Raw genomic sequence first — 72,089 nt, 5'->3', positions numbered from 1 at the left:
CATACAGCAAACATGGGGGTAGGCAAACCAAAGACTGCAGTTTTATTGGCAGAACACTTAGGGAACAATGCAGAACTATTAAACAGACTGCCTGCACTACACTTTTCTGCCCTCTTTTGGAGTACCCTGCATAGTCTGGCATCCTTACCAGATAGGATTAACGGAGCAGGTTAAAAAAGTTCAAAGAAGAGCAGTATGTTTTGTATTATTGCTAAATGGGGAGGCAGTTTCACTGATATGATACAGGATTTGGGATGGACATCATTAAAATAAAAATTACAGTGGAATCTTCACGAAATTTGAACCACTAACTTTCTGCTCTGAAAGCAAAATTACATTGTTGACACTGACCTACACAAGAAGAGATCATAATAAAATAATGAAAATCAGAGTGTACGGAAAGATATAGGTGTTAATTTTTTTCCCATGCTGTTTGAGACTGGAATAATCGAGAATTATTGTGAAAGTGGTTTGATAAGCCCTCTGCCAGGCACTTAAGTGTGATTTGCAGAGTCTCCATCAAGATATGGACATAGTTTATCTATTTCACAGAATTTGAAATAAGTTACTGTAAAGTTGGAATGCCAGTCTTTACAACCAGAGTTGTCACTATGCACAGGAATCCTTATAAGCTCACTATGTTTCTTTATTATGTAATGTAGTAGAATTTCTACTTAGACAAGTTCTAGTAAATTGTCTGATAAATATCAGATTGGCTATCAAATATTCTGAAACTACAACTGTATTAAATAGAATTAAGTCTTATCTAAATAAGAAATGCCTGGATTGTGTTATTAAAGGTATAGCTACAACTTATGAAGGATGCATGCTTGCCCAGTCACAAACTTTGTTGAATGAAGACTGTTCACATAACCTACTTTGAGACATGCAGGAACACAAACCTGCTACAGAACAAAAAAAATCATAGGTAATAAATACCTATGAATGACATTTTGTTTTATTGTTTATTATTGTTTTCATTATGTGAAAAATTGAATTCTGTTTTCCAGAGGATTTTTTAGGTGCAAATTTTTTCCTTTTGTTCTAGCGAAGTACACCAAAATTTTTAAAGAAATAAAAATCGTGTGTTTGTAATGTTTCATGAATTACCATATCTTTGGTATTAGAATTATTAGTTTTGCGGTACAGAAAAATTACATTTTCAGATTCAGGTATTCTCCAACAGCAACGAATAAAGATATTTCTTCAGTAACAAGTTTCAAAGAAGACAACTGTTTCACACAGAAAGAAATGATGTCTTTAAAAAGAAAGTACAGATTTCAATACTAAAACTACAAATCATTGGTGGGATTAGATTTTTTAAGTGCGAAGGGCTTGTATTATCAGTCTTCAGTTTTGATTATTTCCTTAAAATATTTTTACAAAAAAATAGTTATGTATTTATTAGCTACATGTAAATTACACTGAGCCATTGGAATTATAAAATTACAGCGTGGAAATGAATTCTTATTCTGTATTTATTCTGATTTTATTCCAATTTTCACTCTGAGGACTGGTTCAATGCAGCTACAAAGTTTTAGATGAAGTATCTTGTGGCTACGTAAGAATTTCAGTCAGCAGCCAGGTACTGTACACTGCATCACTTGTTATTGGCTATTGGATACTTCAAGTGAAGTTTTCATGGGCTGTTTCAGCAAACACTAATTAACAAATTTAAACTTTTTTCTGCATCTGGTTTGTAAATGGGTGGATTTACCTGATACATTGGTAAAAATCGTGTCATTTCCTAGATACACAGCAGAACAAAAATTAGTAATATCAAACATTGACACAATTAAGGCAAACAAAAATACACATTCAGAAAGTTTGAAATCAATGCTATTTTTATGTATGAGCATGATGCCCATAAAAGATCCAGAATAGTTCAGAAGATATTATCAGCTTCAATCACCTTTGGTTTTTGAAAAATGCAACAACAGAGCTCTTCTTTTGTTTGCTGTTTTATCACTCTACCAAAACAGACCCCAGCAGTAGTCACCCATCATCAAATGGCCTTGGGAATGGTGTTCCATGGTAAGAATGTCTTTGTGAAAGCATTCACCATGCTCGTCGCTCATTGATCCCAAATTTTCTGGGAAGAAATCGAGGTGAGAATGTAAAAAGTGAATTTTAAGTGACATTCTACACCTTGTGTTCTTACAGTTGTGCCACACATCATTCACAATGATAACAGTTTTTGTCGTTTCTGTTAACCAAAAAACACTTCACCAAAGCTTTAAAAGAAGACCAAGCAGATAATTGGATGTCTGTGAGTTTGGTATCAAAGGTTGGATCTTAACCGCAATTTTCTTATTTGTGGTCCAACAATTGTACCCTCTTTCAGCTTAGCCTCAATTTGGGAAAATTTTCTTCTAAGTGATTAAAAAGGTCTCACCTTTATCCAGAGCTTTTACAAAGTACCTGATAAAACCAAATTTGATATAAAGGGGAGGCAAAATGATTTTATCAGGCTCATCCAATGGGGTATAGTTCACATTTACATTTCCAGGGACACGGCTGTCTCAAAGGCACAAAAAGCAGCAGTATTTTGTGAATCCAATCGGTAAATCTGAGCAGTGCAACAACTTTTAAATCGCAGCAAAGCTGCCACTCATGATACTTAAATTTGATTGCCTGTAGCAGCAAAGCAACTGTTGCATAAGTTTATTTCATGTCTACGGGGTAAGCCAAAGGTACCTATGGAAATGCATTGCCATTATGCAGTAGTACTGCATTTAAGCTGGCTTTTCTGGAGTCAATAAATAGTTGCCACACCTGTGGGTGTTGACAGTTTCGGGGGAGGGTGGGTTGGGGTGAGGAGGGTGGGTAGGAGTGGAAATGGACATAACTGAAGCAAAAGTAGAAGATGGAGACACAGTATAGAGCCAGTCATACTTTTGACAAGCCTTGGTGTAGCAAGTTTATCTAAGGTCTGGTACTCTTGAATCCATCGTTCTTCCACAAACACCAGGGATGCTGGTGAACGTGGAAGATGCTGCACATTACAATTTATGTACAATGGTGAAGAAGCACAGGCATCGCCCTCATGGAGGGGGTGTCCACTGTCACCAGAGAGGGGTCATTGGTGCAGCGGAAAGACGAGTCCAAACTGTAAGCATCTCATCAGTGGTGGAATTTAAGGTGTTATGTCACACCGATACACTGTGACCTTGACCTCTGGGAGGGTATCCCACTCTAAGGTCAGGATAAAGGCACCTGAATTAGTGCAATTTTTTTTAGGGCCTCGCTGTACCCAGTGGACGATCTAACTCCTCAGCACTCGACGTTTGCACGGAGCTCCTCGTCAGTTTGACAAAGAATATCCCAGTGTAAAATTATGCCTTGCACCAAGTTTAAAGACTTGTGGGGTGCAACAGACTGGGATGTCACCGAGATCGTCAGAAGCATGCAGGGATTCAAATTGGGCAGCAGAAAATGTCTTTATGAGCAAAGAACCCGACCATATTTTACTAATGGATTCCACTTCATCATACTTATCAGTTGTCTCCATGAAGAACAAAAGCTCATTAATGGAAAACTTTCACCATCTGTCCTGGTACAAACCAGATATTGAGGGGACGGTTTCAACCCAAGCCGGTGTCAGGGGGCTCAGCCAAGTGGGTACCTAACAGCCCCACCACACGGACTGGCTACCAGGAAGGGGGGGGGGGGGGGGGGCACACAGAGGCGCGCAGAGTACACCATGAAAGGTACGTTAGGAGTTCAGCCCCAAATGGCTCACACTGAACGGAAAACATTGGAAATGGAGCTCAAACCCCAAGGGGACCAAAAATGCCAAAAAGGAGATGGAAACAGCAAAATAAACAATAGCACATACCAAAACAAAGCCGGGAGGATAAGGTCGATATGAAGAAGTCCACTAAGATGGGAAGGAGGGGGCAGGGAGAAAGTAGTAAGGCCAGGGAAGGAGAGGAACGGAGACATTAATGCAGTCTGGAAAAAAAGGAGAATCAAACACTTCCAGAATCAAACACTTATCTCCATTGTGTGGTGTGTGTGCTGTTACAGACATTTTGCCAAATAGTTTATGGGGGAAAACACTTATGTTGGCCTGATACATCCAAAACACATGTCCAATGGGATCTCTTGTTGGGAAAACCTCATATGAAGTCTGGTAGAGCATTTGTTAAAAAATATCTGAAAATACTCCAAGTGTGACTGCCAATCGTGGACAAGCAAAGTTGACAGACTAAAAATGAGCAGAGGAATGTGTGTAACTGTAGAATCAGCATCAAAAGGGCATCATCTATGGAGCCTTGGACAGTGAAAGTCCTTTCTAAGTTTATCACTTCTTATGAAAGTGTAATCCCTCTGAACAGAATGGTGAACATGATGCTTTGTCTTCCAGGTGAAGTAAACATGAAAAAGACAACAGCTGATCCACACAGCAATGAAGTGATGTGACAGTTGAGCTTCCAAGATTTATCAACAGATGGTCCATCACTGAAATTCCAAACCAGTTGCAGATGGTACAGTAGAGTCAACAGCTATTAGAGGAAATTGAGGCTAATTAGGGTCAGAGAAGTTATCAACAGTGAACGTAGTGACATATGTGAGGAGTGTGATGTAGTGGAATTTCCAGGGCAATAATGAAGAGGGGATCCGATGATCTGGTGAAACGGAATGAGGTTTATTTATTGAATAACTTTATGGGCTACATTCGACAGGTAAAGACTGAAATGATTTTTTCTGCTGAAAGATAATTATAGCTTTGGAACAATGTGATGAAGATACCTGAACAGTCTAATATTTTGTTCATTAGGGTTCATGATGATTAACATGTGAGGAGAGAAGGATTTTGACATCTAGAACGTTTTGAACTTCCACATTAAAGTTAAAAAATGAATGACATGTTTATTCTAGGATGTAAGTCTAAACAGCATCAACGGCTTGTGAAATTAAACACAACTTGACACATTCAGCAGATGCCAAGATCATTTAAAATGCGTGACTGCAGGGTCATAGTTACACCATGTAATGAAATCAGTTTTAGTGAAGGGAATGAGAAGCCATTTGATCAAAAATTGCACCAGAAGACAGTTGCCTGTTTCCTATATATGTCCACATGTACTCATTTGCTTCGTTGCAAGAAGGTAGGGTCATTTAAGCTTTAAACATGTCTATCACAGTGGACCATAATGAAAAGGGTATTTTCCTACCTGCAGTAAACAAGATTTGCGTTTATATTTCACAGCCAGTAGTTCTGCTACTAGGGTTTTCAGTGGCGAAAGACCCAGCTGATAGTAAATCTAACAGAGTAAATGATTTTGATAGCTTGAGCAGCAATCAGCTTTAGTAGTAAAAAAGCAGCCCATTGCAGACACCACAACAGTAAAAGCTGAATACATTGCCATTAAGATTTGTACTAGTAGAAGCCGACCTCGGGGGAGATCAGTTTGGATTCCGTAGAAATGTTGGAACACGTGAGGCAATACTGACCCTACGACTTACCTTAGAAGCTAGATTAAGGAAGGGCAAACCTACGTTTCTAGCATTTGTAGACTTATAGGAAGCTTTTGACAATGGTGACTGGAATACTCTCTTTCAAATTATGAAGGTGGCAGGGGTAAAATACAGGGAGCGAAAGGCTATTTACAATTTGTACAGAAACCAGATGGCAGTTATGAGAGTCGAGGGACATGAAAGGGAAACAGTGGTTGGGAAGGGAGTAAGACACAGTTGTAGCCTCTCCCCAATGTTATTAAATCTGTATATTGAGCAAGCAGTAAAGGGAACAAAAGAAAAATTCAGAATCGGTATTAAAATCCATGGAGAAGAAATAAAATCTTTGAGGTTCGCAAATGACATTGTAATTCTGTCAAGGACAGCAAAGGACTTGGAAGAGCAGTTGAATGGAATGAACAGTGTCTAGAGGAGGATATAATATGAACATCAAGGAAAGCAAAACGAGGATAATGGAATGTAGTCTAATTAAGTCGGGTAATGCTGAGGGAATTAGATTAGGAAATGAGACGCTTAAAGTAGTAAAGGAGTTTTGCTATTTGGGGAGCAAAATAACTGATGATGGTCGAAGTAGAGAGGATATAAAATGTAAACTGGCAATGGCAAGGAAAGCGTTTCTGAAGAAGAGAAATTTGTTAACATCGAGTATAGATTTAAGTGTCAGGAAGTCATTTCTGAAAGTATTTGTATAGAAGGTAGCCATGTATGGAAGCGAAACATGGACGATAACTAGTTTGGACAAGAAGAGAATCGAAGCTTTCGAAATGTGGTGCTACAGAAGAATGCTGAAGATTAGATGGGTAGATCACATAATTAATGAGGAAGTATTGAATAGGATTGGGGAGAAGAAGTTTGTGGCACAACTTGACCAGAAGAAGGGATCGGTTGGTAGGACATGTTCTGAGGCATCAAGGGATCACCAATTTTGCATTGGAGGACAGCGTGGAGGGTAAAAATGGTAGAGTGAGACCAAGAGATGAATACACTAAGCAGATTCAGAAGGATGTAGGCTGCAGTAGGTACTGGGAGATGATGCAGCTTGCACAGGATAGAGTAGCATGGAGAGCTGCATCAAACCAGTCTCAGGACTTAAGACTGAAACAACGACAACAAGATTTGTAATGAGATGGAATGGTTTGTGTTTTTTCTGAATAAAATGAAGCGCTCTGAATCTGTTAGACTTCCACAGCAGGTCAGTGCTGACAACATAGGTGAAAGTGACATCAAGAAAAAAGACATATCAGGGAAGACTTTTCAGGGTGCATCATCATAAAGTTATACAGACCTTTTTCAATCATTTTCGTAAGGTTGTGGAAGTGATAATGTATCAGTCATTTTAACTAAAGGTCTCAGTAGTATTAAAACGAGCATGCAGAGACATGTTAGGATTGAAATAAGTAGTATTTACTTTTTGTCTAGCTGCTAGTGAACTTTTGTCTCATTTGTATTATGTTTGATACTGGACTTTAATAGTAGCTTGTTATCTTAGGATGTCCTCCATACTAAGTGCTGCAATTCTGTTGAGTTAATGCAGTGACTATTTGAATTTTGTGTCCTTTACAGTGCACTAAGGAACCAAACAATTTCTAGCTATGTACATTTTCTGTATCACTTTTGAGATAACTGACAACCAAGAAATTACCTACAACAATTTCATACAGGATAATGCAAGGCCACACACTGCCAGTGCTTCTATGACAGTCATACTAAGTGTTTTTGATGAGGTAATTTACTGGTCTTCTCATTCTCCAGATCTAAACCTCTGATTATATCTTAGGGAAGTATTAAAACTTCACATGTAAGCAAATAATTCTCTCAGGTAGAATGGGGTTTGGCTAGCCAATTCTGAAATTGTGGTAGTTTAATTATCTTTAGTGTTTAGTAATGCAGTCAGATGTTATCAAGGCTGCTCCTGTGATTTGACACCATTTTGAGCACCTGCTCTAAATAGGGATAACTTTAACTTACCTTGAATCATTTTTTACACTCAACCTGGGACAAGCCCACTGGTTGGTTTTGGAGTGAAAAGGAATAAACTGCAAGGCCATCAGTCCCTTCATACATTAAGTGGCAAACCACAAATGGCCATTGAAGGAAGGAGGTGAAACACACATCCTGGAAATCCTGTTAAGTTTGGAGAGCTATCCTCAAGAGACAGAACAAATGTAAAATTGTTACTATTTCAGCAGAAGAGGTATTCCAAATTTGTACAGCTACATTTAATACCTACTATCCACATATGGTTGGTTGGTGTAATGATTAAGGGGATCTAACAGTTCATCAGTCCCTCCTACCTCGAACAAGTCAGTCAAAACTATATACCAAAGCAGAACCTAGTGTGAACCCAAGGAAAGAAAACCACAAGGTAAACAATGTCTACAAGCTTAGAAAAAGAAACATGGAAGAAAATGGGATTTACCATGGCAGAAACAAAAATGATAGAGAGCACAAGAGATGACCACTAATTCCACAGAGGAAACACTACAGCCATGTGGTAAGGAGTGGAGTTCATTACATCCTCATGAACATAAGCAAAGCCAGCACGCCCAGCAACCATCAAGCCATCAGTAAAGACTGATTTTGAATCCCAGATTGAGCCGAGAATGGAGAAGAATTGGTAGAGAGGCCTCAGGATGAGCTAAGTCTCTTGGACCCTGTGACAAGTCAAGACAGCTGTGGATAATGGATACACTTTGGAAGTTTAAATGAGTGGGCCCAGAGAGGAGGTACAGTGCAAAGCTGGAGTTAAGGAACAAGGGAACTGTGGTGTCACCGCCAGACACCACACTTGCTAGGTGGTAGCCTTTAAATCGGCCACAACCCGGTAGTATACGTCGGACCCGCGTGTCGCCACTATCAGTGATTGCAGACCGAGCAGGTCTAGAGAGACCACCTAGCACTTGCCCCAGTTGTACAGCAACTTTGCTAGTGATGGTTCACTGACTACTTACGTTCTCATTTGCCAAGAAGATAGTTTAGCATAGCCTTCAGCTACGTCATTTGCTACGATCTAGCAAGGCGCCATTATCAGTTATTATTGATATTATGAATGATGTACCGTCAAGAGCGACGTTCGTCATTAATGGATTAAAGTTAAGTATTCCACCAGCTACATCCGTTGTTTCTAAATTCTAATTTCCTTGTCCTGTTTAAGACCTCACGCCAGCCTGCATAAGCTAAATTGCGTGCCTTTCGGCCTCCTCTAGTAAAACGGTGTTGGCTCTCCTGCCAACCACACAAGAAACACATGCAGATAACATTCACAACCACTGACCTGGGGCATCATCGTGGGAGGCATATCTCCATATCTGGAAAGAGGAGACTAATTCAGGTGCTCCAGTGAGCAGCAGATGCTTAGTGCATACGAAATCAACCACTGTTGGTGCAGAACCCACAATGGTTTATTTGTTGAAGATGGGGAAGGCAAATCAAATGAGCACCAAAGACCACTCCCAGAAAATGTATAGAGTGCACCACATTGAACTGGCCCTCAAGGTACCGATCCTGGACTGTACAGCAATGACGAAAATGACTACTAAAATTGGAAGCTATGGAAGTCTAAGACTGGATATGTGCATTGCTCCCTGCAGTCTGCATTCACCAACACCATTTGCAGATGACCAGAAATGAATGCGGAACTCATGAGCAGACAAAGAGGGGACACTGTAGGCTCTGCAGACTCCATCACACCATTGATAGCTGCTAAAAAGAGGGACATTTGAAACAGAACCATGCAAAACCCATTTTCCTGCAGCTGAAGGTGTTACAGTAGGTGCCAATATGTAACTGAAAGTGAGACATGAAAGAAAGATTTGGATGAAAATCTGAAGCAATAGACTGGTGCCCCATCATAAGGCTGCCAGGATGTGGTGGCATAATGTGTTAGCTTAAGTCTTATGCTGATCAGAGAAGACTGCAGCAGTGTTGATACTGGGCAAAAGTCATTCAGATAGACTCCAGGCGGATTAAACTGTCTGCAGTAGAATGTCCTTAGCAAAAACGACTGGGTTGAAGCTACAAGATCCTGGGATTCCAAGCATCTAATATAGCCTTCGACTCACCATACTTTCAAGTAACTTTCAGAGGGTACTGGTTAAGCTCACCGGATGGTGGCTGTCTATCTGCAAAGATACTTAAACCTATTTCAGAACTGGGATAAAGACTTTCTGTCCAATGGGACAATAATTCCCTTCACTCCAGAGACTTAAAAAGAAAGCACGTTTCATTGGGTAGCTGCCAATTGGTATTTGGTTAAGCATCTGGTGCAGTTCAGAAGCAATGTTGTTGTAGAGAGCAAGAGTGCTGTTGAATTTCCACAAGGTAAATTGGGCATTAAAGTGCTTCAGGCAGTGGGAGACAAGATAAAAAGAGATCATTCCAGACAGTGTTCAACAAGACACAATGCTGGCTGACTGCAACTGAGGCCTGAGGAAAGCACTGAGCAAAATGCTGAACGATGGAGTCCAGGCTATTGACAATATGATGATTAGGTTACAAAGGTTAAGAAATAATTGTTTTCATTTTTTTCGATTATTTTACAAGTGCCTCAGAAGAATGGCTATTGTAATTGGCTTAAGATTATTAACAACAATATACATAAACTCGTTTTGTACTGTAAATGAATGTATTAATAGTAAAATAGGAATTTTATTATAAAAACAAAACTTACGAATTTGCACATTTTAGGTACATTTTACACTTGCTTGTTGAGTAAGCAAAACGCTCGGCACGCTAGCAATTGCGTAATTTTTTTAAGGCTCGAGTCCTCGCAGTTAAGTCATTTTTCTGGGCCCAACCCAAAACATTTTTAAAATTACTGAAAAGGCTAACTGTACTGAAAGATTATTCAGTTGCATCTTTCACTATACTCTATGCGTAACCTTTTACAGGAAAGTTCTAATTACATCGAAAATTGATAAATTCTGAACGTTAACATTTAACAGTCGTCTTTTCTGCAAGCCAAATGTTCCCCATAATGAAAAATCTAAAATGGCGCAGATGCACCAGAAAATAAATCGAAAACTCAGCCATTTGAAGAGTAACTTATTGCAAAAATTTTTCCATTCCAGTCTTTGTTCCAAAAATTAATATAAATGTCGCGTTTCAATCTTTTGGGGCGTCATCGGATTGTCTACGAAAACAAACTAGTCCATCAGAAACCGGGAAGGGGCATGGTCCCATCTCTTAAACCTGCGTATTTAAATGAACGAAATCTGAAGTAAATATACCTTACGCCGTTCACACCCTCAATTTGGGCACCTCATGGCCGCACTTCACGCATTGTTTGCCATCTCGGTCCGCCACAGTAATATTTGAGTGCACAGCAAATTGACATTGTGCTGAATGCGGCACATACTGCATTTATTTTGTAAACGCGGCCTTTTTCACCCCTATGGCGGGGTCAGCTGGTGTGCTCGACGAACGGATTACATATCCATTACTGTTATGCAAATTTTCCGTTTTATACGGCTCTATGATGGATGGCTTGCATATACAGCTATTTTTACATTAACTTAATACTTTTGGTTAATTTTACCTGCGTCGCCGTACGAGATAGGACCATGCGCCTTCCTTTGTTTCTAATTGATTGGTTTCTTGCTGTAGATTATCTGATGACGCCCAAAAGGGTGAAACGCGTCATTGATTCTAAATAATTTCGCAACCAGGACTTTTGTTCTGAAATAACTTATTTAAGTCTTTGCGACCTCAAACTTGCCTCCTTGGCACCTCACCCCAGATCACTTATTTCAATCTCTGGATGAACCAATTTGTGTTTGGTGAAGCAGCAGCAGCATTAATAGCGCTCTTGTGTTTAGTTTTCATGTTTTTGGTATCAACACTTCCATTATGTTCAACTGAAAATTCTCCAGTACACCGTTTTCAGTAAGGAAGTTTGTTACTACCGTCATCAGGCAATTTCAAAAATTGTGTCCACTGTTAAACCATGAGACCACAAACGCATAGATAAAATGAGGTGTTACCAAGTGACATGTTAAGGCGGAACCAGTAGACATTTCTCCCCATCGAGGTCAGCACTTACTCGAAGGTCGGATAAGAGGCAAAGCTGTAATAAACTGATGAACAGCCAGTTTTTAGTGTCCAAAGGACACAATATTTGAGCAAGTGACAAGTTGCCCACACTGCCTGACCGCCGAGGTCGCTGCAGTAACTTAGGTGTCTTTAGTACCTCTGCGTTTATGAAGTGTGTGCATTTCTCCATCTTTTAACATTGTTGCTACGATGAGAATATTGAGGGATGTTTTGTTTTGATGGTTTTATTCGCTGTTCATTTATTACTGAAAGATACCGCAAGATGCAATGGTTTGTGTACTTATTGCTGAAGCAGGTTTGTAGAAAGAGATTTTAGATTTCGCGGCCTTAAACAGTTTACCATGGGTGATTCTTCAGTTTTTCCCGTCGCCCTACTTTACGTTATGTCTCCTATGGTTGCCAACCAAAATCAGCCACAGATCTAAAGTAGCACGCGGTGTCATTGTATTATCTGGTTACTTCTGAGCTGTACGAAGTTTGTTTTTATGTATCAAAAGTGTTTTTGTTTAGTTGAGCTGAACGTTTTCTCCTGCCCGTTTGTTAATACGTCTTACCATGTTGCTGTGACGTGGACGTATGGGAACTGCACAAATTTACGTGCATCAAGCATCACACGCGTCGGAGTCGTACATTCGGTCAGTGAATTAACATGATGCAGTATTTACAAACGCTCAGAAGGAAACGTTCAGCTCACCTTCAAAAAAAATATTTGTTAGATAAACTTGTCAGATTTCAAGACTAGCTAAATACTAAGATGGTAGCATGGTGCACTAATTTAGACCTATGACTGATTATGGTTGGCAACCATAGAACAACTCAAACGTAAAATTAAACGAAAAAATAAACCCCAACTGGAATGCCCTAACTGTTCTAGGGTGTAGGTGATAATCTGCACTTGCAAAAAAGGCGGCCCCTGCGTTAAGTCCTGCGAGCACAGGAACTGAGCTCTCACTCAAATGTGAGAATTCGGTATGGTCCGACAGCAGCCGTCTTGCGCAATTTGAGTGTCACAAATCCTAGCTGATGCATTTTCCTGCAGACAGCCCTGTCTGCACACCGTTCTCGAATGTGTGTTTACGAGAATATTGAAGCTTCACACGATGCACACATGTTAAGGTCGCTTTCATAATTGAAGCGTCGTTTTAGAACTGTATAGATAACGTGTAATTTGACAACATTATGGGAGCGATCGGCGGTGGGGGTTAGGAAGATGGGTGTTCGAGGTAAGTTTAAAACGAACACTTTCAAGATAACTTAGTTATTAGAGAAATATTTGGAGAAATTGATAAAACCGACGAAAAGAAGTATGCCTTTATTCTAGAACTACATTACATTTTATTTAAGCATTGTACATCTGCATTAATATTTCATTTTTTCACACTGGTTTAAGTAGCCTTTGTAGATTATGTGCAGGAATATGTCACTAACACAAACGATCAGCCAGTGCTGAAATCCATATAGGTGCAGTAGTTATGCCTCTCCACAATGCCATGTCCACTACCTGCTGGTATTCTTACTTACTAAACTTTCACATTTCGAGGTTCCCTTAAGTAGCTAGTATTCTTATCCCACCATTATGGTTTAACAGACTTCATTCAGTGCTTGGTGCTATGTTTCTATTCTCTGAGAAATAGTCAAATTCCCATGCAAGATCGAAAGCTGTTTGCTTAGTATTTTAACCTAGAATGTTCACCTTTACATTATAGCTCCATCAGCAATTCACTATGGTTTCACTTCAAAATAGTTTTGTCTTTAGCGTCTCGTCTTACGTTCTAATGTTGAAAATATTCTAGGCAATGCGTAACAGCTACGCAAGAAACTTAAGAATTCCAAGCTAAAGACCTGAAGCTTTCTTCAGGTTTGATAATAACCTAATTTTAAATCTAAATATTCTACAGTTGGATTCTTTGTCTCCATTTAACACAGACGCTGTCCAATCCACGTCACAGAAGTTTTACATTCGCATTGACATTCAAGTTCTGCACCCGTCTTGCATATAAAATGACCGTATATTGGTATGTTTTTCTGTTACCTAAAACAGTGATACTTTTTTAGCACTAGTAACAGTGTCTAAAGATGATTTAATAGTGAGTGGAAATAACTCACTACTCTTGCGAATCAGTAGTCTGAAAGCTTCAGATTACATCGTGGAATTTTTCGGTTTTTTGCATTGTCCACGAGATCTTCGCCAGAGGTGTCCACCCCAGGATCTGACGCTCGTATTTTCCCGTATTTCTGATCAAGGGAATCACAGCCCCTCTCGTAACGACGGCTTTTACGCTCCATTTTGTTACACAGCCAATCCGCAGAAAATCCGTTGGGAACAAACGGACTGTTCTGTGTGTGAGAAGCTTGCCGTATCACATACTCTTCCAAAAATTCTGAAGTGGTCTATGAAAGGGAAGACCAGCTCTGACTTCTCAGTGGAGTACCAGACAGAGTAGGGATCCATTGCAGAAACTTTGTGGCACCTATATCCGCGATACTGCCGTCCCAGCTGTTCCTGTGCGTCGGTTCTATTCCTGGGGCGCGCTTTCTATGCAACACTACACCAACACTGTCTCTTACAGAGGAAGTCCCAATGCTGACTAAAGAGCCTTGGTACATGCTATCCTTCCGACCGAACACAACCAGGTCCATATCTGAAGCTGAGTACACATATCCGAGGCCCTCCCCACCACTTAACAACAGACGTTTGGTCGACTCAGGCGCAGCCCACATCCAAATATTTCCTGCTCTGCGTGTTCCTGGTGGTGGTATATTTACCGGCGATGACCTCCCGCTAATGGCTTCAATTTGTTGTCGCGTTAGCTCTTCGTTACCAGTCGAGGATTCCAAATCATTTTCATCCAAACTAATATTTAGACTTCTGCTCCAGATGAAACTATCCGTTGTAATGAACGGATCTCTCGCTCTAAGACCTTCCCCGCAGCACGCTATACTGTGGCAGGCGCCATGCAACTTCAGATCCCCGTCAGTTGTGAATTTCCGTATTTCAGAAGAAGATACCCCATTAGCAGACACTTCACTTTTTTTTAACTCGCTGACTTGTGCGTTAACATTCGATGGACTAACATTTCCCGTCGTCTCTTCTATATACTCCGGCACGTCATAGATGTTCTCCACTCCAGTTTCCTGACCTCTAAAGCATCTCCCAGTGTCACAGTCCATACTCTCTCTTAGGGAGATAGTCCCTGATTGGAGGTGAACGTCACCGATCATTCCATTACTGGGCGATGCCGACTCGTTACACGGCCAATAATCGCAGTCTACAGTAGTACATTGTCCATTAGTATTATTTCCGTCAACTGCCGTGCTGCGAGCTGATCCATCACCAAACCATTGTCTAAAACGAAAAACTGTCCTCGGTATGTCAAATGGCTTCACACACTTTACTAATGAGTCCCCTCGTACGCAACACAAAACTGCACTATCTTCATTGCGAGTAGCGTCCACGGACGATAGAGATGCAGTCATATCAAATGCCCGTTGGGCAACTTTGCGCTTTTTCTTTGGGCTACATTTTGGTGCCTGGAAGCGGATACGTCTGCCCCCAGTTATCTCTCGTGCCGCCAGTTTCTCCAACAACGAAACTTTGTACCGCTTCCATGACTTCGGTGAAGTTTTGGACATACACAAAGTAGTCTTCTTCCTGGCCTTCGGTAGTGGTTGACCCTCAGGATCACCTGCAGCCGAGTATGGATGTAGTAGTCTCGCCTCCGCATCGTCTCCAGTCGCGCGATGTCTACGTGTGGATGGTTCCATCTGCATCCACGAAATGCCAGCCAGTGTAACGTAACCGATCGCCGCGAAGCCAATCAATGTGTCCAGGATAAGTAGCGATTCTTCTGTCTTTGTGAATCTGTGAACAATTAAAAGAATCAATGTAAGCACATTTTTACTTCCAGCGGAATTAATGGGCAGGCAAGAACCTTGCCAAATCATTGACAGAACTGACTTGTAAGATCTTAATATAAATTTTAGACTACCCTACTCAAAAGCACGGAAAGCCAAGGTAACTGAACGGTTATGATACGAAAACAGGGCCAACATTTCAACGAAAACAGGGCTAACATTTCAACGAAAACATGAAAAACCGTTCTCTTGATGTTAGAGTGCATCATATGTAATGCATTACTTTCACGATGTATTTTCCCAGAAAGACCGATATCTGCTGATATTAGACATTAGAGGTAATTGTCTTCCTCACACTTAAGTCTATTTTACACGTTTTGTTCAACACTTGAGGTCGACATTTACTACTTAATGCTCAATTAATAGGTAATGCTTTCTAGTAAGTTCCAACAACGTTATGCACGATTTAACGGAATATCACTAACGAGATTATCCAGTATATAAAAGTGAGTACTATTTTTTCGTTGTTTATGGTTTCATGTAACACTCATCCGATAACGACGAAACTTGTTTGAGTAGTTGTGCTCACGCCTGCGGAGTTTTCGATGGTAGTAAGACCTAACTATTAACCATAGGCGTGGCGATGGAGGTGGATGTGTAACATAGCAGTTTGAGTCAGGATCATGTGCAATCAGTCAGTCACTGTTCGAAGCACCAACCGTAATGTGTTTCTAGGTCAAAGATTATGCCACACGGCTTAATACCACAGCTGCATTCAACATCGTCTTGCCACGCGGTACAGAACAGCGGGAAGTATCTTCGACGAGTCATGCCTAACCCCACGAAACCGCGGTCGAAAAACAAGTCATTTATAAAAGTGGATGTAATAGAGAATTAGCATCAGTTTTTCAGTTCAGTTTATTTGCATCAATGTAATTACGAATAACTAAGTACCTCATGATACCAGAGTGGCAAATATTTAACTAATAGACCGCTTGTCAAGCATCAGGAACAACTTCGGTAGGAACCCTACGATTGAAGCTAGTTACTGCGTATCACTGGGTTCGTTACTGCTGTACAAGATGAAAGAAAACTCGTAAACTTTGAGACGTTGTAGTATGGAACAAACAAGAAAAATGGTTAACATGGGCTTTGGAAGATATATCCCAAGAACTGAGCACTTTCATCTATTGAACAAGAATTTGAAATTCTTAAGTTAAGTACACGTTTTGAATGCCATGCCTGCTGGGCATTTCTTGCCATAATACAACCTTCAAGTGTGTGTCAGTTCCTGTTCATCATGTATAGTTGTGTGTAAACACCATTCCTACTGGTAATGCAAAACACTTACTGGCGATGCCATCAGCTCTAGTCTAACAATACCAAGTATTCTTTGATTTCACAGTTAACTCAACGTAAACACACACTTTCGAGTGACATTTTAGCCCATGTCTGATGCTCTCAATATTTACGTCCGTAATAGTTAACTTTAGAGCAGGGCAAGGATCGTAAATGTTGTGTAAGACAAAGCCATACTCTTTTGAAGTCATGCTCTGAAATCGGAGCCACATATTTACGAGTTCTTGGAAACATTTCTGGTTTAAACTGGGTTGTGAGGTATATCTTCATTGCGAAAATACCACATCGCAAATTACAATCTTCAACCCTTTTTGAAACAGAGGATAGGTGCTGTAGCACTCCAAAACTTATTCGCGATAAGGAACGAAGTAAGGAAGACGCCGACTTAAGATTTTGCGAGTAACTTAAGTTTCCTCGGCAATATGCACGTGTCCTCCATTCACGATTGTACAATGTTTTGCGTAATGCACCCGGCTGACCAGTGACGGGCAGAACAATATTGACATGTCAAAATATCGATGACATCTCGATCTACGCCACTGATATCTGTAATCAATATACCCACTAATTTGTATCAAATACAATATTGAAAGACACTCCCTTCTTGACTCGTAGGCACTGTAGTTCTCATCGGCGATCTTACAGGAAATATCTTACAGTGGGCTTTCATTTCACATCCCGTACTACGAAAGAGCACCAGCTTTGAACATTAACGTACCTGTAGTGCATGTAGTGCATGTAGTGCATGTAGTGCATGTAGTGCATGTAGTGCATGTAGTGCATGTAGTGCATGTAGTGCATGTAGTGCATGTAGTGCATGTAGTGCATGTAGTGCATGTAGTGCATGTAGTGCATGTAGTGCATGTAGTGCATGTAGTGCATGTAGTGCATGTAGTGCATGTAGTGCATGTAGTGCATGTAGTGCATGTAGTGCATGTAGTGCATGTAGTGCATGTAGTGCATGTAGTGCATGTAGTGCATGTAGTGCATGTAGTGCATGTAGTGCATGTAGTGCATGTAGTGCATGTAGTGCATGTAGTGCATGTAGTGCATGTAGTGCATGTAGTGCATGTAGTGCATGTAGTGCATGTAGTGCATGTAGTGCATGTAGTGCATGTAGTGCATGTAGTGCATGTAGTGCATGTAGTGCATGTAGTGCATGTAGTGCATGTAGTGCATGTAGTGCATGTAGTGCATGTAGTGCATGTAGTGCATGTAGTGCAATCTGTACGAAAGTCTGCCGCGATAGGGCGTTAAATACTAATTCATAACTTTTATACAACTTTTGAAGAATTTGTAAACTTACAAATACCACTTAATAGTTTTTAATTCGCATCCTCTTTTCCAAATACTAGCATTAATAATGCGGTGGATGTTACGGCTGGTTGAACTCATGTATGAACAACATTTTCCTTCTCCACCTAATGTTGCTACCGGACATGCATCCTTAACAGTTGAGACATGGGCTCAATCTAAAATAATAATAATAATGTGTTAAAAGCCTGATGTCTCAATTGTTGTCAATTCGTAAGGAGTCCAATTAAAACAGGGAGTGGGTGAATGAAGTGTCACTACGGAGAGGGGTTATTCCTCAAGTAATGGTTATTCGACCAAAGCAGTATCAGCTGTGACTCACGTAATGGTTTATAAAACAAATATTTATCTTTCGTCATTTTAAAAATACTAATGCTAGAAGACAATTTTTTTATTTATGAAATCTAGTACTGATTAACGTGAATGAAGAGCACTAGCTAATATGTGGTTATACTCACGAGTCAGTCCCAGGGAAGTTGGAAACTAGTGCTCTAATGCCTGTCCTAAATAATTTTACAATTTTACGATGACGATTTTGCTTGCACTACGTCGCCGAGACTGACTTCAGTCTCCATTATGTGCGACAGGCGACAATTTTCACGGCGCACCTGTACTGTGTAATTCAGAATCTGTTTACTGCGGGCTTGGCCGCTATCAGGACAGGCACACACCACTCACTGGTCAATTCCAAGTACTGAACTTACTAATTGTTTCTTTACATTTTCGGATCGTAAAAATATTACAACCTCCCTCCCTATGGACGGATGGTCAAATATATGGGAAACCTTTGAAGAGAGGAAATGTTTAGCTTTTCTCTACTACAGAGAGTATTAACACTGCACACGGTTACAACGATAATGGGTACACATGTTGTAATAGCATTAAAAAGTAGTATGTTACGAAGAAACGGGTCAGTACACGAAAGTCAGTTTCGAAATAAAAACACAAGCCTACGTTATGCTGACTGACCGCACAAATTTGAGAACCAATTTCTCACGTGGTCTACTTTGATCCAAACTTCGCTATCTGTAAGTGCAAGCAAAAAGATTTTTTTTATTTTTGTCAGTGGCTTTAGAGTTAACGGTGATAAGTTAGAAACCATTACGCGAGTCAGTCATAAATGAAAAGAAAAAATTATGAACTATTCACTGAACTCAAATGTGAACCAAACTAGGAAAAATTTAAGGAACTAAGACTGACTGGTCCTACGACATGTTAGGGTTTCACAAGAAGAGTCTCCTCCGAACGACCTCTCACGGAAATTATGCTAAGAAAGTTCGCCGAAGCCGTTTGAACTAGCTGCATTTGGACGACCCACATAAGAATAGTTTGGAAACTAATTTCCAAGACCTGTAATACTTAGAAAATACTCAAGCGTTTCCAACCTATACTTTAATTTAGGTGGGTTCGAGACATCATTAAGACACCTCTACGTTGGAAGTTTCTCCTATTTTTTATAATGTTAGTAACAACATTTAGTTTTTGCTTTTAATCTGAGTAATATTTGGCGAAGATATTTAGAAATATGGTCGATTCCTATTAAGTCACATTTTATTAGGCTGTTCCAGTTTCAAGACTACCAAAAACATGACAGACTGTAAATTTTTTTTTTTTTTTTAATTTAAACGGAAGCCAAGAAAATTTGAAAGTAGCAACCAACTGTGACCTGTGACTTCTGAAATTTTCCCGGCGTATTTGTTCTAATAATTACCGGGTATGCAGCCGGATCCCGTCGACATTCTGCCACGATATTTCGGCCCAGAGACGTCCGGCCATCATCAGGTGAGTACACAACTACTGAAGAGACCAGGTGCAGTCGCGGTATTTATACCGATTCTCGCGCACAGGTGCAGTCGCGGTATGTATACCGATTCTCGCGCACGTGCGCGAGAATCCGTATAAATACCGCGACTGCACCTGGTCTCTTCAGTAGTTGTGTACTCGCCTGATGATGGCCGGACGTCTCTGGGCCGAAATATCGTGGCAGAATGTCGACGGGATCCGGCTGCATACCCGGTAATTATTAGAACTGTGACCTTCTGCTCGTGCTTTTCAGCTGCTACATTTTATTCCAGTTGCACCATCAACTACCCAGCGGCCAATACATTTAGACCATTAGTCATGACCCACTAACGCAATACAGCTAGTTCCTGCGTTGCTATATGAGATAACAGTCTTCGGCGACGTAAGTGCTGCTTGTTTCTGTTTCCATTGAAAATTTAGCGGACAGTTGACAGTTCAGTAAGAACCAACTTTCGGGATAATTGTACCTGACAAGGCCAAAGTGCCAAATAAAAGCTTTAATCGTACAATTTGGATTTTCTTTTCTGAAGACGTCTGTCGTCCCGATGACAGCGCCCATCCATATCACAGCAGTTTAGGCCAGTTGGCATTTCATTTGGCCGTGAACGTCCGCGGAAATCCGCTACTAGCAAGCTGTTCCACACACTTCAGTCGGAATATACCGGGTGATCAAAAAGTCAGTATAAATTTGAAAACAACCACGGAATAATGTAGATAGGGAGGTACAAATTGACACACATGCTTCGAATGACATGGGGTTTTATTAGAACCAATAATATACCAAAGTTCAAAAAACGTCCGACGGATGGCGCTTCATCTGATCAGAATAGCAATAATTAACGTACCAAAGTAAGACGAAGCAAAGATGTTCTTGACAGGAAATGCTCCATATGTCCATTCCTCAACAATAGTTGTAGTGGAGGAATAATAATGTGAACAGCACTGTAAAGCATGTCCGGAGTTATGGTGAGGCATTGGCGTCGGATGTTTTCTTTCAGCATCCCTAAATATGTCGGTCGATCACGATACACTTGCGACTTCAAGTAAACCCAAAGCCAATATTCTCACGGACTGAGGTCTGGGAACCTGGGAGGCCAAGCATGACGAAAGTGGTGGCTCAGCACACAATCACCACCAAACGACGCACTCTAAAGATCTTTCATGCGTCTAGCAATAATGGGAGGAGCGCCATCCTGCATGATCATACGTTCCAGCAGGTGTTTATCAGCCTGGCTGGGGATGTGATTCTGTAATATATTGGCGTACCTCTTACCCGTCACGGTAGCAGTTAAAAAACCATAATCACGCATTTCCTGGAAGAAAGAAGGCCCGATAACGGTAGATGTAAATCCAACCCATACCGTGACTTTCTCGTCGTGCAGTGGAGATTCCACGACAGTTCTAGGATTTTCGGTAGCCCAAATTCTGCAGTTGTGGGCGTTAACAGACTCTGAGCGTGAAATGAGCTTCGTCGGTCCACAACACGTTACTCAATCGTCATCTTCCGTCATCTATTGAAACGCCCACACCGCAAATGCCCTCCGCTTCACTAAATCGCCAAGTAACAGTTCAGGATGTCGATGGATTTTGAACGGATAGCATCGGAGGGTACGCCTAAGTGCCAACCAAACAATAGTGTATGGAATGCCGGTGCGACGTGCGAGTGCACGAGAGCTGCCTTTCCCGTGCACAGACGAACCCGCTACAGTCTCAATTTCTTCCTCAACTGTCTCAGCAGCATTACGCCTTGTGCTCGGTCGGCCACTATGGAGTTTATTGTCCAAGCAACCCGTGGCTTCTAACTTCGAAATCATTCTCGCCACAGCTGCATTTATCGTCGGACTTTTACTCGTTCGAATCCCCTTCCTATGCCGATAGGATCGTAACGCTGAACTAGCACTTTCCCCATTATGATAATATTGCTTCACGAAAAGCGCCTTTTCAGGTAACTTCAACATGCTGCGACTGTTGGCGAATCTGATTCATTACAGCTCCTTTTATACGCGGTTGTCACGCACAGTCACTGACGTTTTGCTGTCCAGCGCCATCTGTGGACATCTTGTCAACTGTTTTTCTTCTAATAAAACTCATTTCAAGCATGTGTGTGAATTTTTACCTCTGTCTACGTTACTCCGTGGTTATTAAGTTTTCAAATTTATACTCACTTTTTGATCACGTAGTATTTACAGAGTTTCAGTGCTTACGTGCGGTAACAAATCATTACTGCGTGCTTAGCCGATTTTCGTCTGATTCACTGTCTTACACAAAACTAACTTTATTACCGAAAATCTCTAGTACAAATCTCCCTGGCTGCTGGACTTCAGAATCATTCCTAGGATTTTCTGTAGAGAAGCTTTTAAACCGCAAACAGCGTCTAGGATTTATACAGGGGTTGAACAAAAATATGGAAACTGCGTGAAATGCATACCTGAGTATGACTGCACATGCTAGCGAAGCCTTCAGGTTGTGTTCTATTTGACTACCAACGGCACTTGGGCAATGTCTTCGGCATGCTGCCAATGTTGATCGTGGTGAGAACGGTGTTCTGCGTAGTTGTGACTATTGTCCAAATTGGTGTTCGTATGATAATGAAAGGGAAAAACAACACCCGACAAGTCACAACAAGGAAGAAAGCTTGTGTTAGTGGATCGTGTGAAGACCAAACAAATTTACGAACCGCAGCTGAATAGGCGCTGCAGATCTCAATGCCGCACCAGAAAACTAAGTGATTTCATAAGCTAGGACTTGCAAGGCACCCTGGATTCCTAAAACCACACGTCACAGCAGAGGGCGCTGACTTTAAAAAATATTGGGGGTCCATACTGGGAGTCTTGACCCGGGAAAATTTCTAAATTTTAGTTCAAAAATAGTTTTAAAGTTTTAAGCATTTTAGAGTCATATGATAAACATTACAACCCCGAAAACTGGACTCTCGACAACTCGACACTGGGAAGCTCGACAAGCCTGACATTTTTTACTTTGAAAAAATGAAACTCACGCACGGTATTTTCGTAAAAAGCTAATTTGGATTAATAATGATGCTTATAGACTTACAGAGCAGTGAATATATAGCTCTGAAAGGACAAATTATATTTAAGTAAATCCTAAACTATCATTCAATGAATATGCAGTCGCACAGCAATAGCACTGATTACCAAGTTAAATAGCTAATTTAAGCTTACTTTGACTAAGGCTCAGGGTTCATTAAATAAAAAATCTAAGCTTTTTTAGTTCAGTTTATAAATTTAATACAGTATGCCTAATACCTCCAGTCAAAAAGTATGTAAACAGCGGGTTTTCATTGGGTCTTACACCCTAAAATATTTAAGTACCGGTATTTTAAAGTAATACAGTAAAATAGTAATACAGTAATACAGTACTAAACTAGTACTAGTATTTCGAAACTAAAAATTTAACGTTGTTTAGGTATTTTATTGAGTTTTATAATGATTTTGGTATTGCTCTAAATGCCATTATTATGGCTAGAGTCTTTGGAAAGATGCAAATGTCGACCAACTGACTGCATTGCTTAATATGAAGTTGTTTATGACTGGTCGGACATCAAATTCATCCAAAACATCTATGGGCATGAAGATAGCTGTCCTTCAGTCGCTTCTGTTCCATTGTTGATGGGAGCCATCACTTGAAACGTCTAAGGGCGCTAAATGACCGTTCTGCTGTTGCTGTCGTGATTTAAACTACTTTGAGAAGCTCAATGCACTTTACTTCACATAACATTTTTTGCAGCGTCGGACTCACCCATGTTTACGACCAGTTTTTACTAGCGATATCGGCTAATAAATGTAAGTGTAGACGCAATGTCAATATCTAGGTTATTTTTGAAGAACTCAGTTGATTTTTGTTAATTTATTACACCTTTTACTAAAAGCAAGCAATCTTATTTAACTACAACGATCTGTGCGAGTCCAGTTGAAGCGAAGCGCTCAGTATTGCAAGATTGCTCCGTTTCACAAACTTCAATGTAAATAGCTTTGTGGTATTCCTTTGGGGTTGTGAAAGTGTGCTGTGAGCTGGCTTCGTTTTCATATTTCTTTGGTATACGATTGCGAGGAAGCGAAGGGGCAGCAACTTGTTAAGGTTTTTCTTTTAAACGTAACTCCGAAAGTGTTTAAAACTATCACACCTTCCAATCAGTATACAAATCAAGCATTCATTTTTTCCAGATCAGCAACACTTAGAGGCGTTGTAGGACCCGATAAACCGTCTTTGCCGTCCCCAGTTGAATCGCTGGTAAGGCAAGTCGAACGTGACAGTTCGAGGTAGAAGATACAGATGAAGAGTGACAAGGGGACGTGGTGGGTCGGCACAGGTGGCAACAGGGAGGGCGGTGCTAGTTCTAGTGAAACTCTTCAGTCTGTCCGGAAGGTGGTGCCGTAATTTGACTAACGCGCTCACAAATAGGGCGACCGCTTTGTTATTAACGTGATAAAGGCCAAGCCCTCCCCGATCCGGGGAAGGCCGAGTCTCATATTGGACCATGAAAAACATTCCTGAACTCACGAAGGACCCAAAAGCCGCCAGTATATGGCGAGCTAACGTTATCAGTATAGGTAATATTTGCCCTATGTGTGGAATGCGTGACGCTAAATGTGTGTCGACTTACTGGGTTCGTTGGACGATGTCTAGGGCTCTTAGGCAGTAGTTGGCTATCCCAGTCCGAACATTTCGTAGAAGCCGTCTAAAGTTGTGAGCAGCGGTTCGTCGTATATCGTCTGTGAAATCCATGCGGAGGTATTTCAAAGTATCTCTGACCTGTAAGGGGGTGATTCTGTCCTGAGAGTCCGACCCTTATGTTCATCGCCACCGATTTTGCGACGTTGATACGACTACCAGTGGCCATGCTATATGCCGCTATCCAGTTCAGTGCACTGGCGGTGTCGTCACCATTGCGGATGACAATCACCAAGTCGTCAGAGTATTTAAATCAGAAAGTGTGGCCTCGTAACGTCACACCCGTTAGTCGATGGCGCAGGCCTCATAGGAGTGGTTCCATGGCCACCGCGTAAAGTAAAGTGGACAGAGGGCAGCCTTAGGGTACCGATCGAGAAATGGTGAGGGGCTGCGTAGGTCGTCCGTTGACTATCACGTTGGATGTCGCACCACAGAGTAGTCGCATGACGACAGTGGCGAATGGCTATGGGTACCGCGTATTTTAGAGGACCGCTCCCTTGTAGTCGTGGTCCACGCGATCGAAAGCTTGACTGAAATCTGTTGCCGCCAACGCACTCTTCAGACGACATGCACTCGCCAGTGGGATCAAGTCACGATATTCACTGAGTGCTGTTTGAATATTGCTGTCGCCTCCTAGTGACGTTTGATCGGGTGATACGATGTGTCTAAGGTCTTGTGTATCTGCGCCGTCAACAGTCTCAGTTCAATAGCGCCAACGGGCGGTAGTTCTGTAGCCGTGAGCCATCGGACGGTTTGTGAATAGGAATAATCAGCTCTTCCAAAAGGGCCGCAGGGAGTGGCACTTCCGGGGATAGTAGTTCGCGACCCATGTCCGTCCACCGCTGGTCCTGATGGAATACCAGTTCGATTTTACACAGAGTACGCGAAGGAACTTGCCCCCCTTCTTGCAGCGGTGTACTGTAAGTCTCTAGAAGAGCGAAGCGTTCCAAAGGATTGGAAAAGGGCACAGGTCATCCCCGTTTTCAAGAAGGGACGTTGAACAGATGTGCAGGACTATAGACCTATATATCTAACGTCGATCAGTTGTAGAATTTTGGAACACGTATTATGTTAGAGTAATGTCTTTTCTGGAGACTAGAAATCTACTCTGTAGGAATCAGCATGGGTTTCGAAAAAGACGGTCGTGTGAAACCCAGCTCGCGCTATTCGTCCACGAGACTCAGAGGGCCATAGACACGGGTTCACAGGTAGATGCCGTGTTTCTTGACTTCCGCAAGGCGTTTGACACAGTTCCCCACAGTCGTTTAATGAACAAAGTAAGAGCATACGGACTATCAGATCAATTGTGTGATTGGATTGAGGAGTTCCTAGATAACAGAACGCAGCATGTCATTCTCAATGGAGAGAAGTCTTCCGAAGTAAGAGTGATTTCAGGTGTGCCGCAGGGTAGTGTCACAGGACCGTTGCTATTCACAATATACATAAATGACCTGGTGGATGACATCGGAAGTTCAATGAGGCTTTTTGCAGATGATGCTGTGGTGTATCGAGAGGTTGTAACAATGGAAAATTGTACTGAAATGCAGGAGGATCTGCAGCGAATTGACGCATGGTGCACAGAATGGCAATTGAATCTCAATGTAGACAAGTGTAATGTGCTGCGAATGGATAGAAAGATAGATCCCTTATGATTTAGCAACAAAATAGCAGGTCAGCTACTGGAAGAAGTTAATTCCATAAATTATCTGGGAGTACTCATTAGGAGTGATTTAAAATGGAATGATCATATACATCTACATCTACATCTACATCTACATCTACATGACTACTCTGCAATTCACATTTAAGTGCTTGGCAGAGGGTTCATCGAACCACAATCATACTATCTCTCTACTATTCCACTCCCGAACAGCGAGCGGGAAAAACGAACACCTAAACCTTTCTGTTCTAGTTCTGATTTCTCTTATTTTATTTTGATGTTCATTCCTACCTATGTAGGTTGGGCTCAACAAAATATTTTCGCATTCGGAAGAGAAAGTTGGTGACTGAAATTTCGTAAAAATCTCTCGCCGCGACGAAAAACGTCTATGCTGTAATGACTTCCATCCCAACTCGTGTATCATATCTGCCACACTCTCCTCCATAACGCGATAATACAAAACGAGCTGCCTTTCTTTGCACCCTCTCGATGTCCTCCGTCAATCCCACCTGGTAAGGATCCCACACCGCGCAGCAATATTCTAACAGAGGACGAACGAGTGTAGTGTAAGCTGTCTCTTTAGTGGACTTGTTGCATCTTCTAAGTGTCCTGCCAATGAAACGCAACCTTTGGCTCGCCTTCCCGACAATATTATCTATGTGGTCCTTCCAACTGAAGTTGTTCGTAATTTTAACACCCAGGTACTTAGTTGAATTGACAGCCTTGAGAATTGTACTATTTATCGAGTAATCGAATTCCAACGGAGTTCTTTTGGAACTCATGTGGATCATCTCACACTTTTCGTTATTTAGCGTCAACTGCCACCTGACACCATACAGCAATCTTTTCTAAATCGCTTTGCAGCTGATACTGGTCTTCGGATGACCTTACTAGACGGTAAATTACAGCCTCATCTGCGAACAGTCTAAGAGAACTGCTCAGATTGTCACCCAGGTCATTTATATAGATCAGGAACAGTAGAGGTCCCAGGACGCTTCCCTGGGGAACACCTGATATCACTTCAGTTGATCGTCGGTAAAGCAGATGCCAGACAGATTCATTGGAAGAATCCTAAGGAAATGCAATCCGACAACAAAGGAAGTAGGTTACAGTACGCTTGTTCGCCCAATGCTTGAATACTGCTCAGCAGTGTGGGATCCGCACCAGGTAGGGTTGATAGAAGAGATAGAGAAGATCCAACGGAGAGCAGCGCGCTTCGTTACCGGATCATTTAGCAATTGCGAAAGCGTTACGGAGATGATAGATAAACTCCAGTGGAAGACTCTGCAGGAGAGACGCTCAGTAGCTCGGTACGGGCTTTTGTTAAAGAACATACCTTCACCGAAGAGTCAAGCAGTATATTGCTCCCTCCTACGTGTATCTCGCGAAGAGACCATGAAGATAAAATCAGAGAGATTAGAGCCCACACAGAAGCATACCGACAATACTTTCCACGTACAATACGAGACTGGAATAGAAGTGAGAACCGATAGAGGTACTCAGGGTACCCTCCGCCACACACTGTCAGGTGGCTTGCGGAGTGTAGATGTAGATGTAATAAATTCCAAGGGGAGGCCATCGAGACAAAGAGACTTGCTTACAGCTCCCTTTCTAATGGCGTCGATAACTTCTTCAGTAATTTCTTCCATCAAGGCCGCTTCCATTGCCTGGGTGATCGTGCAGTAAATCGTCTGAGAGGTCTTCCAGTGCTGTCGGATCAGGAGTCTGGGCTGAATAAAGCTGTAATTATGATCGTAGAACGCTGTGTGTCTTGTATGGTGAAACCACGACCGTCGTCCTTGTCGAAGCGTAAGGGGATGACTACTCCCTCTAGGTGGTCTTATATTAGCGATGATCTGAGCCTTAACATGGTGGACCACCGTTTGTCATTTCCGAAGACGGCGCCATAGCGTTGCAGTCACGCAGCATTGCAGTCACGCAGTACCCTGAAGCAAAAATCGAGTGTGTGTGTACGCCAAGCAGCGTGGTCGTGACCATAGGTTATCAACGTTCACCTCAGCGCCGGTTTGGCGCAGTCCAACCACCAGCGGATCATTGTGGGATATGCATGGAGACGATTTTCACACTAATGCCACGTATCCTCAACGGCTTGGTGGCAATCCGGGTATGACAGGTGAGTAATGTTTAATTTCCACGAGCTGCGACTTCTCCACACTTGTTGGCGGGTGACGGTACAAATGCAAGCTGAGTGGTGCGAGAAAGCTGCAGGCCACAGTTCGACATTAAGTGTCCCAGCAGGAAGAGAGCTTGAGACAAATCCGGTTGATGCGACTTCAAGAGCGACTTAGTGTGTGAATCCCGGTCGGTGGCCGTGAATGTGTTCCCAGCTATCGATCTGTAGGTCTCTGATTAGCGTCTCGAGTTCCAGGCACCAATTACGTCGTGGGAGTTAGTCTCTGGGTGCCAGTGCGCAACTGTAGTCACCTGATGGTCGTGGCGGCCTTGGAAGAGCGGGGCGACATCTTCCGCTAAGAACCGTGAACGTTCGCCACGTTTGTCCGTCCTGGAACAGGGGAAGATAATGATAAGGCTGACAGTTCTGTAAGTGCCATTCCTCTTGCCCCACGTCGAACGAGGGTATCGTCCGCCACTATCCCTTCCCGAAGTAGTACAGCGTCACTTGCCTATGGGAGAAGCTGGAGAGATTTATGCATCACTACCGTACATGCCTGGGAAGTTTATACTTCCTGAAGAAGCAGAATTCAACACATCCTGAAGCAAGGGTAACACGCGTCCGTAGTGTTTATGTTTATAGTCGCAACGCGCTAAGTTTCAGGTCTATCCATAGCACCTGTGTGTACCATCAACACCCTTGTAAGGCTGTCTCAGAGTATCTGATGGTAGAGAACGATCAACACTGCTGGGCTGAATTCCTCGCGTATCGTCCGACACGATGGGCAAGGAGTTTTCCTCACTGTCATCCACCCAGTCGCCATGAAATACTATCGGCTGTTGGTGGCTGCTGAGGCACTCGGCGCAGACTCCTTCGGCGCTACTGGCTGGGAATCGGCAGCGGCTGTCTGCTTGTGATCCTGCTGTTGTGGGTTCGGAGGGACTGAAGCCGTCACCATGGCGATCTGAAGGGTGGCATGTTACTGCGGCCCCTGTACCTCCGATACCAACGTCGGAGGGTCCGCAGTCCATGTCAGACGATCGCTGCAAGCACTCGTCCGATGGAGCACGCCGCCGTCTCTCGTTTCCGCGGGGAACGCTGTTTACGGACGCGTGTTTCAGTATCCGAATATGGATTCCTTCAGCTGCTCCGCTGTCTGGATAAAAGCTGCTGTCGGCACAAACCGTCGGTCAACGTCCATCCTGGCATCCGTGCTTTCTTGCAAGGTCGAGCGGTGATTATGCTCAGGAGAGCGCGCCGTTGTAGAGGCAGGATCCGGTAGTACGGAATCCATTATGGCCTCGCTATCGGGGGCCGCTAACGGACCAATGTGGTCAGCATCGGAAAGGGTTGCCGCCCGTGAAACCTCGTCATAATTGAGAGGAAGGGTCGTTACCGTCGGGATTTGACTAAGGCGTCGTCGGAGACAATCCGACCTTACGTGCCCTTCTTGGCTACAACCGGAGCAAGTGCGTGGCTGACCGTCATACATAAAGATCGCCCTACATCGGCCGATGACAAGATAGGATGATACAGGTTTGGTCAGTTCTGTTTTCATCTTTCGTACCCCGTTGAGAACCGGTTACGTTGTAAAAGTGGTCCACTTTTCGGTCATGTGGTTGACCACTGCCGTAAGGCTGGAAAGACGCGTATCGCACGGAGGCCAAGCCCCACGTGATCGATAGACCGCCCCAATATGGCCATCAAAATGTTTGAATTTAAGATGGTTCGCATGTGCGCGCACGATTCTGTTGCACACCTTGTCACTAACTTTACATAGACAACACTGCTCGAAATGAATACCAATGATACCCTGCGGATCAATTTTAACGTCGTCACGTAGAAAATGCTCGCGGTCGCGCATGATCCGGTTGAAAACTGATCTTAATGATGGTTTGTATGAATGTGCCATGTTGCGTCGGTAGTGATGGACTCTAGACTAGCGGCGCCAAAGTAGTAAACAACTATGGGCACTTGCGACCACGCGGACGGGACGTAAACAAGACGTCCTCGCCGCAGCGCTCTGGAAAGCAGACTGATCACTCAGTTACTTGGGCGGATGTCGTTTGGCGATCACGGACACATTTCATCCCTTCTAAACCCGCGCAAAATCAACTGAATGATGTGATTGTTAAGATGCGAAGGAACAACCGCAGCTAAGACGAGGAAGACGTCATACAGACTGCCAGGGACCGTCGATCATTACGGACAGTGATCCTAAAAATGTGAAATTACCGACAGGAAGCACTGGGTGCCAAGTGCTACCAAGCAGTCCAGATAGCACAATCTGGACACTTAGTGAGCTGGAACGAAGGGGTACAATGATCGAACAGCTCTTCATGAGCCACTCATGTATGTAGTCAATGCTTTAGGTGGAGTGAAGACCAACGCCACTGGACAGTGGATGACTAAATGCTTGATTTGGAGTGACGAGTCACGCTATACGCTGTGGCAACACTATAGGAGAGTGACGAATATGTGGAAAATATCTGCTATTTTGTGCCTTCAGTGAAGTGCGGACAAAGTGGTGTTATAGAGTGGCGTGATATTCGTGGTTAGGGTTTGTCCACTTTGTATGTGCGGATGTACAAATACGTCTGACCCTCCAGTGGTAATCAGAATATGGAGGAAATGGACAGGGACTGCAAATAGGTGGCGCTGGATGGTGATGTGGATCGGCTGTGAGATGTGCCGAGATAGTCCGAACAGCTGTGTTATCGCTCTGTCCGGGATGGTGCACTGGTTAACGCACCTGCCTAGTAAGCAGGAGATATCAGGTTCTAATCCTGGTCCGTTACACATTTTAACTTCTCGCCGTTCATTGTACGTAGTATCTCGAGGAAGCTGACAATGATCCCCTACCTCCCATCTCTTCACTTCTCCACTTTCAAGCTACATATATGGCCCATCTATTGTACTTAGAAAAATCAATGCGGAAGAATATTAAGACTTTACAGCATTGTGTAAGCTTACAGTAGAGCAGTTCTGAGGCGATTGTTGTTTGTACCAACACGACAATGCAGCCTGTCAAAGCAGCATGTAAGAATTGTTTGTGGATTATAAGACTCTTCAAGGACTGGCCTGTCCAGGATCCCGACAGAACCCACAGCTACACTTCAGGAGTTAGAGCGTTGACTACGCTCCAGGCTCCAGTGTCCAATATCACTACATTTTCTGGTTCCTGCTCTTAAGAATGGGCAGTAGTTCCTCCAGACATACAATTTATTAAAAGTGTCTTCAGCAGAGTTTAAGCACTCAAAGGCAAAGACTAGAGACATCCCATGTTAATGCCCACTAACATCTTTCCGACTTTTTTTGATTAGAAGAATTATAAAATTCTTTGTGGAGCAAGCAGAGGCTCTCCAGTTATGAGAAAGGATTGCGGAAGGTAAGAAAACATCAATCTTAAAAACCTGGCCTGTTACGATGCTAGTAACTACACTGAGCAGAATGTTTCAACCAAGTACACATTTCTGCCAACAGTTAACAGTTCCTGTATGAATATTTTCCCTTCAGCGGCGTGTGCACTAAAGTGAACCACTATGAACATTCAGCCTGGGACAGTCAACGCTCTAAAGAATATTTAAATTTTTCATGCACCGACCCAATGCTCTGTTGGGAAAAATCTACTGAAGGCGAAGCTCTTAGATCGAGCGTTACACCTACTTTACATTTAGGAAAAGTTGTTAGTCTATTGCTTTGGGAAAGCATATACTGTTCCAAAGGAATTTACTTTCGAAAATATTTGGCAAATATGAAGAACATCGTAGAAAAAATACAATGAGTATATAAAAATAAACCATGCAAAATAAAATCTCCGATACCCTTTGCAAAAATTTACATCAATCATGGGCCCTGCAACATTTTGCTCTTATGTTTCATCTGTTTCTTATCTTTTACGGTTACGTTATTTACTATTTGCTGACGGCCAAGTAGTCATAAAACAAGACATGGATGATGCGAATTACGTATGGAATCATTTAGCAATAGAATAGAAAATCGTGGTCTTAAGATCTAAGATGAAAAACAAGACGTTGCCAACTAGCTATATGAGACGTATATAGACTGAACAAATCATGAAGTTCAATAATTTTTTGCTGCCTGGAATTTTAGGGAAAGACAGAAAATCATTCGTTGAAATTAATGAATATTCGTAGCGGCGAGTAAGTGACTGGTGCCCAACTCAAAATGATATGGCACGAATGTGAGGATTAGAACTAACATATTTGATACGAGTGTAGTCTTATGAAGCAGCCGACTGGACAAACTAATCAGAAACATTAATAAGCTGATAAAATAGATTTCTGAAGATCTGCACGAGTTTTATGAAGTCGAAGTAAGGAACGGTGAAGTATTAAAACGAATAGAAATTAAAGACTGAAGCTGCAGAGATTTAGGTAAGTAAGAAAAATGAAGGAAACAAGAATGCCGACTAATTTTGGGATGGGAAACTGCAGGATGAAGAGGACCCATGATCAGTTCCAGATTGTTCACTTTATACCAAGGATGTGCCTACTAAGGTGACAGACAATACATGAGGGGTCGTCTTCAAGAGGCCGAACTGAAACTCACGTGCTATAATTTTAAAATAATTTGAGCTATTAATTGACAAGAAACTCGATCCAAGAAATTTTAACAATAAAATATGGCGAATGAGTTGTAGGTATGTAGTTAAGTTCGTAGGGAAACGAGTTATCGTTGAAGCTTTCTGGTAATGGTTGAAACTGAAAAACACGCACCACTGTTAGCGACGCACAACCTATCTTCGACAGAAATAGGACTATGCAAGTGGGCTGAGAATTTATCGTTATGGTAGGTACTTATTTCTAGAACGTATCATTGGAATTCTGAGTCATGGTGCCTGAAGTACGGCGCAGAAGCATGGCGTCATAACTCATGGAAGTCCGAAAGGTTTAGTAGCGTTAAGTCAACTACACACTGCCGGCAACCAATGATGGATAGTTTTGTAAAGAATACCGACCGTAAAGGCCTACTACGTGGACATCTTTGGCCACCGCCTAGAGATTATCACATATGTACGATCACATAATAATGCAACGGGCTCCTGTCTTCTAGACGTTAACTCATGATCCCATACCATACCTACACTCCCAAGCGCTTTGTCTCCTCAATTTGCCCCCCTTTCCTGCCCGTTGAGAAACTTTTCACGACGATTTTCAGGTATTACTGAAATCTGAAACGTTGTAACCTCCCCACAGTAAAAAATATAACCTCCCAACAGCAAAGAATCTCTTCATCATGTAACATTCACATTCAATGTAACTACACAACAGTATTATTCCGTAACCTATCGATAATAAAATTTGACTAATCACTCAAAATTGTGGCTCACTTACAACTTTTCAATAATTTAATGTGAATTTAAACTGGTAAATTTTGGACGTCAGCAGTGCTGCGTCATGGCCCTGAAAGGACATACTGAATAAATTAACAATTCTTACCTCAATAAGGTTGCCGCATAACGCAGTATGTATCTGCTCCTATAAGAAAATTTTCTGTCACAGCCCAGTGCAATGCTTGCCGATAGATTTGTCATGTATAAAAGAAAACTGATTTTTCTTTACAATAATCGGGATGACCATGGATTGGAGAAATTATTAAATTCTTTAAATTGAGACGAATGATTGTCAAATGTTACTTTTTATGAGAATGATTATTATTAAGAGATTTTTCAAAACATTTACATGGGACTTGATATAACAATACTACAAATGCGCAAGGCTGCTTTTACCTTATACTGCAATGATCAGGTACCGCTATCGCTCCCCACGACCGGCCCAGCAAACTCCACATACTACTACTACTACTACTACTACTACTACTACTACTACTACTACTAAGTTCCTACTGCTGACAACACTGCTCTCTGGTCTGAGGTTCTCTTATATCTTACATACCGCAGGCAGCGCGTGAGCAATCCATCGAAATTACATCTGCTTGAGTGCGCTAGCAACGAATTCCTTATTCATGGACGTTTTGCAACGTTGAACTTAGCCACATTCTTCACGCTGTTTGAGTAGGCAGGCACGACCTTGGAATATGGGAATGGTCTCGCTGGAATTTTAAGGCAGCTTCAGAAGCAGAATTCAGTAACGGCACATAAGACGTTACATACTTTCGAATTGGACTGAGTGCAGAGCGTCAGCGGGGTATCACAGATGGTTTCCCGTTCGGTGGAGGTAGAAGCCCGGGTGGCGTGGTTATTGGGCTCTGAGCAACTTCGCCTAAAGCTGACTTTAGGTCACAGACTGAACAGCGCTGTTTAACAGATATCAGAGAAAGTTAGCTCACTTGCCTGGTGTTATCCATCCCCTCTTACTACTTCCGCCTGTGTGCGTTTATGTTAACTCCTAATTTTGTCATTAATAGTTAACGGTGGAAGATGAAGTTTTGCTAGGACCACAGGAAACAATGAAGAGTAAATGTCAAATCATTGACATGTGTATTTCTGTAATTCAATGATAGAATCGTCGAGAAAATGTAAACAAATTTATCACACCATGTGTAAGAATTTAGCTGTGTTAAGTTGTATATCAGAAGCTCGGCTATCGATGCGCCTCTAATTAGGTTTCTCTTACTGTACATCAGTGATGTGAATCGGGAGCTGTAAATTTAGTGTTCTTTATAGCGACTGGCTCCACCAAGGTCTGGCGGCGAGGAGGGGAAGGTGAAGTTCAGTTAATGGGACGAATGCACAGACGTCACGATTTAGGGTGGACTGGGGTTTGCGTATGTGATGGCGAGACATATCCATGTAGCTCACGATACACTACCGACGGCTTAGAATTAGTTTTACGGACGGCATGCAGCCGCATGTGAGCACAGTTCCGATACAGTAATTATTCTCGGAGTGAAGGTGAGTTATGGAGTTAAACGGTTTGTTGGTAGACTGAAGCAGATTAACAATGAAATTTATACTTTTACTGGTTGCAGCTACCGACTGCCGAATGCTCTTATTCGTCGCAACTTACTTGAGTACCAAATTAGAAACACAAGTTCAAATAATTCTTAGCCGTCATGATACCATGTAGTTTGCATTCTACAGCAGTCTTTATGAAGTATGTGCTAAATGTAACCCCTTCGCAACGTTGCTCGACGTACCTACACTAACAAAACGATCAATCCAACATTCACTGGCTTGCAAGCAAGCCGTTTTCTTTAAAAAGGTTTGTTAATATAGAACCGTGTGACGAAATAGTTTTAGCCTGAATGGGCGTTCACGACCTCACTGGGTATTGCTTACCTTAACATTGTCAGGAGTTAGTAGTTTGATAAGCATCATTCTGTGATCTCTGCACTTCAGTGTTTCACTGAATATCCCAAAAGGCCACGCATACCACAAGGCCCTTTTCGTAAGTTTGGTTTAGCAATGCACAGCAGGCAGACAACCTCAGTCTTTCCACGTCTAATGTTCATTTCGAAACAGACTCGTGACGTAGGGGCTGGAAGGTTTGGGGGCGAGGAAGGACAATTCACTCCGGTTCTAGGTGCGTGTCGATACTGGAACGACAATCTTCGTTTGTAATAGCACACAGGGAGCAGTTTCGTCCAGGCACGTCGTGATTAGTGGAGTGTCAACTGTCTTGTTTACAACTGGTGCGGTCACCGTGAAAGAATCTCAAACACATGCGCGATACATTCTGAGCTGTTTACGTGGTCGAGGGAACTATTAGCCACATAGCTGGTCACCCTGCTATTGTTCATTACTCGTTGTCCACTTCAGCAACCCTTTAAGTATTGCTGCCCTCTGACTGTAGCATTGTGGGAAGTCCCACTTTGTACATTTACGTATATGTTCCGCAAGCCATTGTGCAGAGCAAAGCATTGGATTAGATTAACTTTTTCATTCCACGGATCCCAACTGTGATTTTCGTGGACGTGAAACACTTCTCACTTTGGATGATAAACAGTAATGACCTCAATAGCCTAATTCTGTAGCAACAGGTTCCGTTTAGAAATTTGTCAGCAGAATTCGACATTGTCAGTAGCAAGTCTTTCAGGTTTCTCAGGTTGAACTCCGTAGTTAAGCTTTTTCGGTTGCTGAAAAGTTACCAAAAATGTGTGTTCCTGAACAGTGTGCCGCCTCTTGGTCTGAAGTAAGTGCCTTGAAGTCTACATAGATTATTTTTGTTCTTGCAGTTGACAGCAGTCTGTTGGAAACTTATTTACAGGAAATTTCATTAAGGCTTGTACAGGATGCTCTTAGCTCACGCCACAAAATGCTTACTACACGTATTTTGACTCAAAGCTTCTGGCGAACTTACCGCAGAGCAGTACAACAGGTGACACGGGATGAAAGGAAGCAACCGATTTCTATGTCCCTTTCTGATAACATTCCCATTCCAAGTAAGGACTTTTCCGGACATTTCAGCAGTTGTATGCTTTACTGCTGTCAACTGAATTTGTCAAGTTTTAGTACCCCCTACTGCAACGCCCCAACGACCACCTTTAAGTCAATTAAGAAAGAACATGTAGGGAAAGTTATCTTGGCAGTTACGACATCTCTGCCTATGAGCTAACACGAAAGTTTTGTCAACAACTTCATTGTATACCACTGAGCATATTTGTAAGATATAGAAGAAACATCGTATTTCAGGAATGGACAAATATCCATGTGACAAATGTGAAATTAATATGTCAAAAGTTAAGTCCAAAGCCATGTCATCACAGATAACTTATGCGGAAGAGAGTTTTAAGCGTAACGAAGAAATTCAATGCGCCTACAATGCTCTTCCGCAGAAGAAGTCGCTTGCTAGAACTCATCCAGTGCAGACGTATGAGAGCAGTTCTGATCTGAAGTATTGAGATTTCGAGTCGTGAAGAGACTCCTTTCGCGCTTAGAAGCGTCGCTTAGAAGCGTTTGTTGCGTGACGGGACTCACGGCTTAAACTGTTTTTAAGAACTGAGGCAGTAAGACTCATTTAACCGTACACTACGGGTTAATTGATATCTAAAAACGGAATTAGTGAACATTGGACTTTAAATTAATTGGACCGTGAGGAGAAGTGAACATTCTATGAGAGAATACACGCAATTAGTCTTGAGTAGAACCCAAGTACACATCATGAAGATCAAACAATTGCGCTAAAGTGTTAAGTTGTGGTAATTGCAAAGAAACTAAATCGGACTGACTTAACAATTCCGTGTGCGTGTGGGGCGGGAGTTAGAAGTATTTAGTGACAAAATAAACTTACCAGTTAAATACCCGGTGTGGACTGCATTAAATAGTTTGATAAATGACTAAATCAACCACTACTCATGGAAGACTCATTGAAGTGCAAATATTCACGTCATTAGTTGAGAAGTGGACTTTAAAATATTTTCGCATTACGACGCAATCTTACAAAGACTGAATCAATATCTCTGGATCTCGCTGCATACCAGCACATCAATTCCACAGCAACGAGGCAACAGCGTAAGAAAGAACTGGTATCTAAAATATTTCCTCTCAATCACAATGGTGTGTGTGCGCTATGCGAACGAGAAAAGAATTAATAACTACTGCAAATTCGGGCAATTAACAATACTGCATTAATAGAAAACAATTATACGAGTTCGCGTAATTGGAAACGTTGCAGACTTTTCAGATAAGACTATGCGAGGACCGCCTCTTCGGAAGTTTTTCAGGTTTTTTCGTCCCGTTAATCTACGGAGACTGACGTTATATCGCATCGTGTTTATTCTGCCGCGTGAGCTGTGGCAGTAGCAGCTCTACGGCGTCGGCTACATCAGCACGCGGTTGGAGTCCTGGGGGGGGTGGCACACGTTGCCTCTTCCATCTGTGGTTTTTGTGCTTTTTACATATTCTGTCTGGAAACATTTTCTGAACTGCCTGTGGCGAGTCTTTCACAGTTTAATGACCGTGAGTTCACCACAATGTTTTTATAAATTTCATTAGCACCCATATCTGAAATTATGGTACTTCTGGTAACCCACTTTCACTTCATTCTACAGGACATAAAACCAAAATTATAATCGTGGTTGTTTTTCCGTCGTACTGATTAACGCAAGTTGCTGAAGCTGGAAGTTTGTACATTTCTACTGTAAAGATATACAGAGGTACACTACCCTGAAAGTCTAACAAGGCAAGTATTATATTTAATCTGTGTCTCGAGTCGACGTAACTGACTGCGCGCAAACGCGCGGTCTTTATTCCTCTTGTACTTGAGAAAGACAGCAGTTAGCTACTGACAACCTACATTTATGCCTAATTTCAAACCTTGAAATAATCGATCCTTGAAGCTGGTTTAAAACTTATCTGAGATTCTTTCAAAAATTGGGGTTCACTTGTGGCATTCTAATTTACTTAGGGGATGTGATTCAGGCTGTCAAATGCATTTGATAAACCGCATAAAACGCCTGCAGTTTGCGATTTCTTTAATTACATTCTCACTATTTGTAAATAGCCTCAATATCTAAACACCCAGAAATCTTTGACCATATAATATTCGTTGTCAGATGGTGGAAGACCTGCCTGTGTCTTATGTTTCCGAGAATACTCGAGAATGTTTGTGAATGTGAAATCTCTATTCAACAGATTTAACAAAAGCTATTTCAGCAAATCTGGAGATTTTCTAGTGAGACTGGTTACAAATATCTAAACATTTCACTACACTTACAAGAACATTAAATTCGTTGATATTTCATCATAACCACCATAATGCTTTCATGTTAAAGATTTTATTAGGGATACATTTTTGGTAGATAGTGTCATGTGCATGTAAATGGAGTTGCTTGTGAAGGTTAGTCTCAGGTTTTTTAGGCATTATCTGTTCGCCACCACAATCCCACGCTATCAGATACACGAAATACATGCTGAATAGAGATGACGCACTACCACCATCAGTTTCCAACTTGACTGTTCTTAAATCTGCTTCTGTACCTTTGTTCTACTTGTCTCTTCCACTGTATCCCCTTATTTGGTTTGTTCACGTCACTGCCTTCTCGTCTTGCATTTGCCTCTGTTGCTGTATTACTTTAGTTACTTCTCTGCAGTTTTAGTTGTAATCAGTTAAATCAAGATTGGAGCCCTTGTTAGCTGTCTGTTATAGGACCTTTAAGATACCTTCATTCTTTGTCTAGTAAATGGTTTTATTGAAGATTTCTGTTTAATATGAATTAGTTTTAAACGGTCGATTGACTTTATATCTAATGATTTTGCTTCATATGAAGAGCAGTGAACATCTAACTAAATATCTGAGCAGTTTCCTAAAATAATTTGTATTCTCTCCAGTATTGGAATTTAATAGGTGCTCACACCATCAGGATTTACACCGAGGAGGATAAGATCCTACGACGATAGACGTTTAAAGGGACTTAACTACTGAGTCATTAGTTCCTCCATTTCATTAGAAACACGTAGGAAGGTAAAAACTGAAACGTGGCGACTTCGCTGCTCCGAACGATGTAAGCAAACCAGAGAGTTTGAGGAAGGGCGTGGAAGTTTTAACACTGTAGGCAAAAGGTAAGAGAGAACCCAGACAGCATGTTGCACATGATAGTCTAAAGGCACAGCAAGGGGGTAAAGTAAACTACGGTCGCACGGGGGGGGGGGGGGGGGGGGGCAGTCGTCTAAGGGGATACGACTTAACGCCTGGGGTTCTTACTGCTCTGCTCTCAGTGTATCCCTTTCGATACACACAATTACGACGCAGTCTAAGTTCCCCCAGAGGCCGGGCAATATACAGTCATTGCTGTGCCTCACTATCATCATCAATAGGGTGTGGCCGGGCATCGTCACTGTTACTTGACAACTCAACCTTTTACTAGCACAGTGATTTATTTAATAAAAAAATTGAGGTGGATCTGTTGGCTGAATTCCCGAAGTATAATAATGAAATTTATCACTCCCAGCGGATATAATTTTGTAGCTATCAAAGCAATTACAACTTTACTTCTAGTCCACCTGAACATTAATTTGTCAAACCAAAAACATGCCCTTACATGTTCACAAAAGCAATGATATGCAATAGAAACTGTAGTCGCTGTTGTGAGGTAAATAACTGACCAGTCTCTGAAGACTGGAAAAGACATACTCTAAAAAACCACTAGCTGTCCCCTGCACGCTTATATAAAGGTTCGGTGACATGATCATACTGATCTCAGCTCAATTTTCACAGTAATTTCATACAAATACCGCGGTCAGTTTGCAACCTCAGAATAAAATTACAGCAGAGTCCCGATAATCCGAATCCCAGTGATCGGAACATAAAAATTGTTGAAGTACGGTGAACTGTGCGGAAAAATGCTGTACATACACACTATTTTAACTTAAATAGTACAGTAAACATGCTTTAGAAAAATCGCCAAGAAAACATTAGGTTTGAGCAATGCGCAACAATGAAAGAAAAGCTGTCAAACTTACTAAAATACAGCCGACATTTTATCTCTACTTTTTAGATGGCAAAAACTCAGTCTGGTTTTTGGCGTAATGGAGAGTGTTACATGACGCATAATTGCACCATCGTGTCATATACATCAAACCAGCAGGTGTAGCAGTAGGCTGTTGCTCCAAATAACGTATCGCGAGGTCAAGTGCTTCTGCTGCGACACTGTGGCACCAGCTCTCCTTTGTCGCTTTCAGGCTCATTGACACTTCCGTCACAGCAGTCCACTTCTTCCTGGTCTTGAGTCACAGCAGCAACTAAATCAGCGTTAGTAAGGTTCTCCACACATGCCCAAACCACTACCATCCACGCATCTACGTCTCCTTCACTAGCTGCTTCACATCCAGGGACTACCGTTTCTAGTAGATTTTCCTCTTAACTACGAACTAGGTTTTCGTTAAATTCAAGAGATGTTCCGTTTTCGCAACGATTTTTTCAGCGTATTTTCTGAAATATTCAGTCATGCGCCAGCGACCCAATAAACATCTTTCACATTTTTAAAAAATTTGTCCACTATAGGAATGTAATCTTATCAGCAGCCTTAAAAATTGTTTTCTGTAAATCAGTTGTGTTTGCAGTTTCCCTGGGTCATCGAGTGTAGAAGTGGTGTAACATTAGGCGGGTAAAAACTCAATTTCTCCATCAATTCATCAGTGCTGTGGTGAGGTGAGATTGCGCGTCTTTTAAAAGCTTACAAACCATTCGCGCTTTTTCTGGTTGCGATAATATACAAGCAGGGACTTAGTGTTGCAGTTTTTAGAAGCTCTGGGCCTAGCAGATTTGCCGATCAGCATTAAAGGCAGCTTGTGGTTACAGGCAGCGTTGCTGCACGTTAATAAAGTCACATGATCTTTGAAAGTTTTAAAACCAAGCTTTTTGTTGGCAATGCCCTAAAATTAAGGGCAGCCTCGTCAGCGTTATAAATTTGTTGGGAGAATACTTTCCTTATTTTTTCAAACTCACCCAAGTATTCCTTCGCTAGTCTGAAGAAAGCATCTCCAGTAATCGTTAGCTGGCTGATTCCATGACTTTAACCTGTCCAACCAGACCGTATTCGCACTAAAATAATCACCTTTCATTAACTTGTTCAGGTAAACCGCCTTCTCCTGAACCAGTGCTCCACTCAAAGGAGTTCCCCTTTCTCTCTCCTGCGTAAACCAAAGGAAAAGGGCTTCATTCACTTTATCGCACTGGGACTGTTCAGGTTTCACTCGCTTCTTCCAATCACAAATGGTTGCTTTACCAACACCCAGTTCCATTGCCAGTTTAGATACATTCTCACCATTGTCTGTCCACTTCGAAGCATTCAGTTTTTTTGAGTTAACGTATGTTTCCCGACGAAAATACGTACACCACTACACCTGACGGAATACAACTGTTAGGCACACTGCGATCGATAACATAAGCAAGAGATTTGCGAGCCAACTGGCAGTGCACTGACAGACACTACGAAGGTATCAACAATGCACAACAAGGCCAGTGAGTGAGCCATTGTTCCCACCCTTGTTCCCATTAGTTACCATGGTGTACCTACGTATCTGCTTGGTATACTTCATTCTAGAAACTCGTCACCGATGAACAAGGTCTGAGCCCAATTAGTTCGGATTAACGCGACTCCACTGTACTTATTTCCGCAGTTTTAAACGAATCTGATATACGAATAGCCACATCCGTCACTAGTCGAAATAGTGACTGTACCTTTTTATAAACTGAAAAAGTAAATTTACACTGAACGTTGGAAGAATTCCGTAGTTCTAGCATCATTTACTTAAATGAATTGTTCATGAAGTTTCAATATACTTAACTAGAAAGAATCTTTATTGATCGCATTATCCTCTTTGAACTGATATACCCTAAGTGTGACTTTCTGGATTAGTTCAGTTAATTTATTATTAACAATAAATGTAATAAAGTTAACTATTAAAGCGTCAGACATGCCTCCATGTTCAATGAGTGTATTGCCGTGGATCCAAATCCATCTTTCTAGGTTGAATTAGTGACCATAGTCCCAAGTCACTGGCCCTCACACTTTTGCTTGTCCCGCTACCTCGCTACCGTAGCACACCCCTTTCCACCCGGGGAAACCCGGATGACCAATAGCCCTCGCGGCTTGTTAGCCGCCTTTACCTGCGCCCATCACGTCTCTCACGCACAATCGGTCTGACAGCTGGCCACCCAGAAAGACATTCACTCCATCACAACTCTAGGGGGTTGAAAAACCGTACAGACGAGATCAGTGTATGCCCAGAAAAGGTTCGGAGAAATACGTAATATCACTTCAGAATTTTTCACATGTACCCACAGGAACAGGGAAGTCTCAGGAATTACAGAATATTTTCGTGTAGAGTTTACATAGCAAAAGGAGTTGCAATGTATGTGGAAGCTTGACAAAAATCAAAACAGTGAGACAGTTTGTGGTGATCAGAACCTAGAAACATGCTTGTGAGTTTTTACTGCAGAGTACTTCCTATAATTGTAACAATACAGATCACATCTAGGAAACTCAGCTATTTTTTGAGAAATGCAGATTTATTAGAGCTACCAGCCAGACAAGAAGGATCAGTAATTTGCGTAGAATTATTGAGCACAACCTTTTACGATGTCAAAGATAGAAAAATTGTTAAAAAAAATTGTCACAGGAGAAAACTGACAGTCATACAGGATTCAATTCTGGGTCCTCTACTTTGCATGTGTGAATGACCTTCCACTGGTTTTCAACAAGCAAAGCTGGTACTTTTTGGAGACTTTACTAGTGTCACAATAAATACTATTAGATAGAATGGAACAGAAGAGTTTGTAAACTATAGTTCGCAAAAATTAATTCGTTCTCTGAAAAACGGACTCAAATTTTGTACGAACGGTACACTATTCTGCACAAGTCACAGCTACAATTACGAATCACATACGTAGAACACAGTAATTAACTGAAAATGCTACAAAATTTTTGGTGTACAAATTTACGAAAGTTTTAACTGGAAGAATCATACGGAGTTTCACAAACATTTAAATTCAGCTACTTCTGTTCGTTTAAGTGCTGATTCAGAGATCAGCACGTATGTACCTCTTCAAGGAGCTAGGCACTTAAATTGCACCGTCGCAATACATGTGAAATTAGCCATAAATAATTTGTCACGATTTGAGAAGTGGTGTCCATCTCTACAATACTAGAGGGGGAAAATACCACCCATTGTTAAAGTTGTCAGTGGCTCAAAGGAGTTCAATACGCACAAACAAAAATTTGATCATTTTCCCAAATGTCATTTCTCATGGAAAACTATTCCATTGACTAATTTACACTTTGATTAGATTCAGTTTTCGTTCGATAAACCCGAAACTTATTTTCAAGTGCGGAAGATAAAAAGTAAAACCAAAACAGACCATTTGAAAATCATCACTTTCATACTCTTCCATCACGACAGCAGTCGGAATGAAAGTCTTGCTGTTGTGACCAAGTTCTGAGAGAACTGAAATCTAACCGATATATTTGCTTATACTTAGTTAACAGTCCCTGTTGAGATATCCATAAATAGCGAAGAATGGGCTGCCTACCAAAAAGGTCTTTCAAATTGTTGAAACTATCTCTGAAAGAAAGGTTTTAATGGTTGTTTACAATTTATTGAAAATATGTTTCTGAACAATATACCGAGGTGGGGGGGGGGGGGGGAGGAGGAGCAGACCGTGATCTCACGTCCCACAGCGCGCGCTGCCCCGCGCTATGCACGAAGCAGTGGTTAAAATACCGAGTTCCTTTAACAGGCTCCATCTTGAATTTACACAGCAAATGGGTCTTGTTACAAGCTTTTTGCACTATAAAAACTTTTGCTCAGTTTGACGACTTACCCGCGAATATGGTCCCATGTGACAAAGAAAGCAAAGTCTGCAAGTTATTTATATTTCTATCTCCTATATCTGACGACATTCACATTGTAAATACATACTTGTTCAGGTGCTTCAACAACTCTGTCATTCCCAACTGAATTATCGACTGGTGATCACAGAAATTTAGAACTCTACCTCTTCTGTCTGTGTGTCTTCATACGTTTTACACATTTCGGAAAAACATAATACATATTGTTAATTACATATAATGGGTCTTTTCAACGTTTAACGACAGTGAATTAGATGGAAAACTAATGACTAGTAAAAGAAGGTTCATTGATGTTAACACTTCTGTATCCATATACTGTGAACTGACTCGTTCCGCACCGTAGAGTCGTTTAAATTGTCTATGAAATATTTAAGTTTATATAATTTTATTCCTTTTGTCTGTACTAGAATTATCAATGACTGTTTTCGGTGATTTGGTTAGGTTAGTTGGGAAGTTTACTGTAGGAATTAAATAAGCGAATTTTACGGACTATTGTTTATTGGAAGAGTAAGAAAACTTCCTGAGGTCAGTGTTTTTTACTGTTAAATAGGCCAAGTAACTTGTTTACAGTTTTTCATTTCCTCTAGGTGCTCGATGTGTAGATACTTTCGTAAGGATCTGATGTGGATGTTTAATTCTGTTGCACATGCTTTGAGGCATGTATCTGCACAGAATTTGTGAATGTTAATGCTCTTGAATTTAATGCAGTAACCAATAAATATTTGAGTTCCTTTCCTCTCATATATTCTACAGAGGTACTAACTTCGATCCTGAAACGTTCGACTTTCCGACCAGTGGCCACAATGGTCTGAGAAAAATTTGAACACATGTTGTATAGTGAGTGATAATTGGTGTGCCAAAAATTCTGTGCAAATTTAATATTTGTGTAAAATGGTGTTTACACGGAAGCTGTATGCTAAAATATGCTTTATGTTTCTTTCCGCCGTAACTTCTTAACATTCTCCCCCCTTCCTGCCCTCTAATATCCTCCTTGCACCTGTAATTACTGATATTTTACCAGTTGTGAGTTTTCTGCTATTAATGCAGACAGTTTCCGCTTCCCTTCCCTGTTGAGGTGAAAGCCATGCGTAGTGCCGTCTCACCTGAGAATATCCACAGGAATCTAACCATTCCGAGGTTCCATCTCAGATAGAAGTAGCCTATTCAACTCCTAATTAACTGTACTTGAGTTCTGAGGAGGTCGATGATGGCTCTAATATAAATTCCACACTAGTATGCTCCGTTACTTACATTAAAATTAATTACAAATGGTTTTGCAGACCATTGCACATAAAGGGAAGGCGCTAACTCCGCAGTTTGTTCAACGAAAAAGGTAGCTGGAATTTAGTCATGGTCTGGTGTTTTGTTGGCTTTAAACCGTGTTCTTTCCCAGTACTGCAGTGTTAATCATGCAGGAGTGCTATTACATCTGTATGACACGCGTCAATGTATAATTCGTTAGCTCTGCTTTCTGTCCTTCCAGTTTCACTAACATATGGATCGACGTGTGAGTAATGGAAGTTATGGATTCGTTTGATTTCATCTACGACCAGGACTTTCAGGGATTTCCTGGTAAGATCCTACACCAAAACGTAAAAAAAATTGTAAGCTTGAAATATGGGTTTCTTAAGAATGCACAAGTTTTACTTTTCAGTTTGCTTGCAGTACCATGTTTTACTTTTAGTACTAGGTTCTACCAACATTCTAGAAATGGTGTAACCGTTTGAGTCACGACAACCTTAAGAGTTTTCACAAAATTTACCTTTCTCATATGAAGCAACGAATACAAGAAGCAAATGCCAAGAAGTGAAAAATTTTTTGAGGTGGTTGCGCTTCGGAGCAACTATACAGTTCTCAACCACCCACCATGTCAAAATTTATGAAAGCATTTCCGCGATTTTTGGGAGTATGATCTCTCTGAACTTCAACTCAGTGCCTAAAATTAAGCGTAAACAAGGGAAGACGGGCCTTAAATTTAACAAAGTTATCGAAAGTACATAATACCCTAGCAGTAGTACGAACTAAAATTTTCGTTACAGTAACTACATATATTTAATTTCACTATCAATTATCTCATTACGATCACTACAGAAAAACCATGTCACTTCTACATCAAGTAGCACATTCTGAACTGTTGCTATGAACGCCGTAGTGGCTACGATGCACTACATTCGTAGAACAATCTCATTGTACCACTAGATGTGTTGCAACAGTATCAGTTGTTTCATGCCGAAGGCACTGGTACGTCAAGTTTAACTGACCACCCTCTACATAGACGATCTGACATGTCCAGCAATATGCAACTTCATCGATGAAGCTGTACTATACAGTGTCATCGTTAAGTTACTAAAAGAATGCAGGATGACTGCTGCGATGAATACAAGTTTGTGGCGTGCTGCTCGACAGTCACGGTAGTGAAACATCTAGCCGTATCGTCGCGTAGATATTAAATTTAACGAACACTTAATATCGGTAGCAGGGAAGGCGAATAGGCAACTTCGGTTATTTGGGAGAATTCTAGTAACGCGTACTTTATAAAGGAGACTGCAAACACCTCACTAGTGCTGTTTCGTAAGTACTGCCACCCTTCGACAAACACCATAATATGGGTTGCAGATAGCAGTTAATGTAGGACGAAGTCATAGTTTTTTCTAGGAAGCGGGATTAGCGGGATGCGCCCTTTGAATATTTATGTAATGATCGTTGGTATCACGCCACAAATTACAGGAACAGCAGTTTCACCTGTAGAACTTTCAACATTTACTTATATTTACAGCTAGGAATATGTATGTCATTATCTGGTCCAGAAAACCCGTTAATGTGACATCTTTGGTGAAGTAAGCTTTACCATGTGGTTCTCAACCTTATCACTTCCTCAAACCTGCGAGCGATCCAGTATTACCCATTGGTGCCCTCCGTCTGTCCACATCACCACTACAGATGGCGAAACTCATCCTTGGGAATTAGTTCACTGCTGATTGCTTTTCTGGGAACCGTTCATTTTTACTCTTTCACGGTTCATTGGTGCTTGGTATATGGTTTTCATGAAAAATTGAAAATTAGCACCATAGGTGAGAAAATGGAAGGCGCTCAGAGGGGGCACTTGCCTCCCCTGGAGTAAAGAGTTTATTCATAACAATTCTCTCAGTTTTCGTGATTCTGTAAAACCTCGTTTAGCCAACTGTAGCGTTATGCGACTGATCGTAGTTAACATTAGGTGGGGGCTCGAAAAACCGACCCCGAGTACAGACTGCTCGCCAATAAACGCACGATTTGTTGACTGCTACGAGCAGAATAGATAAACATGTAATTAGGCAGTGAAGAAGTAAGCTGATGCAAACCAGCTTCGAAACAATAGATGATTGGTGGGGAACAATGATCAGTCTAGTTCTCGGGGTCGATTTTTCGAACGCCACTCTGTACCACTGAAATATTTTAGAAGTTATATTTTATTTACAAAATGTGACACCAGACACTTATGGAGCGCGGGCTTCATTCGGCTTTACGTCGGTCTCGCTTCCATGACAATGATGGTTCAAATGGCTCTGAGCATTATGGGACTCAACTGCTGTGGTCATTAGTCCCCTAGAACTTAGAACTACTTAAAGCTAACTAACCTAAGGACATAGCACACATCCATGCCCGAGGCAGGATTCGAACCTGCGACCGTAGCAGTCGCACGGTTCCGGACTGCGCGCCTAGAACCGCGAGACCACCGCGGCCGGCTCCATGACTATGAACATGCCCTTTTACCCTGGATGAAAAGACTGAAAATGGCCACTTGTGTGCCGTGCCGACTTATTTGCATGTGTAATGCAAACTTTCCTTTTTACAAGCACTACTTCTGTTTACCGAAATAGTGAAGTAAACATACTCCGTTCTGTTATATGAGAGGATGTATTACATACCCCGTAATTTGTGATTCTACGTAATTATAAAATACATTGTAATTAGCGTTCTTCGACGCTGAATAGAATACGAAAAGAACCAGAAGTTCAGTGTTCAAGAACGGTTTGAGCCAGACCTAGAACGGGTGTGCGCAGCGAACGAAACGAACTCTATACTTAACTATGAGCAGTCTGCAATTTAACTGTGACGAGTGGCCACGCGAACGACGAGTCCAGCCGAACGAGACCGAGACAGACGGGAACGGCAGCGAGACTGGAACGAGACCGGCCGACGTGCCGTTGCGGGAACAAGACAGTTTCCCGTTCCCGAGAACTGTAAGCAGAAAGCCGCGACCGAAATGTACTATGAAAGACCGTTCCGTAGAATTCGTTCCTTGCTCGTTCCGTTCATCTTGGTGAAACGTTCCTTTGGACCCGTTAGTTCGCGAACGACCCATATTTATTCACCAACCAAATCATCTTGTCTATCAGTAGGCTTAATTTCCAGCGACTAAGGATTATCGAGTGGCACTTCATTGGTGGTGACTCAGTAACGCATTCCTATTCGAATCACAGTTTATTTCTAGCCAGTGACTAGTTTCCCAATCTTCCTGACATTGTTCTTGCACTAGGTCAAAGAGGAACGATGAGCTCATGTAACAGTGGAACTTAGCGAGCGGCCGTCCATGTTAATTATGTTGCAAACATACTTGGCGAGTGATCATGGGGTTTTAGGAGGTCGAAGCAGTCGATTTATATATCCAATGACTTGAGAGTTTCATTTCTACCACGGTAGAAGTACTTTGCGTACTAGGTATCAGTACGACCGAAATGAATTTTAAATTTAACACCGTTGCACGTGCACATACCAATAAACTTAATAAATTAGAGTTTTCGTAATCCGAATTTGCTTCGTCTTGTTTTATTGATGTATATACTACAGGACTGGATGCCAGTAAACGTAAAATGGGAAACGGTACTATTTTCTTCCAACGTAACAGATCTGTCTACGTCACCTATCAATGTAACATCTTTATCTATACTCCACAAATCAACTTGCGGTGTTTAAGGGAGGATAATTCACATATCTCCCTCACTTCAACTTTTCCTGTTCTAGACTCCTGTTAAACCCGGGTGAGCACAAATCTAATTTTACCTTCCAGGATCTTTTCGCTATCTATACGTAGTGTGGAGCAATACATTGGTTGACCTCTAGGAACGTGCGCTCACGAAACAGACTACGCCGTGATGAACGGCTCTTATGTCAGCCACTGGAGTTAGCTGACCACGTCCGTGACGCTTTCTCGCTTACTAAGAACCTCTAACGAAACGTGATGCTGTTTCCCCGCATCTTAAACTGCTATGACAATCCTTTATGGTACGGATCGCAGACTGTCTAGCAACCCATATGCATATGATCAAGAACCAGGTCATGCCAGATGCAAAAATAAAGATTTAAAGAAGGGGCTTTCCACACAATGCAAGAAACTTATCACTTAATTGAAGACTGGTATGTCTCACTAAATCATTAAAATTTCAAAATGAAAGAGGCAAGTCTTCAACATAGCTTGTGTCAAAAAGACTATAACAGAGGGCGTATTCAATTACTCACTGAACCTTTAGACATTTTGCTGTCTTTTATAGTAAAATTTTACAATATACATAAACAGATTAAAAGTAACTTACAAGGGTTATGCGGCACACATTCCATCTGAAGCCTATTTCTTGACAAACTCGCAGCAGCATGTTAGGCATGACTTTCAGTTGCGTGGTAGGCTCTACCTCTGAACTCTGAAGCGTGAGAAGGTGGAACAAATGAGGTACCTTCGGTTCCCAAAAGTGAAGAAGCGTCAGGTCTGGTGAACGTGGGGGGCCATGAAACTGGCGCACCTCAACCCGTTTACTCACTTCAAAAGCGGACATTTAGGACATAGTAGTAATAGACGGCAAATCATCGAGTAAAACTGAAGTGATATCAGGTGTTCCCCAGGGAAGCGTCCTGGGACCTCTACTGTTTCTGATCTATATAAATGACCTGGGTGACAATCTGAGCAGTTCTCTTAGACTGTTCGCAGATGATGCTGTAATTTACCGTCTAGTAAGGTCATCCGAAGACCAGTATCAGCTGCAAAGCGATTTAGAAAAGATTGCTGTATGGTGTGTCAGGTGGCAGTTGACGCTAAATAACGAAAAGTCTGAGATGATCCACATGAGTTCCAAAAGAAATCCGTTGGAATTCGATTACTCGATAAATAGTACAATTCTCAAGGCTGTCAATTCAACTAAGTACCTGGGTGTTAAAATTACGAACAACTTCAGTTGGAAGGACCACATAGATAATACTGTCGGGAAGGCGAGCCAAAGGTTGCGTTTCATTGGCAGGACACTTAGAAGATGCAACAAGTCCACTAAAGAGACAGCTTACACTACACTCGTTCGTCCTCTTTTAGAATATTGCTGCGCGGTGTGGGATCCTTACCAGGTGGGATTGACGGAGGACATCGAGAGGGTGCAAAGAAGGGCAGCTCGTTTTGTATTCTCGCGTTATAGGGGAGAGAGTGTGGCAGATATGATACACGAGTTGGGATGGAAGTCATTACAGCATAGACGTTTTTCGTCGCGGCGAGACCTTTTTACGAAATTTCAGTCACCAACTTTCTCTTCCGAATGCGAAAATATTTTGTTGAGCCCAACCTACATAGGTAGGAATGATCATCAAAATAAAATAAGAGACATCAGAGCTCGAACAGAAAGGTTTAGGTGTTCGTTTTTCCCGCTCGCTCTTCGGGAGTGGAATAGTAGAGAGATAGTATGATTGTGGTTCGATGAACCCTCTGCCAAGCACTTAAATGTGAATTGCAGAGTAGTCATGTAGATGTAGATGTAGATGTAGATGTAGATGTAGGAAATAAACTTACCAACGAGTAAACTCTTCCTTTTAGATGAAATTCCGTCAAGTTCGTAGTCCTTTGATGTGGTTCTACGATTTTTCCAAGTTGTCAAGGGCTTTTTCGTACATTCTGTGTAACGAACTTCAATATGCGGGGAAACGAAGGAAAGCACCACAAAACTAATCTTTCTAGTGGCATGAAAACCCATCTTAACTGTTTATTTGCTATCACATACTATTCTTCCACTGAACGCCTAGAATGACATGGAGATGCGTTGTCAACATGTGTACTATATTGAGAAACGCAACACGTGAGCGGCCAAAATTTCACTAAGGAATGAAAAGCAGAAAACTTTGAAGTGTCGGCATCCAGTCTCCGCAGAAGAAAAATGTGCTAATATCGAACATATGGCTTAATTTGTGGAAGAAACTGAGAAAATGTTTCGAGCACAGCATCGTCTGTTAGTGAAAACTGGACTGTGGAGAAAGTAGAAAAAAGATAATCGAAGCATTTGACACGTGTTCCTACAGAAGAATTTTTAAAATTAGATGTACTGCTTAGGTGAGGAATGAGGTGTTTCTCCGCAAAATCAGCGCTGGAAGGAGTATACGGAAAACTCAAAGTGATAGAACACCTTACGGAATCGGGGAATGACTTCCATGGCAGGAAGACATGAATACATACAGCTTTTACACTATATCGGCTTTTAACTTTTATCAAGTGCAATCAGACGAAAATGTTGGCAGAAGACGAATTCGTTGCGTGCGCATCATCCTCGATACAGGACTGGCACCTCAGAAACAAAGAATAGTACCAACATCATCTGTAGTAAGAATGAAAAATTGTCATTAATTCCTAGCTATCTATTCTACTTTCCTTTGGTGGAATAGCTCAATGTTCAATAGCATAAAGCTTACCAACAGTGTTAACGATGCAGCTGAAGTTCCGGACTTCAAAATCTTACGTGATCAACCGACGTATCAAGTCTACCAGACTAACACCATTACTGCTGCATAACTATCTGTAGTCCCTCAGGCTGTGGTATCAATCACAATCTTAACAATGAGACGGCTCTACACCTGTAGAACGGAACATCTATTTCTTACCTCCGCCGCCGCCAATCCCCGAAATACCACAATAGCTGACACCAGTAGCGAAACAGCTAACGGAACAGTTTAGACTAATATTTTACCTTCAAGAAACATCTCTATGCCTGAGAGCCTGACGAGCCGAACATGCTTGAAACGTTTTGTGTTCTACATCAGTCAAAATGTGACTGGTTGCAGAGAATTTCAGATAATTTCTCCATTGTCATGTCCCCTAAGTTTTGTCAGAATGGCTACAACAACACAAAGCTTCTGCGATGAAGTAATTTGCTAAGTTTGCTTTCCTGAATTGTTGCGACAGTTAGGATAATCGGCAAGGCAAAGCACGTAGGGATTAGACACCTCGGTCAGACAAAATGCTTTTCCGAATACCTAACGCAGATGAGACATCTTTCGTTACTTATCAAAGCTTGATTATATATGTAGCATACTTTATATGAAAAGAAAAAATACGTCAATACTTGCAATACCACCGACGTAAATGAGTATTACTTTTAATGTTTTCCCCATCTTCGTATATAAAAGATCAGGACTTCATTTATCAGCGTCTTTTCACAAATTTCTGCCGATATAGTGTGGAATCTACATACGACTTTAATCATATCTGCGGATGGAATGTCTGAAAAAGCTGCATCACTAACTTTAATCAAAACTGATTTCTGCATTTTGACATTCCAACATCCTACATTTTTAAGGGCATCGTGTTCGCCGTAAACTAGAAATTTCAGTATTGTAATTTCGGCCTTTGGGCTAAAGTCACGTGGCACCACAAAGGATTGACCTCCAGCACACGACAGTTTTCAGACATGCATACATGACAAAGCCGGCCATCAGAAGTTAATCCTCGCGTGTATTATATTCAGAAAATATTCTAGATGACTACGTGAACCTCTACTTCCTACATTCCGAGAGGTCTAAAATGGATATGCCAATAGGCACTGAACGGAAAATGGACCAACAATTTACCTTTTATTGCGGTGTGAGAATGTGACTCGTTCCTTCCACCATAAAATTGAAATCAGTGATTATCGATATATAATTTTGTTTAGCATTAAATGTTAATGACCCATACGTATTTCACATTTCATTATTCAACTTCGTTAAGATTAGACAAAATGTGTCAACTGGAAAGACTTAGAATTGACTAATGCCGTTGGATTTCGGTGTAACATTTACGTCATCGTACACTTAGACAGGAGCAATAACTTTCAATTCATTGCTATCAATGTTTTCAAAACAAGCAGTGATTGTAACTTACATCAAAATATTCAACTGATGATTTCACTTTGTTTCCAGCTTGCATATGAGAAACATTTTAGATTTTTGAAGTAACATTTGACAGATTTTGCCGAACATGGACTTGCATGCTACATACATATCCTTGTAAGGTTCAATGGCATAAACTGAATTCATGTTCATTCGCACCGACGATTAAGCGTAAACATTTTCTTCCTGTATTCCAGCTGAAAAATTTCTCGCGATCCAAAAGAAAGCTCAAAATTGATTAAATTTCTTAGTTATGACGTCAAACCTGTGCATTTGCTCGCAAAACGCACCTGTCAACTTTCGAAATGTTTGAAGAGGCATATATTGCTATTTAGAACGCAATGGAAACAGTACTTTTCCTCTCGACTGAAATTTCGGTACAACAGCTTCATGCAAAAAGCCAAATCATAATTCATAAGTTATTTATTAGAACTTATGCTGTGACTGCGGAAGGCCCATTTGCAATATTAGTAAAATGAGTGATCATGCGTCCGCAGAAATTTATCCGGGGAGGGGAGCTAAGCCCTGGGAAGACTCAAGTTGCCGTTTTCTATGTAAGTGAGTTGGTAAATTTCGAGACATGCCGGAAGAACTACATTGTAAGAGAAAACTTATCCCAGGTGTTTATTCTTACTGAATATTTGCTACAGGTAGGCTATTTTGCATGAAGGCCTTCCTACGAAAAATGCACACCTACTGTACAACATAGCTGGTTTGTTCAGGGTCCAGTCCATCGCTAACAATGCAGTTCCAGGAAGACGTCTGAAGTGGTAGCTTAGCACAGGCAGAAGATTAAGCTCAGCGCGGAGGGAAGGGGGTTGAGATGACTTGAGAACCGGTGACAGATGCTGTCCAACTACAATACCACCATGTTTACGCTGGGTCGCACTGGAAAGGGGACGGAGGTCCTTCTGGGAATTTGACATGGACTGCCGATGTCTTGGAAAGGTCCTTTCCTCTAGCCCGACAAGAGCTGGCATTCCCGGTATCTGCCCGAAAGACTGACGGCCCTATTTCAGCACTGGCCTGTAAAAGTGCATTTAATTTGAGTTTAGGTCAGTGCGGAAACGCCAGTGCCGCAAAAGAGATGCTATAGGTTTCCAACAGTGTGACTACATAATATGACTCTGGCAGTATTTGCTAAAACGGTAGTGCTCTCATTCCAACCAGTCAACGATGCGTGTACACTAGCAAACAAATTCCGGAAACAGGGTGATGAACTATATGAAAAAATTGATCACTAATCTTATTAAACATATGAACACTACTACACATGCAATTTTGTCATATGCTATGCTGGAGACCGCGGCTGTTTGAAGAAATGGTGTTAGGACAGCAGTCAATCACAAAATTAAATTTTCCAAAACCCTTACGTACCATTCGGTAGTCACCTTGCCATTAAGGAATACCGCACAGATTCCGTGACTGGACATCGCACACCACACAGTCACCCGTTAAGGATGAAGAGACGTGTCGATCGCGAAATACCGACTGAGTCCCCCAAATGCGCCAATTTTGCTTATTGACGAACCCATCCAAATGAAAGTGGGAATCGTCGCTGAACCGAACCATGCACGCGCAAATTCGCATTATATCCCACGGCCAACCGTGCAGTTTGTACGTCCTAACGGAAACCGTTAAGAATTTTTGACGACTATTTCATATAATCCAATAATTGTCACCCTGTACTCCGACTACTACTTGAGGAGTTTAAATTAGAAGAACTTGCACGTACACATTGCTACTCGCTTGGGCAAGTTAATTTCAGTAAGTTGCTGAAAGTACTCGGGGACGTATTTCCACTTGAGACGCATCATGAGATCGGCACGTGAATGTTTACAGCGTCGTGATAAAAAACCAGGTAAGCTGCCATAGTTTTTGCATTATCACTGAAGAAAAATCTTTTCGAAAATAAAGTTTAAAAAATTTTCGCTGTGGGGAATGAACACAGGTCCACATTTATGAAGCACTACTGAATGAAATAAAATCGAACAGCTTTGCTCACCTTAATTTTAGGCAAGTATGCAATTTTTGAAAACATCTGTTGTAGAGCGAAATAATATAAACTGATCCAAAAATGCTGCAAGCTGTATCACATGGAGATCACTCGTTACTTTTCGATTTTTGCGAACATTACAGAGGTAATACTATTAAGTTTACACTAAGACTGAAAATCAGCTAAAATTTAAAAATGCCTCTACTGAAAAGCTGATTCCACTTATGGTGAAACAAAGCCATTTGTTAATGTTTTCTCATTTCCTTCGCTGATGGTGGGCAAGTATGAGTTCTCACAGTATATTTTTTTCGGTCCATCTGTCTCTGCCTTTTCCACACACACACTGCCGTACCAGTATTGAACGCACAAACTTGAAGTTTTAGAAAATCTTTCAACAGGCATGTTCGGTCACTACTCTCAGAATGATGCAAAATATATCCACAAACTCGCGGAATCTGCTTCTGCAAGTAGACGGAGCTTCGGAAAGTCGACTTGCTACTTCTGCAAGTTATTTGCTGTGCAAACACCCTCAGCATCTACAAGCGACATACTTAAGTTTAGTACTAGTGGACACGCACCATAATATGGAACAATTTTGTAGAAGAAAGTTTTAGCGGAAGTGATTGAGAATTCTGTGGTCAATAGGAACTGTACTACAGGTGAGGCGGGCTAAGTTCCACCCACTGCCCTCCCCCACTCCTGTGCACGCCAGTCAATCAGCGAAACGGAGCGGGTGGGGAGGGGGGTGGGAGCAAGGAAAGGGCTGGGAATTAAGAGTTAAATATCACGCCAGCGGTGAGGTTATTGGTGCGAGATCTAGAACAGGGGGAAAAAATCTAGACGCTTTTCAAATCAACTATCCAGCAATTTGTCGTGAGTTAGATAACTGAAGGAAAATATAAATCTCGATGGCTGGAAGGTTTTTGAACCACCGTCTTTCCAGCTGCGCGATAACGAATGTTCCACTGTCAAGCAACCGGAAAATTTACTTCTGTCAAAACTTAACCATCGGTGCACACAGACGGCTGTTAAAACTGACAATGTCAAACACTCGTGACACTACCAGCAAAGATCTTGAAGATGTTCATATTTGTACATTGTTCCACTGGATGTCCGAATTGCTTGAATATGAGCATCTAGCTCTTGACAACTGTAATACATTTACCGTCGAAGTGGCACACTACGATCACAATATTGAACTTTTCATCCGTCTTTAGTCAGAAGACTAGCCGAAGTTATATATTCGCCACCGAGAAAGCTGTCTAACAGCCATGCACAAACTTTCCTGCTGTGGACATGCGCATGAATTTACAGCGAATACATCTCGGTATCTTACGACTACAATGCAATAACGAGCTGTATCTTAATGTTTTAGAATGCAGTCAGCCACTGACAATTTACGATTTGGAGGAAGTGGTACGGAAATGTTCGATTACGCAAGACTGGAAGTAATTACACCTACCGCTATGGGGATTCTTTGTACATGCCATTGTCAATACTTGTTAAATGACAAACCAGAGTAGGAACAGCTGACTAGAATATTTGAATGAAGCAAAATTTATACTTCCTCTCACTATGACTAAATCTAGAATAGGTATCGTGACACACTCTTGCATGGACTCCAAATTATGCTCCCTACTACAATTTATTCGTGTTTGGGCGATGGTTTGCGGCCATAACCGAACATTAAAAGACCAACTCGAACAATTCGGCATCTGAATTACTTGAAGATCGAAACTAACTTAAGAAGCCTCGGCTCCTCTGATTTCTCCTGAAAATAACTTCCAGATTCATTTTTATACTATTTCTCTCTTCAGCGCTATACTTTCAGGACTCAACTCCATTTCTCAAGTGCTCGTTCATGTTTAAATCAACCGAGCTATTATGCTGCAACATAGCAAGGTTGCATCCGACAGTTTAGCTGATGTGAACAAGAATGACTGTGGTTGTGAATGTAGCAACTGAACTATTAAGAAGGGGGAAAAAAGACCTCAAATGTTCAGTTGTGGAAGAATTGTTCTCAGGAAACATACTTTATCATGTACGGACCCACGCAACATTCTCTTTATAGAGTAAGGCTTACGAGTAAATTTAATATAGTATCAGACTACACCGCACTATTCAGCGACACGACATGGTGGAAGATCAGCCTGGGAATTCGCACTTACAGGAAATTTAAGACTTTCAACTAAACTAATGCAGCACTATACCTGAACACCCTACCTGTCACTCGCGTTGAAAGCAGCGCAGGTCTGGTACAAGATGGTAGCGCCCTCGCACACTATCCACGGCACCACAAAGTAGGCATTCTTTGTCAGGGCCGCTCTCTCCAATATCCAGCACGAGACGAAATACACCATACTATACAACGCAATAGCCAGTGCAACCGTGAGGCGTACAGGGTCTCCGTTTATGGGGCTCCACAGCTGCGGCCCCATCAGCTTTAAGACCGACCATGTGGGGCTGTCGCTGCCGTCAAGTTTTTCTATCACCTCCACCACCACAGAGACGGAAAATAGGCACCCCGCGAGCGCTATGAACGCCACAATGTCTGCTCGCACCCCCCTCCCGCTCATTGTGCCTTACTGTCCTGCCTATCCGTCCCGCTTTGACACACGAACTAGAACTGACGAAGGCACATGCTTGTCCGCTAACAGCAGATCACACACTAGCGACCTCTGAAAGCAATTCTTCACACTAGTCAGCCAAGCCCGTGACGTGGCAACGAGTAATGCGTCTGCGCTGATTCATAGCGTTAAAGGACCCTACACACACACACACACACACACACTATCCGACCGGTTCGTCAAATTGGACGTGTGTAGACGTTTCGACCAACCGACTAACGAACTTTCCTTGACGACATACCGGGCAGGTAGGATCACAGGACAGCCGAACCCCCCTCCACCTCCCACCCCCCCCCCCCCCCTTTCCTTCCCACCCAGCCGCAGGCCATCGAACTAACTTATACCCTATGTAGGCTGTTGTGCCAACCGCCCGACAAAATTTCGTCTTCTGTTACTACGCGCGGAATTAAATGCCGTTCTAATACGCATGACAGGGTTCGAGGCGGACGAAACTTTGACAGCTTTTCTGGAGAAATTTAAAGGCTGCAGTGTTTATGGGATACGTCGTACAAGGAGCAATATAGATGCATGAAATAAAGAACTTTTTTCATTTTTTTTAACGAATCCATTGTTTCGTATGGCTCATAAACGTCCGTCGACCTGTATTTCTATTTTTATCTTTTATTTCCGGAATTTATAGGAAACGAAATCTAAATATCGAAGTATCGACCTTTAATGACCGGCCTTACAAAATTCCCGCCTATATTCAAGCTCTCTGCTATGAAGGGCAAAGTGTGAGATTTTATTATAGTCATATAATTGCTAAGAACTTCGTTTCTTAATTATCTGTTGTTGAATTTATTACACCATTTGCAGTCCTTTTTCGAATTAAATGAGCTTCTTAAACTTTGCAGGTCATCTTTTATGCTACGTACCCAAATAAACTGACAACGTTTTATGTGCGTCTCTGTTTTATTTATTTCATTTACTACGCGGTATTTCCTCGGCCAACTACAAATCATGTAGGAGTTGTCTGAAATCATTTTAGTTAATAATTGATTCTTCAACTGTTCAAACTAAGTAAGTCATTTTTTTACGCTTTTCAGTAGAAAGAAAACACTGAATACTGCCATATATATTATTAATACATATCTGAACTTCCAGAACTGAAAGTGACTCATTCAGCTTCTATTGAGAGATAAATACTTAACTTAGGGAACATCATTTCGATGTTCAATGATTTCAAGGTTTCTTGACTTATTCGGTTTCAACAATTTACAAACATATTCTTTCCTTTTTAAGATTTAATTGTATGAACACCTCATAATACATTAGCATGGTCTGACAAAATAGAACAAACTGAATTATTTTAACAGCAATAATGATTTACCGTACGTTATCTATAATTTTAGTCGATCACTGGCCAAGAAAGCACTTATTCATAGAATGATCCCTTTGCAGCAGGCACATATTCATTGACTTTCTTCACATCTTCCATCTTCATTCTGGAAATAGGTGCTTGGTACGTTTGGTAGGCCACTGGGATGCTGTCCATTAATACTGGAATGATGGGCTCAGGTCTTTTTCTTAACTGAAAAGTATGTCTTACTCATCCATCGATATACGGAAGGCCACCCACAACTCCTGTCTCAAGGTATTGTATTTTTTTTAAACTCCTCAGAGCGAAGACGATTTTTTTTTATTGCGTTGTTCTGTCACTGTCTCGCAGGAAACAACACTTTTTTTCTAATATAGTTTGGCCACCAGTTGTCGAAATCTAGCCTTTTCTCTTCATTAACTGATTTTATTGCCACATTCCTTTTACTGCTTACTATCAGTTCCATGTATTCACAAACGGTGTAAATGCGCTCATGATTTTTTATTTTCCTCTTATATTGTCCGCAGTTGCGATCAGACGGGAGGAATGAGAGGTCTCTCTCTGGAAATTTGTGTATTATGCTCTTGAATATTCCTGCTTGAACCATGCCCATATAGATTCGTGTAAAGGTGTGATTTTTGTTCTGGCCGACGCAGCCATCAGAAAACAAAGAAGATGGGTCAAATTTCTACTGAGATCGTTTTTTATGTAATCAGAAACGAAAGATGGTACTTAGTTTGCAGCTTTCTTTCTGAAACCTTCATGATGCAGGTATACAGTGGAGTGTTCTGTTTTCAAATCATGTATGCTGAAAGAATACACCCACAGTGAAGAGGGATATGTGAAAGCAGCAAGCCCTGCACATAATCAAAAAATATGGCTCCCACAGTATCAATAGACTGGGGTCTTTTCTTGGCATTCCGAAGTGAGTTCTAAAATTTAGAGCTACGACGCTTATGAAGATTTAATTCCGCTCTGGCGACAAGCTTGGCTCTTTCATTTAAATGTGGACTTTTCAGTTTGAGTTCAAGCTATTCACATTTACAACAGTCATCCACTCGCGGTCTGCCAAAGGACTAATATTTTGTCCCGATTTTAATTACGATAAACATCATATTTTACTTTACAATCTGCATATTTGTCATTGCCTCCCCCCATTGAACCATGGACCTTGCCGTTGGTGGGGAGGCTTGCGTGCCTCAGCGATACAGATAGCCGTACCGTAGCTGCAACCACAACGGAGGGGTGTCTGTTGAGAGGCCAGACAAACATGTGGTTCCTGAAGAGGGGCAGCAGCCTTTTCAGTAGTTGCAGGGGCAACAGTCTGGATGATTGACTGATCTGGCCTTGAAACAATAACCAAAACGGCCTTGCTGTGCTGGTACTGCGAACGGCTGAAAGCAAGCGGAAACTACAGCCGTAATCTTTCCCGAGGGCATGCAGCTTTACTGTATGATTAAATGATGATGGCGTCCTCTTGGGTAAAATATTCCGCAGGTAAAATAGCCCCCATTCGGATCTCATGGCGGGGACTACTCAAGAGGATGTCGTTATCAGGAGAAAGAAAACTGGCGTTCTACGGATCGGAGCGTGGAATGTCAGATCCCTTAATCGGGCAGGTAGGTTAGAAAATTTAAAAAGGGGAATGGATAGATTAAGGTTAGATATAGTGGGAATTAGTGAAGTTCGGTGGCAGAAGGAACAAGACTTTTGGTAGGGTGACTACAGGGTTATAAACACAAAATCAAATAGGGGTAATGCAGGAGTAGGTTTAATAATGAATAGGAAAATAGGAATGCGGGTAAGCTACTACAAACAGCATAGTGAACGCATTATTGTGGCCAAGATAGATACGAAGCCCACACCTACTACAGTAGTACAAGTTTATATGCCAACTAGCTCTGCAGATGACGAAGAAATTGAAGAAATGTATGATCAAATAAAAGAAATTATTCAGATAGTGAAGGATGACGAAAATTTAATAGTCATGGGTGACTGGAATTCGGTAGTAGGAAAAGGGAGAGAAGGAAACGTAGTAGGTGAATATGGATTGGGGGTAAGAAAGGAAAGAGGAAGCCGCCTGGTAGAATTTTGCACAGAGCACAACTTAATCATAGCCAACACTTGGTTCAAGAACCATAAAAGAAGGCTGTATACATGGAAGAAGCCTGGAGATACTAAAAGGTATCAGATAGATTATATAATGGTAAGACAGAGATTTAGGAACCAGGTTTTAAATTGTAAGACATTTCTAGGGGCAGATGTGGACTCTGACCACAATCTATTGGTTATGACCTGTAGATTAAAACTAAAGAAACTGCAAAAAGGTGGGAATTAAAGGAGATGGGACCTGGATAAACTAAAAGAACCAGAGGTTGTACAGAGTTTCAGGGAGAGCATAAGGGAGCAATTAACAGGAATGGGGGAAAGAAATCGGTAGAAGAAGAATGGTTAGCTCTGAGGGATGAAGTAGTGAAGGCAGCAGAAGATCAAATAGGTCAAAAGATGAAGGCTAGTAGAAATCCTTGGGTAACAGAAGAAATATTGAATTTAATTGATGAAAGGAGAAAATATAAAAATGCAGTAAATGAAACAGAAAAAAAGGAATACAGACGTCTCAAAAATGAGATCGACAGGAAGTGCAAAACGGCTAAGCAGACATGGCTAGAGGACAAATGTAAGGATGTAGAGGCTTATCTCACTACGGGTAAGATAGATACTGCCTACAGGAAAATTAAAGAGCTTTGGAGATAACAGAACCACTTGTATGAATATCAAGAGCGCAGATGGAAACGCAGTTCTAAGCAAAGAAGGGAAAGCAGAAAGGTGGAAGGAGTATATAGAGGGTCTATACAAGGGCGATGTACTTGAGGACAATATTATGGAAATGGAAGAGAATGTAGATAAAGAAGAAATGGGAGATAAGATACTGCGTGAAGAGTTTGACAGAGCACTAAAAGATCTGAGTCCAACAAGGCCCCCGGTGTAGACAACATTCCATTGGAACTAATGACGGCCTTGGGAGAGCCAGTCCTGACAAAACTCTACCATCTGGTGAGCAAGATGTATGAGACAGGCGAAATACCCTCAGACTTCAAGAAGAATATAATAATTCCAATCCCAAAGAAAGCAGGTGTTGACAGATGTGAAAATTACCAAACTATCAGTTTAATAAGTCATAGCTGCAAAATACTAACGCGAATTCTTTACAGACGAATGGAGAAACTAGTAGAAGCCGACCTCGGGGAAGATCAGTTTGGATTCCGTAGAAATACTGGAACACGTGAGGCAATACTGACCTTACGACTTATCTTAGAGGAAAGATTAAGGAAAGGCAAACCTACGTTTCTAGCATTTGTAGACTTAGAGAAAGCTTTTGACAATGTTGACTGGAATACTCTCTTTCAAATTCTAAAGGTGGCAGGGGTAAAATACAGGGAGCGAAAGGCTATTTACAATTTGTACAGAAACCAGATGGCAGTTATAAGAGTCGAGGGGTATGAAAGGGAAGCAGTGGTTGGGAAGGGAGTGAGACAGGGTTGTAGCCTCTCCCCGATGTTATTCAATCTGTATATTGAGCAAGCGGTAAAGGAAACAAAAGAAAAATTCGGAGTAGGTATTAAAATCCATGGAGAAGAAATAAAAACTTCGAGGTTCGCCGATGACATTGTCATTCTGTCAGAGACAGCAAAGAACTTGGAAGAGCAGTTGAATGGAATGGACAGTGTCTTGAAAGGAGGATATAACATGAATACAATCAAAAGCAAAACGAGGATAATGGAATGTAGTCGAATTAAGTCGGGTTATGCTGAGGCAATTAGATTAGGAAATGAGACACTTAAAGTAGTAAACGAGTTTTGCTATTTGGGGAGCAAAATAACTAATGATGGTCGAAGTAGAGAGGATATAAAATGTAGACTGGCAATGGCAAGGAAAGCGTTTCTGAAGAAGAGAAGTTTGTTAACATCGAGTATAGATTTAAGTGTCAGGAAGTCATTTCTGAAAGTATTTGTATGGAGTGTAGCCATGTAGGGAAGTGTAACATGGACGATAACTAGTTTGGTCAAGAAGAGAATAGAAGCTTTCGAAATGTGGTGCGTACAAATTGGATCTACACTGACGAGAAAAAAATCGCAGCACGAAGAAAAAAAAATTAATGTAGCGTAGTGAAATATTTGGATTAATTTGTCTAGATAACATATCCAATTCATTAACAAAAAAATGCCTCTGAGCACTATGCAACTTAACTTCTAAGGTCATCTGTCCCCTAGAACTACTTAAATCTAACTAACCTAAGGACATCACACACATCCATTCCCGAGGCAGGATTCGAACCTGCGACCGCAGCGCTCGCGCGGTTCCAGACTGTAGCGCCTAGAACCGCTCGGCCACAACGGCCGGCAATTCATTAACACTACAAGACCACAGGTTAATCTACATCTACATGATTACTCTGCAAATCATATTTAAGTGCTTGGCAGAGGGTTCATCGAACCACAATCATACTATCTCTCTACTATTCCACTCCCTAAAAGCGCGGGAAAAACGAACACCTAAACCTTTCTGTTTGAGCTCTGATTTCTCTTATTTTATTTTGATGATCATTCCTACCTATGTAGGTTGGATTCAACAAAATATTTTCGCATTCGGAAGAGAAAGTTGGTGACTGAAATTTCGTAAATAGATCTCGCCGCGACGAAACACGTCTTTCCTGTAATGGCTTCCATCCCAATTCGCGTTTAATATCTGCCACACTGTCTCCCCTATTTCGTGATAATACAAAACGAGCTGCCATTTTTTGCACCCTTTCGATGTCCTCCGTCAATCCCACCTGGTAAGGATCCCACACCGCGCAGCAATATTCTAACAGAGGACGAACGAGTGTAGTGTAAGCTGTCTCTTTAGTGGACTTGTTGCATCTTCTAAGTGTCCTGCCAATGAAACGCAACCTTTGGCTCGCCTTCCCCACAGTATTATCTATGTGGTCTTTCCAACTGAAGTTGTTCGTAATTTTAACACCCAGGTACTTAGTTGAATTGACAGCCTTGAGAATTGTACTGTTTATCGAGTAATCGAATTCCAACGGATTTCTTTCGAAACTCATGTGGATCACCTCACACTTTTCGTTATTTAGCGTCAACTGCCACCTGCCACACCATACAGCAATCTTTCCTAAATCGCTTTGCAATTGATACTGGTCTTCGGATGACCTTACTAGACGATAAAATACAACATCCCTGCGAACAACCAAAGAGAACTGCTCAGATTGTTACCAAGGTCATTTATATAGATCAGAAGCAGCAGAGGTCACAGGTCGCTTCCCTGGGGAACACTCGATATCACTTCAGTTTTACTCGATGATTTGACTTCTATTACAACGAACTGCGACCTTCCTGACAGGAAATCACGAATCCAGTCGCACAACTGAGACGATACCCCATAGGCCCGCAGCTTGATTAGAAGTCACTTGTGAAGAACGGTGTCAAAAGCTTTCCGGAAATCTAGAAATACGGAATCAACTTGAGATCCCCTGTCGATAGCGTCCATTACTTCGTACGAATAAAGAGCTAGCTGCGTTGCACAAGAACGATTTTGTCTGAAACCATGCTGATTACGTATCAATAGATCGTTCCCTTCGAGGTGATTCATAATGTTTGAATACAGTATGTGCTCCAAAACCCTACTGCAAACCGACGTCAGTGATACAGGTCTGTAGTTTAATGGATGACTCCTACTACCTTTCTTAAACACTGGTGCGACCTGCGCAATTTTCCAATCTGTAGGTACAGATCTATCGGTGAGCGAGCGGTTGTATATGATTGCTAAGTAGGGAGCTATTGTATCAGCGTAATCTGAAAGGAACCTAATCAGTGTACAATATCAAGCGATTTGAGTTGGTTCGCAACCCCTAATGGGAAACTCATGCTAGCAGCTGTTCGTGTTTCTAATTCTGGAATATTCCATTCGTCTTCCCTGGTGAAGGAATTTCGGAAAACTGCGTTCAATAACTCCGCTTTAGTGGCACAGTCGTCGGTAACAGTACCATCGGCACTGCGCAGCGAAGGTATTGACTGCGTCTTGCAAGGGCGAGGTAAGCCATTACAAATGTTAAACGCTAGTACATTAAAAACCGGTGTAACCGCTAAGCGTGCATGCATTGTGTTCTACAGGTGCCGAACGTCAGTTTGTAGGACGAAGCTCCATGCCTGTTGCACTTGGTAAGTCAACACAGGGACGGTTAAGGCTAGTTGTGGATGATGTGGAGTTATCGTCCTATGATGTCCAGGTTGTGCTCGATTGGTGACAGATTCGTGCTCGAACTGGCAAAGGCAATACGTTGACACTCTGTAGAGCATGTTGGGTTACAACAGCGGCATATGTGGATGCCCCCTGGAATATTCATCAATGGCAGCACAACAGGTTGAATCACCAGATTGACGTACAAATTTGCAGCCAGGGTGCGTGTGAAAACCACGAGAGTGCTACTGATGTTACACGAAATCGCACCGCAGACAACTCCGGACGTAGGTCCAGAGGTTGATAGCAGGCGCTCAACTGGTCTCCTCCTAACCAACACACAGCTATCACTGGCATCGGGGCAGAAACAGGCTTCTGATGAGTTCTCGTTTGACACCATTGAAGACGCAAATGGCGGAGGTTTGGGGTCTACATTTACATGGTTACTCTGCAATTCACACACAAGTGCCTGGCAGAGGGTTCATCGAACCATTTTCATACTACTTCTCTACCATTCCACTCTCGAATGGTACGTGGGAAAAAGGAACACCTAAATCTTTCCGTTCGAGCCCTGATTTCCCTTATTTTATTATGATGATCATTTCTCCCTACGTAGGTGGGTGTCAACAAAATATTTTCACATTCGTAAGAAAAAGTTGGTGATTGAAATTTCGTAAATAGATCTCGCCGCAAAGAAAACCACCTTTGTTTCAGTGACTGGCACCCCCCTCGCGTATCTATCATTGAGATTCTCACACCTAGTGTGCGATAACAATAAACGAGCTGCCCATCTTTGCACTTTTTCGATGTCCTCCGTCAATCCTACACGATAAGGCTCCCACACCGCCCAGCAGTATTCCAGAAGAGGACGGACAAGTGTAATGTAGGCTTTCTCTTTAGTGTTCTGTCAACAAAGCGCAGTCTTTCTTTTGCCTCTCCCACAATATTATCTGTATGGTCTTTCCAATTTAAGTTGCTCGTAATTGTAATACCTAGGTATTTAGTCGAATTGACAGCCCTTAGATTTGCGAGATTTATCGAATACCCAAAATTTATCGGATTTCTTTTAGTACCCATATGGATGAGCTCGCGCCTTTATCTGTTTAGTGCTAATTGCCACTTTTCGCACGATACAGAAATTCTCTCCAGATCATTCTGTAATTGGAACGGATCGTCTGATGATTTTACTAGACGGTAAATTACAGCGTCACCTGCAAACAATCCAAGGGGGCTGCTCAGAATATCACCTAAATCATTTATATAAATCAGGAACAGCAGAGGGCCTATGACACTGCCTTGCAGAACACCAGATATCAATTCTGTTCTATTCGATAATTTACCGTCTATCACTACGAACTGTGACCTCTCTGAGAGGAAATCACGAATCCAGTCACACAACTGAGACGATACTCCATATGCACGAAATTTGATTAATAGTCGCTTCTGAGGAACGGTATCAAAAGCCTTCTGGAAATTTAGGAATGTGGAATCGATCTGAGACCCCTTGTCGACAGAACTCATTACTTCATAGGAATAAAAAGCTAGCTGTGTTGCACAAGAACGATATTTTCTGAATCCGTGTTGGTTATGTATCAATAAGTCATTTTCTTCAAGGTGATTGATAATGTTCAAGTACAGTATACGCTCCAAAATCCTACTGCAAATTGAGGTGAGTGATATGGGTCTGTAATTCAATGTGTTACTCCTATTTCCTTTCTTGAGTATTAGTGTGACCTGTGCTACTTTCCAGTCTTTAGGAACAGACCTTTCGTCAAGTGAGCGGTTGTATATGATTGCTAAGAAAGGCGCTATTGTGTCTGCATACTTTGAAAGGAACCTGATTGGTATACCATCTGGACCGGAAGACTTGCCTTTCTTAAATGATTTGAGTTGTTTCGCAACACCTGAGATATCCACTTTTATGTGAACAGCTGTTCTGGCTTCGAATTCTGGAATATTTACTTCGTCTTCTTCCGTAAAGGAATTAAGGAAAACTGTATTTGAAACGTCCCCTTTGAAAAATTTATACAAGATTGGTCTATATGAAACGTCCCCTTAGAACAATTATACACGACTGTGCTTAAACTGACACACAATAGGTTTTTTTTTTTTTTTTTTTTTTTTTTTTAGCGCAACGCAATCTGACTTTCAAAAATCCCTACGAAAGAATGGCCCTGACTAATATTAACCTATACATTTCACAAATCACTTACCTCACAAAAATCTTCGTTACTCAAGCTACTGCAATACAGCGAGCGCCACTACTGCCAGCTAAATAAAAGATTCAAACTACTGAAGGCACTAACTACTGATAGGCATAGTTAGCAAATGAAAGATTTTAATAGCGAACAAACAATGTTTTTACCTCACTAGTCATAATATATATAGCAGTTCATGACACCAATTCTTACAAATTCCAAAACTCCGCCATCTCTCTCCCCACGTCCACCACTGCTGGCGGCTCACCTCCAACTGCCCAACGCTACGCGTTGTTAGCATCCAGCTGCTGCTGCTCAACACTACAATGGCAGACAACAATGCAAACTAAACACAGACTGCGCACAGCACAGCCAGTGATTTTTCATACCGAGCGCTAAGCGGCGTTACCAATAAGAAAACCTAAACAGCCTACTTACATATTTAGTAACTCCGATTTAGTGGCACCATCAACAGTAACATTTCCATCGCAATCGCACAGTGACGGTACTGACTGTTTTTGCTGCTGGTGTACTTTAGATACGACCAGAATCTCTTTGAATTTTCTACCATATTTTGAGACAATACTTGATTGTGGGAAAGATTAAAAGCATCTCACATTGACGTCCGCACTAAATTTCGAGCTTCCGTGAAACTTGTATTGTGGATTTTGCGTTCTTTTGAATTTAGCATGCTTTTTCCGTTGCTTCTGCAACAGTGTTCTGACGTGTTTTGTGTACCATGGTGGATCAGTCCCGTCTCTTATTAACTTTTGCCGTATGAATCTATCTATTGCTGTCAGTGGAATCCAGGCTATAGGGCGTCTGGCTCGGGAGCTGCCCTTGAAACAGTGGATTTATAACAGTTCGTTATATCACTGTGTTGACATCTGCTGCTTATATTGCTGCTGCAGATGCAGTACGATCTACTAGAGCCATACACCGAACACGATGGTCTTCGCTCTCGGCAGTGCCACGTGGCAGTCAGCAGCCCGGTCTTGTTGCGAGCGTGCATTCTTGTGACCATCGCTGCCAGCAATCATGTACAGTGGCTACATTTCTGTCAAGTCTTTCTGCCATATCGCAGAAGGAACATCCAGTTTCTCGTACACCTGTTAACACGACCGCGTTCAAACTCGGAGAGGTGTTGATACTGGCCTCTCTGTCGCCTTAACGGCAATCATGACTAACGTCAACTCACCACGACTTATCTTAAAGGTAACTAATGTCCACGGCCGTTACAGTATTATTGAAAGCGAACCTGATTTGCATAACCAAAGTGGCGCTATGAGCGCCACTCTTGTATGACAGGAGAGAAATTTGAAGAGACATTATTTTCAGCTGTAGAAACACGCCTACTGACTTTCAAAATTCTACGGAAGAAATAAAAAAATCGTTCACATGGCTCTGAGCACTATGAGACTTACCATCTGTGGTCATCAGTCCCCTAGAACTTAGAACTACTTAAACCTAACTAACCTAAGGACATCACACACATCCATGCCCGAGGCAGGATTCGAACCTGCGACAGTAGCAGTCACGCGGTTCCGGACTGAGCGCCTTAACCGCGAGACCACCGCGGCCGGCTACTGACTTTCATTTATGTCCACAACTCGCTCTTGGCATTGCAACTTTTTTTCCATCAAGGAGGATACAAGGTACTTTTCCGACTCAGTATTATGTAAAAATCAACACCTAATTCTTTTAGGCACTGTTCATAATGTATATGTTTACAGATTTTTTGGTGATATCAGGTAATGCAGCACACGTTCTAAGCGAATTGGAAGTATTTTGAATATTTTTGAACCTGATTAGGGTTATCAAAAAATTACAGTGAAATTGATGCATTTTTTTCCCAAAATGCTTCCCCATATTGAGGTACCATTTAATCCGATGTTATATATTTGAAGGAGACCAAATTTTTACCAGATATGCATGACATGATGGCTGAGGTACTAGACCTATTTAATTCCACCGATTATGTATATTACAAGGATAAAAAATATCACATCTTACATTTTAGTTTTTATAGTTTTTTCCTAATAAAAATGGTATTTTTTCTACAATTTAGTCGATTCTGCAATAAAAGGTCTCCTAAATAAATATGGACTATTGCAAGTTACAGAAAAAATTAGAGCAATGCTTTATAAACTTTAGGATATATTTGTGCCTGAATTCTGAAAAATACAACTTCCAAGAAATTGCAAATGAAGATGTGAGTCCAATTAAACCGTGCCTCAGAACATTTCTGAAGCATAGTCGTCATCCTGCAGCATTTCTCCATCTTCATGCTTGCTCTAGGCATTCCTTTTAGCACATCGTGCTTCTTTAGTAACTTGAATAGCGAATCTTTCAGCTTCATGCACCCGTTGTCTGTCACACGCAAGCAATTGGTCTTCGATATTAGAGCCATATTTTGTGCCTAAATTCCTCAGGACTTCCAACCTTCCTAACACTCCATTTCTGAAACATGTCACTGCGTACTGTACACCAACTTTTAATGTATTCAGTCCTACAAAAACATTCTTGTGTAATCTTAATCATATGCAACGGTTGAAGCTTTCATTTGTATTCTGAGTGCCCCCATGGAAACATTTACTAAGCAAAACAGGGCCACTCAGGTCTCTAAAAACTGGTTTTATTTCATTCATAACAGGCTCAGGAAGAGAATGCTTATGATGTCATATTTGACCATTTTCTTTTGCATTTTGGTAACCACACCAAGAATCTGCTCCTTCAGGGCAGTCTGTGAACGGGGTGGTCATCTGTGGACAACTTATGAAGGTAGGTAGCCCACACGGCTTTCCTCATTGCTGTAACATCATTCAGAGGTGCAGTTCGTCTAATGCCAGTCCATAATAACTCTTAAGAAGTTCTGTTTGTTTCTGTCAATCTGCCTCGACCATCCTCTTTTGCACACGTCTACAACACTCCAGTTTTGTTACCGAGGTATCACCATAAACATTGAACTCATTAATTTTATTAAAAGCTTCAGAGTCCCCATCGCCTACGTACTTCGTATATCTAAGTTATAAACGGGCACCGACCTCTGGACTATTTTTAGAGCTCCATCACACTTTATATTTCCACTGTAACCATCATGATTCCTAGAACACTGATGTTCAACACGTCCTTCAGTGTTACCACGGCAGGTGTGGCAGTACTTAGATAAGCACTAAACATCAACAACTCTTTCATTCTCCAGAGAAGTAGCACTTACACCATTCAAGGAAGATGTCCTCGACTTTGCCATGTCCCATCAAGTGCAAGAACAATGTCCCTGGTTCTACTAATATTCACAGTTTCTTCTACTGCACGTTTGGTAGATGCTTTAGACACAACCGTTAAGGCACCTAAAAGTGTTTGTATGTACTTGCTGAAAGTACTGGGAGGAGGAGGATGGTCCATCAAACCACAAAACGTTTGAGCAGCCTTTTTCTTCTATTGCATACACTAACTTCAAATTCATATCATATGAATTATGCACGATGTTCGAAGTCATTTTCGAGGTAGGTGTATTGCAGCATCTACGCAGAACAACTAATTTTGACGCTAAACCCTTCCTGCTACTTTGTTGTTCAGTTATTTCCAGACAGCCTAAACCATCACACTGATTACATTTCGCCACTTCCTTTACCAAAAAATATAAGATGCCGACATCAACAACAACAAATCCACTACAAACAGCGTCATTGTTAACACCAGGATGTGTGCCATGTGGGAGTTTCTTCCCTGAAGAACTGATACATAGTTTACTTTCAACAGTGTGGCTTGCTTTGTTTGTGAACCGGTTACCATGGAATTTCTTTTTATTCAATTTATTGATGCGTGGTATAGTTCGTATTTATTGCACACTAAAGGATATGTACTTCCACAAATATATGTAGAACTTGGGCAACAAACATTCAGTAATACGTGAACAAACTGCTTCAGCGAAAC

General features: G+C 41.6%; 1 protein-coding gene across 1 annotated transcript; it reads right to left on the bottom strand.

Moving 5' to 3' along the window:
* Window positions 1-12,832: 12,832 nt before the first annotated feature.
* LOC126278268 (uncharacterized) lies at window positions 12,833-58,847 on the bottom strand. Its single transcript, XM_049978271.1, has 2 exons — window positions 57,997-58,847; window positions 12,833-15,397 (listed from the first exon to the last, which is right to left on the bottom strand). The coding sequence occupies exons 1-2, from the start codon at window positions 58,347-58,349 to the stop codon at window positions 13,927-13,929; spliced, it is 1,824 nt and encodes a 607-aa protein (XP_049834228.1). The 5' UTR covers window positions 58,350-58,847; the 3' UTR covers window positions 12,833-13,926.
* Window positions 58,848-72,089: the final 13,242 nt, after the last annotated feature.

Source organism: Schistocerca gregaria, chromosome 6, assembly GCF_023897955.1.
Source record: "Schistocerca gregaria isolate iqSchGreg1 chromosome 6, iqSchGreg1.2, whole genome shotgun sequence".
Lineage (NCBI taxonomy): Eukaryota > Metazoa > Arthropoda > Insecta > Orthoptera > Acrididae > Schistocerca > Schistocerca gregaria.
The sequence above is the reverse complement of the archived record's forward strand: the minus strand, read 5'-3'. Positions and strand labels throughout refer to the sequence as shown.

What these genes read in the sequence shown, in the direction of transcription:
- LOC126278268 (XM_049978271.1), bottom strand. Translation starts at nt 58,349, where the DNA reads ATGAGCGGGAGGGGGGTGCGAGCAGACATTGTGGCGTTCATAGCGCTC. An exon ending in GCTTTCAACGCGAGTGACAG is followed by an intron (nt 15,398 to 57,996) that starts GTAGGGTGTTCA and finishes AATTGTTCACAG; the next exon opens with ATTCACAAAGACAGAAGAAT.